The 69,471-nt window shown below is 37.9% G+C and overlaps 7 protein-coding genes and 1 non-coding gene across 16 annotated transcripts; 6 read left to right on the top strand and 2 right to left on the bottom strand.

The window, feature by feature from the left end:
- Positions 1–3,576: 3,576 nt before the first annotated feature.
- LOC116248042 (thaumatin-like protein 1) lies at positions 3,577–6,876 on the top strand. The gene is made up of 3 exons (XM_031620609.2): positions 3,577–3,949; positions 4,095–4,785; positions 6,358–6,876. Exons 1-3 carry the CDS (start codon positions 3,898–3,900, stop codon positions 6,548–6,550), a joined length of 936 nt encoding a protein of 311 aa, XP_031476469.1. The 5' UTR covers positions 3,577–3,897; the 3' UTR covers positions 6,551–6,876.
- A 6,082-nt stretch (positions 6,877–12,958) lies between these two features.
- On the bottom strand, positions 12,959–16,547 carry LOC116248403 (protein NUCLEAR FUSION DEFECTIVE 4-like). Its single transcript, XM_031621174.2, has 3 exons — positions 16,067–16,547; positions 14,923–15,764; positions 12,959–14,066 (listed from the first exon to the last, which is right to left on the bottom strand). The coding sequence occupies exons 1-3, from the start codon at positions 16,403–16,405 to the stop codon at positions 13,583–13,585; spliced, it is 1,665 nt and encodes a 554-aa protein (XP_031477034.1). The 5' UTR covers positions 16,406–16,547; the 3' UTR covers positions 12,959–13,582.
- A 16,027-nt stretch (positions 16,548–32,574) lies between these two features.
- On the bottom strand, positions 32,575–32,646 carry TRNAM-CAU (transfer RNA methionine (anticodon CAU)). Its single transcript has one exon. It is a non-coding gene; the product is annotated as a tRNA-Met (tRNA).
- A 4,144-nt stretch (positions 32,647–36,790) lies between these two features.
- LOC116248656 (protein FAR1-RELATED SEQUENCE 5-like) lies at positions 36,791–42,293 on the top strand. 9 transcript variants are annotated; one of them, XM_031621572.2, is made up of 8 exons: positions 36,791–37,121; positions 38,255–38,378; positions 38,483–38,572; positions 38,687–41,054; positions 41,139–41,211; positions 41,374–41,400; positions 41,512–41,581; positions 42,010–42,293. In XM_031621572.2, exons 2-5 carry the CDS (start codon positions 38,297–38,299, stop codon positions 41,176–41,178), a joined length of 2,580 nt encoding a protein of 859 aa, XP_031477432.1. In that variant the 5' UTR covers positions 36,791–37,121; positions 38,255–38,296; the 3' UTR covers positions 41,179–41,211; positions 41,374–41,400; positions 41,512–41,581; positions 42,010–42,293. The 9 variants fall into 9 exon arrangements, with proteins under 9 accessions (XP_031477432.1, XP_031477430.1, XP_031477431.1 ...); XM_031621570.2 differs by having other exon boundaries at positions 41,963–42,293; XM_031621571.2 differs by having other exon boundaries at positions 41,919–42,293.
- A 2,508-nt stretch (positions 42,294–44,801) lies between these two features.
- LOC116248089 (receptor homology region, transmembrane domain- and RING domain-containing protein 1) lies at positions 44,802–51,878 on the top strand. The gene is made up of 4 exons (XM_031620687.2): positions 44,802–45,266; positions 45,810–46,040; positions 49,787–50,182; positions 50,265–51,878. Exons 1-4 carry the CDS (start codon positions 45,119–45,121, stop codon positions 50,393–50,395), a joined length of 906 nt encoding a protein of 301 aa, XP_031476547.1. The 5' UTR covers positions 44,802–45,118; the 3' UTR covers positions 50,396–51,878.
- A 2,269-nt stretch (positions 51,879–54,147) lies between these two features.
- On the top strand, positions 54,148–55,528 carry LOC116246813 (thiosulfate sulfurtransferase 16, chloroplastic-like). The gene is made up of 5 exons (XM_031618685.1): positions 54,148–54,420; positions 54,685–54,758; positions 54,879–54,949; positions 55,089–55,142; positions 55,248–55,528. The coding sequence occupies exons 1-5, from the start codon at positions 54,263–54,265 to the stop codon at positions 55,335–55,337; spliced, it is 447 nt and encodes a 148-aa protein (XP_031474545.1). The 5' UTR covers positions 54,148–54,262; the 3' UTR covers positions 55,338–55,528.
- An 882-nt stretch (positions 55,529–56,410) lies between these two features.
- On the top strand, positions 56,411–59,062 carry LOC116246812 (rhodanese-like domain-containing protein 17). Its single transcript, XM_031618683.2, has 5 exons — positions 56,411–56,957; positions 57,689–57,762; positions 57,859–57,929; positions 58,086–58,139; positions 58,767–59,062. Exons 1-5 carry the CDS (start codon positions 56,803–56,805, stop codon positions 58,857–58,859), a joined length of 447 nt encoding a protein of 148 aa, XP_031474543.1. The 5' UTR covers positions 56,411–56,802; the 3' UTR covers positions 58,860–59,062.
- A 1,481-nt stretch (positions 59,063–60,543) lies between these two features.
- LOC116248126 (uncharacterized) lies at positions 60,544–68,117 on the top strand. The gene is made up of 3 exons (XM_031620741.2): positions 60,544–61,757; positions 67,189–67,534; positions 67,629–68,117. The coding sequence occupies exons 1-3, from the start codon at positions 60,733–60,735 to the stop codon at positions 67,884–67,886; spliced, it is 1,629 nt and encodes a 542-aa protein (XP_031476601.1). The 5' UTR covers positions 60,544–60,732; the 3' UTR covers positions 67,887–68,117.
- Positions 68,118–69,471: the final 1,354 nt, after the last annotated feature.

Here is a 69,471-nt window from a genome sequence, read left to right as displayed (position 1 = left end):
ATATACTCATTGGTTGTCAATTTTATGTGCAAGAAATGAATTGTTTACAATAAAGAAGTTCCTACTTTAATTCTAACATTAAGCTTATTGGTACTCTCCTCATCCAACTTATTCAATCTCTGTAGTTGTTGAGAGTTATGTAGGCTCAATTTCATTTTACTTGTGGATCAAGTCCAATGAAGGATCGTTAAGGGCAATAAGGTTGAGTTGAAGCAGGGTTTTTCAGTGAAATAGGCTAAATTTTGATTCGTGCAATTTGGGTCTTCTGTGGCGTACTCAAAACTCTGTTTTAAGGTAAGATCCAGAATAGAAGCATGCCTTTACTTTTCCAAATAAATACTCAACTAATCTAGAACTGAATATACGAAACATTATTTGGATTTTTAACTCAATGACAGAAAATTAAAGATGTTAAAATGCTCAGTTTATATCTTACCATATGCTAAGTATTAAGATGAATATACGACAAAAGAATTATTAATATTTTCTTTTTCAGTGATAACTTGGGGTTTGGTAGTCACAAGACTTCATACAGTGTGAACATGTGTGTTTGTACATAATATCATCCCTTTACTGTAATAGCTACCTACTGAACTATTCAATCATTTCGATCCTCCACATCTACTAACAAGTCCTCCTTCCAAATCCGCACAATGTTTTATATTCTTGTTCAACCATGAATAAGAAATCGAAACTAGACATGCAAACATTGCATCATGCGTGCATTGCACCAATCCCAATTTACTGCCTTTAAGCATAATTTTCTCTCAAATTAAGAAAGGACTCGGCATCCAAGGAGTATGGCATGGTTGGCTAAACAGCTCAGGAACCCAAAGGCAGGTGGAATAGTGTGAGTTATTAACTTCTTGCTCACTCGAAATCGATAAGATGCCGGTCTCTAGTTTGATTTTCAAACATCAACATCCTCATATTGAGAAGGGGTCATAAACATCGACATCTTCCTATGTAAAAAAGGGAAAATATTAACTTTCATGTTTTACTCGGCAAGGCAAGCGAGAGCAAGTGTTCTTAGAAAGAAAGCAACCAAAACCATGCAATGAAATGAAAGTGACGACCACATGCTTTGAAGTGGTTTGTGGGGTATAATACTCGCTCAACCAACCATGCTTTTTATAAATGTTATGCCTTTCATGTGGCCAGGAAGACGCTAGGGAAAGGCATCCGATGCCCTCGAGATAGCCATAGGAAGGGCCAGGGGTGAGCCGTCCCATGCTTTTTCACAGTAAGCCCTATGTTGGTAGTTGACACGTGTCAAAGCACCTATTGGCATCATCCTGCATGCATGATGTGGCGTGTTTATCGAAAACGATAGCCCAGCTACCATCCCACGTGGCGCAGGCATCAACCACATCATTTTAGAAAAAAAAAAAGTTTTTGGGAGCCTTTTGGATGACATACACAAATAAAATTGGTTTTATTATGAGAACTAGTTTTTGAAAATTGGCTTATGTACCTGAATAACAGGATCAAAACATATTCTTTTGTTAACAACCTGTTATTCATTCACTTTTAAGAAATAGGTTTTGCTAAATTCACTTTTAAGAAATAGGTTTTGCTAAAAAGGAGTTTTAGCAAAATTTGTTTCTTTTTTTAATCCAAAAATGCCTATAATTGTGACATTTAAAAACAAAAACTTTTTCACTTCAAAAGTTTTGGTTCTAGAGTGTCATTCAAGCACATGACTCATTGAAAGACACTTGGAACTTCTTTTTTCTTGTTTCTTTAGGACAACTTTTGACTCTTTTGAAGAGAGTCAAAAGAAAGTAAAAAAAGCCCTTGGACTTTGTTGCCATCGTCCCATAAAGGGTTTAGGCCATTTTTAGTAAAATTTTTCAGGCCAGCTTCAAGTGGACCATAATGTGTTCCTATCCCTAAAAGGGAGCGAAAAGAAAGGGTTCCTATCCCTAAAAGGGGTATAAGAAAAAAATAATGTGATTTCACCATAAGAATCAAGATAAAAGTAAGGCACGCATGATTTAGTAGTTAGATCATGTAGGCTTCAAGTTCATACAGGCAGGCAGTCCAGGGCTCGGATGTCTGGTATCGGGCTCGGGCCGGACTGTCAATTTCATGCCTGTCATGAATTGCACCCAATGTCCATCTTTATTTGAAAGTTGAAACCCCAATATTTTTTCTTGAACATCTTAAAAACCCTTGGCATCCCACAGACAGAAGCAGCCACGAGCTACTGGTTTGTTAACAATATATATATATATATATATATATATATATAAAGAGATAGAGAAAGAAAGAGAATGAAAAATGCATTGAAATAGAGCTTCAAGGTATGCATAGAGTCGAATAGGGTCATCCAATACCTAAGTTTGGGCATCGGGCCGGCCCAGCCGAACAATTAAAACCCTAGTCTCAGTTTGGTTCGATTAAATTAAAAATATATATATTTTAATATAAAATAGTATATAAATATAATTAATTGAAATAAAATATTATAATTATATATAAAAATAATAAAATAAATATTAAAAATTTTATTAGACCCACTGTCCTGGACCCGTGTCGGGCCGAGAATCGAGTGCCCGTCGACGGCCTGGCTTGGTGCCCAGGCTTACCAATACCTAGGCTATGCTACTGAGTTCTTTTTAATGGACTGGCCCAGCCCAAACATGTTGTGTCATAAGCCGAGTGCCCAACTATGAATTACTCACATTAATCACACCCTTAGGTCCAATTTTTTTTTTTTTTTTTGAATTAGTCCTGCCACCGGTATATATGTATTTGACCACAGTGACATAAAATCCACCGCTATTACCCAGAGCAAAAATAAAAATTTTGAGCAGTAGTAATAAATTTTAAGAGGCATCAACAGGAAAATTTTATCTAATGTCAATATAAAAATATATACTTTTTGTTGGTCTACCATGGCTCCATGTGCATATGCTTTCCTAGGTTATCGAGGAGGCTTACATATATCCAAATTAAACCAGCAATCGTTCTCATATTAGCCCAACGACTACACCAAACGCATTGGGACTCAAACACTTGTATAACTTGAAACCCAAGTTGACTAAGCATTACTCAAGTTATTTCCTAGAGAATGGTGTTTCCATTAATGAGCTTACTTTTAAACTTTTATAGTTTTTATATATTGGTTATCTTTTATATGTTATGTATATAATACTTTTTTAATCATTCATAGCGAATCGAGCAAAAAGTGCACCGAATTAGCGGCCCGGCCGCTTATATTTCATTTTCCAAATTTAATGACTGGTTCATCCTAGCTCCTTGTAAACCGAGCTGGAAAATTTCCCCGTTTAATATCTGTCTTCTCTGCGATTCTTGGGAACGAAGAAAGTAAACTAAAGAGCAATTAAGAAGAAGCAGCTCACTGGTGACAGAAGGGTGCAAGTAAAGGAAATTTGTACCATCTCTGGTGTTTGTCCAAGTTCTGGAGAAAGTAATGCAACTAAAGAACAGATGAAAGTTGGCCATGTTCGTTTCCATTTGAGTCTTTTCCCTGGAACATCGGACAGTAAAAAAGAGAGAGCGGACAAAGGCAGAAAGCCGTTCTATTTATACACGCCCATCCTCTTTCTCTTTCAGTGTCTGTGTATCGTTATTATTATATGTATTCAATAAAGCAGAAAGGAGTAAGCAAGAACCTTATAAAAATTAAGTGGTGGGAGACTGGAGCAGAGGATTTTTATGGGTGTTGAGGCTCTTGTGCTCCACACTCTCCCCACATCCCCAAGAGCCCCCACCCATTAAACCCGACTGGCCTTCTCCTCCTTTCCATCCTTCCACCAACATTCTGATCCCCAATGTAATCTTCCTCATCTGCACAAATTCCCCGATCCCCATTTCGTTTTGGCATACAAGTTCACCAGAGAATCGCCGCTCATCTCACTGTGAACGCTAATGGCGCCCCATTTCCCCTTAGCCTTGCTTCTCCTACTTGTTATCTGCACAGGTAAATGAAAAAGCAAAGCAGATGAAAAATCACGGGTGCTCCCTCTTGTTCTCTTTTTTTTTCTCTGGTGATTCTATCTGCACGCTTTGCTCTTACAGGTCGTTTGCTAAATGTTCCTTCCTCGATATCGAAATCTTTTGTGCAGGGGCGAGGGGAGCAACGTTCACGCTGGTGAACAGGTGCGAGTACACGGTGTGGCCGGGCGTTCTGTCGAATGCCGGCAGCCCGAAGCTCTCCACGACGGGGTTCGAGCTCGCCAAGGGCTCGTCGCGCTCGCTGCAGGCGCCGACCGGCTGGTCAGGCCGGTTTTGGGGCCGGACCGGATGCGAGTTCGACGGGTCGGGCAAGGGCAGCTGCCGGACGGGCGACTGCGGCTCGAACCAGGTGGAGTGCAACGGCGCGGGCGCGGCTCCGCCGGCCACGCTGGCGGAGTTCACATTGGGAGGGGCGGGGGGACAGGATTTCTACGATGTGAGCCTGGTGGACGGGTATAACCTGCCGATGGTGGTGGCGACCTCCGGCGGCACGGGGCCGTGCGGGGCGACGGGTTGCACGGTGGATCTCAACCTCCGGTGCCCGGCGGAGCTGAGGGTCGAGGAGGCGGGCGGCGACGGGAAGGGGGCGGCATGCAGGAGCGCCTGCGAAGCCTTCGGCAAGCCTGAGTTCTGCTGTAGCGGTGCTTACGCCAACCCCAACACCTGTAAGCCGTCGTCCTACGCGAACATTTTCAAGTCAGCTTGCCCAAGGGCCTACAGCTACGCCTACGACGACGCTACCAGCACCTTCACCTGCGCCAACGCCGACTACACCATCACCTTCTGCCCCAACTTCGCCAGGTACCACCAATCTATAGAATTGTCTAAACACCTTAGTTGCTTGCAATTTTCTTCTTTTATTTTCATTTCAATTTTATTTATTATGTTATTTTGTTCCTTTTTTACTGTAATTGTTCATAAAGTGTCTAAATTACCGAAACATTATGCTTCAAGATTTGGACTTGGAGTTACTCAAGCTTGATTTGGCATCTCTGTTTTGTGGAGGAGCTTGGGATCTAGTGCTTCGCTATATTGTTTCGTAGCTATAGACCTAGAAGCAACTTTTAGGCTGGTTGATTGATTTGAACACTTAGACGGCTACAACTGGATTCAATTTTTATAAAGAGTGAAAGTTCGAGAAAATTTTACATTGTGGAGTAGACAAGCTGATCCATAAGTGGATTTCCAGGCTTCCAACCATGGAGATGACAGTAGTTCTCTACTAAGATTTAGGACAAACAGCTTCAATGTTTGATTTTTGGTGTATAATTTTCTGAAAGTATACAATTAGATTGTACAATTAAATTGTAATGTTTGGTGGGTTTTGAAGGCCTTCTGGTGAGCATTAATTACAAAAAATGGTTGTGATTTGATGAGCTTTTGACTGATTTATAAAATTGGTGCAGTGGGCTTCAATTCCTGGCCTCTTATAATGGTGAATAAGGATTTGTTGGCGTCCGCTTTATTTTGGTACAAGTCATTTTTGCAATAGATGTCGGAAAGGGAGAAGGCTTTTTTTTTCGGTTTGTTCTTCCTTCTGAGCCGTCAGTTATCTATATACTTTATTTGAGGGGAGTTGAGCGTCTTGATTATAAAACTATCTTTGGATCTGATTCTCAATTGATTAAACAACAATTTAATTCATCTCCTGCTATGGTGGTGGTCACCTCGTCTAATTTCTTTTTCGCATTTTTCTGACTGGTCATACCAACTTTACCTTTGGTCATTTGAAGTACTTTTTGTTTTACTCTACGGAAAATACTGCATGCCCATTTCAAATGTAAAATAGTAAAAGTGGGTGCTTAATTGGTGCAGCTACCGAGGATTTTACCAAATTTACTTGCAGTAATTAGTTCATAAACCTTCACTCCGGAGTTGACGAAACTTTTACAATGGTTAGATGGTTACCATGCTTGTTTCATTCTGCAAAATAAGTTTATGTTATTTGATAGATACTTTTGTCTCATTCCATTTCTACTTTTTCTTTCACTTTCACTTATTAAATGTATTCCTGTCATTTCATTAGATAGGAAAAATATCTCCAATTGACAAGTGTAGCTTCAAAAGGCTGAGTTGGAATATTTGAGCAAATGAGGAAAGAAAGGATTTACGAATAGCTGTAAGGATGAACAGAAAAAAAGAACTGTTATTAAAAACTCAAAAATTGTGTTTGATGCATGTTTGTGATATGAAGACAAAAATTTGTCTAACGAAATACACCTTGAGATGTTTTTTCTTGATCATCAAACACCTCGTTGGTGCAACTGCTGCTACTCATCTGACAGCCTGCTACACAAACCCGTTGGCACTTGATTAACAAGATTAAACAATGAAGATAGCCACGTGAACTCAATCAATCGTTTCTTGTTGCAGTCAGAAATCGTCAAAGGATTCTCCTCCAAAGGCACCAACAGGAGTGCTGCTGAGCGATGAAGGCTGGTTGGCAAGCCTGGCTACTGCAGCGGCAGACTCAGCGTCATCATCATGCAGGGCCATTCCATGGGCTGGCCTACTGTTAATGGCCGCTTCCTCAATTATTACTGTGGCGGTGACCGTGTTCTTGTAGTGGGGGACACCATCTCTCTTTTCGATCATTCGTTCTTCCAATTAAAGATGGTTGGCGACCATGGACTTCGAGAACACAGTGGCCCCCTGCTCTTGCCTTCGGGGCCTGTGAGAAAAGAACTCCACAGTAAAGCTCGATGATGAAACTGCGTCAGCTTGCCAGGGATTGAGCAGTGTTGTAGTTGGAAAGGAGAAGAATTATGTAAAATAATTGATGAAACCACGCAACAGGATGCAATAAGAAAATATATATGCATTGGTAAGGGAAGCTAATAATGGCGGTCTTAAAAGCGTTCCGTTAATGAGAAGTAAACTTTTTCCCTTTCTCCTCTCTCTGTACACCTCCGGTTGGCGGGTTGGTGCAACGTCCCAGTTTCCTTCCTTTACTGCTTGCTAAACACAAACGCACACACCTACTGAGTATTTTATTATATAGTATATAGTCGTTGAATTTCTCTCTCACACACACATAGTTGGAACTATATATATTATAATTATAATACATCTGATCCACCGACAGGATATATATATATTACACATTATCTTTGGATTTCTCAGCCTTTTACAGTACAGTGCCGATGCAATGCATGAGTTCACGTGTTTAATCACATGCATTGGGGTTTTGATTGGTTCACCTCCTATATATATTTGTATGTTTATGACTTTTATTTGTCAATTTTTTTTGGATGAAACGCAAATTAGATGGTTCTCGATAATATTATCAGAATCTCATCCGATGGGCCATGTTCATCAACTTGAAAATGCGTGAGAATTGCACAGTGATTTGGACTTTGTGACCAATGGATAGAAGCTGCACAAGGTTGCCGATTAAAGATGGAGGATTTCATGATTTCCATGTCCATATATGAACATCCTTACATCGTGCCCACGAAAAAAAAAATGTTTCCCACTTTTGCCTTACTTTCCAGTATGTCAAGCATTACATGTATTGTTTTCCGAACGTTGGCCACTAAAAATGATTGCACATTCGTATTTCAAAATATTATATATATAAAGTCAACTCGTCACCAAACATGTTGGTTTATATATCGGCAAATACTTAAATTGAACTTTATGTCAACTTGGTCTCTAAATTCCCATTACATTATTCTTATATTTTCATATGTCCGCTCTAATAGATTTATTAAAGAAAAATTTAAGCGACAGCGAGTCACATATGCTAGGCATACTTCAAGAAACACTAACATAGTGTAAAGTTTTTCTTTCTTTTATGTTATAAAATTGATTATATATATATATATATATATATATAATTGAATGTTGACTCTAGGTTTTTTATAGTCATTCAAACACATATATACCATTTGACCTAACATGATGGAAGGTTAAGAAAAAATAAAAAAAATAAATATGATGAACATTTCTGTCATCTAATATTACTTTACATATTTTTTCTTTTACTTCCATCTAATTACTTTATATGAACCGTCTCACTTAAACGTCTGATCATCGTTAATTATATATATATATATAAAGCGAGGGTGTCTCCCATCAAAAGTAAAGTAAGTTAGGACGATGGCCGCTGGAATCCTGTCATCATGTTGGCGCTGTTCTGCTTAAACTGTGGGTGGGAATCCTACGGTATGTCATGCTCACACGCTGACGTTGAAGTGAAGTGATGCCTTGGCTACATGTTCTGACCTCTTCTGTCCCGCCATTTACGCTTTTCTGGTGGCTGCTGCTTCCCACGGCATCTCTCTCTCTCGCTCGGACAATGAGATGCTGCCTGCTTACGTTTGTTTTTCCATGTGGTTGCTTGCGCTCAGACGCGCAGTCGCTTGCACCAACGTTTCTTTCAAAGTAACTTCAACTTTCGCTCTCTGCTTAGCTTTTGCAGGGTAAACCACCTTAGAGAAAGAAGGAGAGAGGCCGTCGATCGAAAGCCAACCTTCCTTTGCCTCTCTCATTCATGAGATTCCCTCCTAACTTGTCCCTCTCTGCTGCCACTGTTAGGTCTACCTACTCTGGACCTTCTTCTGTCCCCATTTGCTTCTTTTATAGATTCTCTTATACCGGGAAGAAGGGTGTCGGTGCTTTCACTTTCTCCTTGGATTCTCTCTTACAACTCCTCATTTACAACTGACTTTACTGCGAGTGGAGCTAAGAATTTTTTATGGAGAGGGCCAAATTATTGTTTTACCGAAATATAATTTTGTAAAATTAGTATATATGATAAATAAACTTTTCTAAAATTTAGATGTAAATCTTAATGAGCATGATGGAAATTGGTTTTCTATTTAATAGAATGCAAAACCAACCTCACCAACAACTGGACAAGGATCAAATGCAATGGATACCCTTTCCTTGCCTCCATCTTTTCCAAATTTTCAGTTGTTTGGATTTGATTATCCTGCTGAGGACTCATCAAGCTTGATCTTGGACCAGCTTGTTGGGATCACATGCAGGTAAGGTTTTATAACCTCTAGAATTTGAGAAATTGATCGTTGCAGATACTTATATCTTCCTTTTTAAACGAGATGGTGAAGATTTCATTAATGACATAAAATGGTGAGATCGTGTCAACAACTTGAATCTATGATCAATATCTCATCTTCTGGATTGGAATCTTGAAAGCATATATCAGGAACTAATTTCCAACATGTAATTGCATTATGTTTTGGAGAAAAGTTTGATTTATAAGGACCTCAATAAGAACATAAAATATCTTCCCCTCACATACACAAGCATGTACACACACATGTTGCGCGTCTTCATCTACATTATGACTGGAAAGGACCACAATGTTTGCTTTCATTAGCAAAGTGGAGGTATAACATCCACATCCATTTATGAATAGAACAAAGAGCGAGGGATTTTTTGGAATTGAATTCAGTTGGGCCTACCCAGATTCAGAGGTTGGACTGTCGGCCCACCCTTGATGAAACTCTTAGCTCCTCCCATGTGCATATGTTATCCCCATAAGTGAGATGCCACACTTGAGGGACATCAATGGAGTTTGGAGTGAAAAATGGCAAATTATCTCCAACTGAAATATCCTTCTGAGTCGAATAGTTCAGCAAAGATTGTTGTAGTTTGCAGTTCTGGAGTGTCACCCGCTTTGGATGCCTTAAAATGAAACAGAGATTGACTGCCTACCAGGTCCCACACTGTCTCAACCCCCTCGTGGATGTCCAGTACTGATTCATCCAGACAGTAGTAATTGGCTTCTTACTTAAAATTGGCATTGTTCTCTATAATTTTCTTACATGTAAGTTAATTAATGTCAATTGAATGCGACTGATACCACTAAAATAATGCGACACCTAGTTTGGTAGATTTCACCCTCTGGCCTGGTTTAGTTTATCACTTGAAAAGATTGCAAAACAAAATTTATGACGCCAACGAGCCTCATATATAAGGGCGGAGTATGATTGTCTGCAAATTTCACACATCCAATATAAATATTTAAGCATTCTTACTATTTTAAATTGTAAAAGGTTTTCACCATTATCCTTTAAAATCTTTATAAAACCTAATCTATACCGAGCAAAAAACATGGTGATATATTATAATATAAGAAAGAAAGAGCGAAGAGAGAGATAAATTGAATAGTGACTCTAGGTTTTAATCATCATGCAAAGACATCATAAAGGTCAACTCTAGCTTGAGCTGAGCAATATGTAATTTAAGTTGAGCTCCAGCTCGCTCCCTCATTGTAAGCAGTTGGGTTCGCCGACACTCGAAACCCGGGCTCGGTCTGACCCGACACCCAAAACCTGAGCTTGGGCCCAGTCTGTTTAAATTATAAACTATATAGTTTTAATATAAAATAATATATAAATATTAAAAAACATAATAAAATATTATAATTATATATATAATAATAAATTATATATTAATAAACTATTATTAGGCCCACCCGGGCTTATCGGGAACACCCGAACCAGCCCGATAACACTTTGGGTGGCCCGGTGTCTTTTTTTTTTCAGTTCCAAACCCGAATCAGGCGTACCTGTCGACGGCCTAACCTGGTGCCGAGACTTACCAACTCCCACCCATAAAAAAAAAAAAAACAAAACAAAACATAGCAAAAAAAATACGTATGAGCTCTGAAAATTATTTTAGTTTGAAAAATTATAGTTTCACCCTTATTCAAATGTTGAAAGTTACAATAACAAAAAATTGTTAACTCTATGCATGGAATGGAGTCAGGATGCATCAGCATGGTGCCCAAGAAACTTAAACAAGCGACTTTACCAGCTGCGGTTCTATCAATGTGCGCCGAAACCCTCCAAGCAACTTGCTTCTTTTATTAATGGAGGAAATGGCGGAGGCACATCTGGCTGATGCAGGCACATTCGATTAACATCTTTTTTAATTGGGATTCACATGGTGTTTACTTCTCGAGGGCAGCCCCAACAACTGGGTTGGTGCTTCGAGAATCGCTCTATATAAAATGGGTATATACTAAATTCCTGAAATCGTCAACTCAACTTGGGTTCCTGACAGACGGAGAAAATGAACCTTCAAAAGGCAGACGATAGCACGCCGCTCTAAAGAAAAAGTAGTGGCTGTGGAGTGCCTGTCTGAGTTCCTCAACATTTATTCCCCGTTATTAATATTACTGAATGCTGAAGCCAAGTTGTGCGTGCTCATTTAATGAAACTTGTTCCCGAAGATCGGAGACCTAAAATTTGAACGGAAAAACGGATGAGAACTTCCACTTCACCTTTTCTTTGAGTAATTGTTACTCAGCCAGTTATGTTAGTGCAATTTTATGCACTTTAGCAAGGATGCGTTTGATGGCATGGAACATTTCTTGAATAGAAATAATCAATGTTGTTCCAAGGATGAAGTTTTTTTTTAATCTCAAGTTTTTCCTTAGATACATAGCTTGACTGGAGGGCTAGTAAAAGTCTGATCATCAAACGATGAATACATGACATTCTGATGGAGTGTTCTGCTGAAGTTTGTATGAAAAAAAGGGGAAAATGTTAGAAGCTCAAAGCTTCGACTGGAATTCTGAAAAAGGCATGCACCACATGATATAAACAGGTAAAACTTGAAAGATTTTGCAGTGTTTGATGGCTTCTAGTGTGGTAATTGAATTAACAGAAATGTGCACCCAGAAAAACTTTACGGAGTGTTTTGTTTACACACTGCAAAATCAGGTTTTTGGAGTGTCAAACACAATTTTGACAAAACCGGGTTTTGTAAAAATGAGTGAAAAACATGGTCCCTTTTAGTTTATTCAAAAATCAGGTTTTACATGTGTCACACATAAAAAAAAAAAAAAACTCATTAAGAAACTTGTTTTTCATAAAATCTATTTTTCACAAAAACTTGATTAAAAGAAAGATGGTGTCATCCAAACGTCCCCTTAATTTGAACCCGTGTCCAAAAACGTGTACATGATGTGTCGAACTTAGGCTTCACTCTCTTTCTTGGGCAACTTTGGACCAGAACTCTTGGAATTAAAACAAGGAATTGAATTCCTAGAATCAAATTCTTGAAGTTGCACTGCCTTTTGTTTGAAGGAACCAGATCCTGTTTCCACTGCTTTATGAATATATGGTAAAAAAAAAAAGTCATGCCAAATTGGACTCATAACTGCACGTATGATCAGGCTTTGATTCTGTTGGTAGCCATGGACATGAGTCCAGTTTAAAAACCCCAAAAAGTAGGATGTTATTGATCAACTATTCAATCCAGAAATATATGAAAATAAGGATTCACACAATTAAACTCTCGTATGATAGCTGAGGATCCAAACCAGAACATGCATCAATTCAATTACAATAGGATACCATATCGTATACTGATTATCCCACATAGCCAAATTCCCATTACAGGTCTACCCTATCATTAGCTTGCATCAAATAGCTAAGTAAATCTAGCTTGGCGAACGCTTGCTCTGTCCAAATTCCATTCTATCACAATATTTAACCTGTTCATTTAATGGAACGCGTTCCAGGCTTCCTGCAACAGAAATTTGGAATTCATAATATCCGAAATAATATCCGAATAGCATAGCTCGTCAGCTTGAGTAGCATGTTCATGATGTGATTCTCATAAGACTGCACAGTGACATAGACGACATTCGAGTAAAAAAAGGGTATACCATAAAACTACCTAATTCCAGTTCCCCACTTAACTTGGACCCAGGAGTCCGGAGAAACCGGGGAGACTCAGGCTGTAGGAATTCCCTCCCGCTCACTCAAACAGCATTTTCATGTTTGATAGTTTTCAGCTTGCCCGGAATCTTATCAATTATGATTCACTTCATGGTTTAATCATTCAGAAAAGGGACAGAACACAGGTCTCTCGCTCTCGCCACTCGATTCATCAAAAAAATGTCAGCATCTTATTGCATAAATAAGATCAAATATGTCGACATCCAGAAATAAGACAAACGAGCTGCTAAAGTTGTCGTTCTGGTGGAAGATGATGGGAGAAAGGGGCTACTTAATCAATTGATATATGCAAGGTCTGCTTGATGCAATGGTTGTACATCTCCTTTTATTGGACTACGACACATTATTTTGTGATCAAGCAAGCACTCAATGTAAGAAACAACCCATTACCAAATGGTAGCCATAGGCATGCCACGCAAGAAATGATACATGAGCTGAATCCTCCTTACCTTACTTATGATCCAAGTACATCTGGGCTTCTTATCTGACCACTGGCCGTATGTATTGGCCTTCATCCTTCAATGAGATCTTCGAGGTGGTCAGTTCCAGAAGCTCGAGAACTATCATGGCTTTTTATGAATTTAGGCTACAAATCTCAACATTCTGCTGTTCGACACCTCAAGCAGAGCATATAGCAATCCGAACAACAACAACAAACAGTACCTTCTGGCATTCTGATCATCACTCTTAGGAGGGATGAGGCTCCTTTCTCAGCTGCCCATTATTTGGAAGAACCGCACTTTCTTGGTAAGAATGAACCATAAAGCAGACAATGATCTGATAGTGACATTCTCAAGGGGGGAAAGTAACAGGGAAAAGGGTATAACAGCATGATGCAGACCATGATATAAAGGATCATAACCAGGAGAGGTGACTGCTCAGTTTCTAGCAGAGAAAGCACTCTCCTTTTCTGCCCTGGCTTTCTTGGTTGCTTGAATCTTTAGGTAAACATCCTTCATCCTGAAAGAGAGCAAAAGATCTAATCCAAAGCCAATGACGCAGGCAACAGCCATGATCAAGAACACAAGCCGGTAGCAATGCGCTCCGACACAGGTGTTGAAGCCTCCAGCCCCTGAGGTTGCCTCCCTATCATACAGAATTCCGGCTAGAAGGCCGGAGAACAAGAAGGAACCAAGAGGGAGGTTCAATATCAGAATGTTGTAGATGAGACCATAATATCTGAGGCCAAAGAGCTCAGAAGCCGTAGGAACTGAGACGGCAATCCTAACACCATAGCACATTCCCACCACGATCGATCCAATATAGAGGGATCCAGGCAACGCCATGGCCATGATTATGTACCCTGCAGCCATTACAATCTGGGAAGCAGCATTCCACATTGGTCTTGGTGTTGCCGATTTCCTGCCAATTCATTCAAAACAACAAGAATTCAGATTCATGAAGTTGGTCAATCAACATATTCTTCTTTCACGTACCACCATCAAAATAAATCAAGTTAGAAACTCTATTTCACTAATGAGCCTACGACAAGCTGACAAAAACAACTTACTCACGCTTGGCTCGCTGCTATAGACCCAATTCCTGCTGAACTCATTAGGGGGTTGTTTGATGGAACTGAATTCTGATTCTAGAACTAAAATTCTAGAAACAAAATTTCACTTCAAACTGAAATTGGAATGAAAATTTCAGTTTTAGTTTTCCTTTCGTGTTTGATAGTCTGAAATTTTGATTTTAGAATAGAAAAAACATGTGTTTGATAAAACAGGAATCAATATTCTAAAATTGCTGAATAACAACCATCATAACATCTGCCTTAAAGAGACATGAAAAAATTCTAAAATTCTGAAATCATTAATCTACATGATTCCTGAATTTTGATTCCAGAATGAGCTTACAATTCTAGAATCACAACTTTTTGTTTGATAACACAATTCTCATTTCATCAAAAATGAGAATTTTAATTATAGAATCACAGTTCCTGCCTCATCAAACACCCTCTACGCTTATTGTTGAACCAAGTTGAGACCAGCTTACTAGGAAATAAGCAAATTCCCGCCATAAGCCAATTCTCATGGCATTTTTCTGATGTTGATGTTTGTCAGTAAAGGATCGAAATTAGATGCTAACATGAACTCCATGAGTTCGTACTAACCGGCCGACCTGGCCGGAGTGAACGAATCTGAACGGTTTAAAATGCATGGAACAGTCACCGGAAACTGTAAGTCGAAAAGGGGAGCGCATTAGGCAAGGAACTAACCGGATAAAGTGCTCCGACAGCGAACCCGACAAAATCCGGCCAAAGAAACCGAAGATGCTGGTGAGAGAGACGAACATGGATACGTCCGCGTACCCGAGAGCAGTCCCGATCTGCCCCAAGTTGTTCATCACCGCCAGACCAGTTCCCACACCGCACAAGAACGACCCGAACAGGATCCAGAACTCCCACGTGCGAACTGCCTCCCCGATCGTGTGTTCCTCCCCGATAACAACCGTTCCCCGAACGTGCTCCACCTGCTTCTCTCCCTCCCCTTCTTCTTCTTCCACCTTCCTTTCCTGCTCTGCCGCCACCAATGGTTGCCTCACCGACTCGACGTCATTTCCATCGGCCGCCGTTGCTCCCTTCCTCCCTCCAGGCCCGACTACCATGTACGCCGGAATGACGAGCGGAGTCGCCAGGAGCACCACCAGTCCGGCGGAGAAAACCCTGGAGAACAGCACGCCGTGGGCGCCTGTGAGATCGTTGACCAGCAGGTACAGGGCGATAACAACCGCCAGGAAGTTGAGGACGGAGAAGCATCGCAACTCTTTCTCGGGTGGGTCTCTTGCAGCGTCCTCCGCGGGAAGCTCCCGGAGGAAGACCATGGCGGTGACGCAGACGAGGCCAGGAAGGACCGTGAGCATGAGCAGGAAGTAAGAGGGGTTGCTGTCGAAGAGGGCGGAGGCCAGGTCCGTGAAGATGGCGGTACTGAGACCTACGTATCCCTTCAGCAGCCCGGAAACCGGCCCGCGACTCTGCCGGAAGTTGCGGATGCACGTCACCAGCACCGCCGTGTTCATCCAGGTCGTGCTGTTTCCGCCCATGCACAGCACCACACACATCTGCAAGACCCACCATCGCGCACCCAACACAACACCAAGAAAGTTTCATATCTAATCTTCAATTCAACAGGTTAAAATATGCACCAAACAACAAGGGGAAAAAACCCAACTCCAAATGTGGTATGAAGAACTAAGCACCAAGATTACAACGAAGAAACGATACGTTATGGGAAAGGGGCTCCATAAATAACATATCAAATAGTGTCGATATTTTATATCAGAGCAGATATACGCGCAAAATGGAGTTCTAAAGGGGATACATATATCAAGAAAGCAAGAACGGCGGCGGAGAGGGGCGGAACCTGCCAGTAAGGGAGAGGGGAGATCCGGCGGCTGACGACGAGCCACTGGGCGCCGTAGCCGGCGAAGCCCTCAAGAGAGCCGATGAGGAGAATGGCCCACGTGGGCAGGTAGTCGGAAGCGAAGCCAGCGAGCAGGCCGAAGGCTTTGCCGATGTCCTTGGCGACGGAGAGGTTGTTGAGCTCCACCTGGTTCAGGTTGAGCAGCGACTTGATGGCACCGGAGTAGTTGGAGAAGGTGTAGTTGTTGCCGGAGACGGCCTGAACCCAGACGGCCGTCACCAGCCCCAGCCATTTCCACGCCGAGAGAGTCGCCGAGCTCGGTCTCAGAACGACGCCCATCGTTCTCCCGCCACCGCTCGCCCTTCCCTCCGCCGGGTAACTCGGGCGTTTATGACGTGCGGGGAAGAAGTCAGAGGGACCTCCAAATTACGGAGCGGCCCTTCGGCACCTTGGGAGCCAGAGGGCCGTCTCTTCCGGCGGATAAAGTTTTCCGGTTTTCACCTTTTGTTGGTTTTAGTGTTTCTTACCATGCCTTTTTACTTTTGTCCTTTGTAAGACTTCAATATAAAAGGATAAAGAGTTAAAAAACTTATAAATTTTTTATTTTCACAAGATTTCGATAAATTTTTTAAACATAAAATGATAAAGATGCGTTCATATGACACTGTCCTTTTTCTCTAACTCAGTTATGTTAAAAGTTAAAACTAAGTTTTAGAGTGGCGTTACTTACAACTTGTATATTGGTAGCGGTAAAAAAAATTAATTTTTATGCAAAACAAACAAAGAATGGCCACCTACCAACTTGGACTTCTTTGCCAACCCCACGTTCTTTGACAGTTACCGCTCACAAGTAAACCTGTAAAAACGAAATGAGTTTCTATTGAAGAGCAAGAAAGTGAGACTCCTTTTGAGGATTACGGTTAAAATTTTTAAACCCCGAAAAAAAGAATCTCCACCATTAAAAGCTACGGAAGTTGATAAAACCCTTTTGGTCTTTTTCTCTTAAAAGCAATTGCCTGCTGGCTTTCCTTCTGCGGTACTGCTTGTTTTCCCTTTCAGCTGCCTCGAATGTCGAGAGCTTCACTCTCACGCCGACTCTCTCTCTCTTTTCCATTTAATTTACTGTCTCGCTGTCGGACGCTCCCGCTTAGGAGTGGTCGTTTTCATGGGGTCAGACCACCTGAGGTGAAATTTTCCGGTGACGGAAAGTCTTGGCCGAAGTACCAATCGTCTGAGTCACCAAAGCATGAACAGTTTCTTCTCCCTCGGACTCTGTGTCTCCCAGATGTCTCGGAGGCTTTTCTTTCAGAGGATTTCCGCTCGAATCATTTGATTCCGCATTGAACTTTAGAATTACGTAGAGATTTTTTCGACTTCAGATAAATTCATTGAACCATTGAACGGAGGAGGATTTTTTTAAGTTCCTAAAACTACAAAGACTACGTGTGAGTTTAAGTTTTGTAAAATCAAGTTAAAAGTGTGATGTACATAGAATCTGCGATAGTCTTAACAACGGGGTCTCAACCGACCAAAGAAAATATTATTTTTTTTAGAAAACGTCAAAAAACAAAAAACGCGGAGCGTATAATACCCGTTCAATACCCATATAATACCCGTATTATACATTATTTTTCCGTTTTTTGTCTTTATTTTCTCGTTTTTTGCCAATTTTTATTAATTATTATTTTTTATAATTTTTAAAATGTATTAAATGTTTAATTTAAAAAAAAATTACCGAACTTTTTCGGTTTTATTCCCGATATATAAAACTTTGCCGTATTATATCCGTTTTTTTCCTCGCCATTTAATACCCATCCCCGTTTTTTGTGACAATGGTTTTCGTTCTTGATAAAAAAATATATATATTATAATTATGTTGGCAGTCCACCAAGGGTGTCCTTAAGATATAAAAATTGCTTCGAGATCTTAGTGGCCATACGATACGCGCTTTAACTTGAGCGTCACGCATGTCACTGTTTGCATTTTAAAAGAATAACAACACCTATTGGAACAAATTGAGGATGTACTACATGAACAATTTTCTTGTTCACAAGTATTGCAAATTACATGAACAATTTTGTAGATCAAGTTTGGGTCAAATCCAGCTTGATCCAAAATATTAAGTGAAAAGCGCTAATCTTTCACATTATTTTGTCATTGTTTTTTCACTTTAATTTCATAGAACCATATGTATTAATTGTTGACCTTAGAAATTGTGTTATTTAATACATAAAAATTACTCTATATTGCTATGTTAAAATTTTGGTTAGGAACCAAAATTAAACTTTTTTTCTTTTCTGCCAGATTCATCCGAAATGGACGGAGGGTACCTCCATGGAGTTTGTCTCACTGTTAAACGGCATCACTGTTTTCACACCCAACTTGTCAATGTGAAGCGGACATACTTTTTCATGAGGAGGACAATGGTTCAATGTGAAGAGGACATACTTTTTCATGAGGAAGGACAATGGTACCGGGACAGACCCATGTGGGTATGCATGTTTAGATTTTTTTGTGATATCGTCTATCAATATGGGCTGTTTTTTAGCATTGTTAGATCATGTCCACGTTGTTGATGTAGATTGGGAAATATAATTAAGCTTGCATTTGATGTGCATGATTATGAATATATTTATTTTATTTATTAACAGGTCAACTTATGAACTTGCTTCTTTTCTTCTACAATGACCAAAAAAAGGTGACAAGCTTGAGAGTGGGCTGGGTTGATATAGTTGGTGTCAGAGCCAAGTTCAATACTCGAATATAGTCTTACATGTGCAAACATATGCGCCTTAAATAGGACAGATTATAACATTCGTCTCTCAGAAAATATAATCTCAATGTTGAAGATTTTGTATAATCTTTCATCATTTATGTGGAATTGACTAAAAAATTGGTTCGCTTGGTCCTTAAGCACAACAATCAAAAGAAAAACTTACTAATAGAGTATTTCCTGCTTGTTAGGTCGCGTGCACATTGATGAATTCAAGAACATGACATATGAATTGATGAGATTGCGACCAAAAAGGTTGAAGATTTCCGCCGGTTGAAACCTATAGAAAGCCATTGCTTCAAGTATAATCCGACAAGATTTGTGCACTTAGACCAAAGAACAAACAGAATTCAGACAACCACTTTCTTCACCTATTTGCTGCCTCTTTTTATCATTTAGCCGTAAGGGCTGCACAACTGACCAAGTCAACTCGGACTTGACTCGAACTCGCTCGAGAAGACTCGGCTCGTACTCGACTTGTTTATAAACGAGTCAAGTTCGAGCTTACAAAGATACTCAAAACGATAAACAGGTCAAGTTTGAGTTTCAGGAACTCGACTCGTTTATAGTCGACTTGTCTCGCAAACCGGTATTATATATAATATTGTCAAAGCAGACTCACCAAATCACTGACTTTAACTTTTAGGGTAAAAACAACTTTTCACAAGTTACTAAACGAGCTACATGAGATAATGTTTACCCAAGTTAAACGAGTTAATGCTTACACGAGTTAACGCTAAACAAATTAATGCCTAAACGAGTTAAATGGGTGAAACGAGTCGAGTTCGATTTTGTGTAGTCGAGTCGAGCTCGAGCTTGTCATAAGGAGCTTGACTCGAGTTAGAGCCGAGCTCAAGCTCGAGTGTTTTGAGCTGAGATGAGTTTGAGCTGATCAAGCTCGGGTTCGACCTGGCTCCTGTGGAGTCCTACTTCCTGCTCACCCGAACATTTTAAACTTTTTTTGTTTTAGCATAACAAAGCTGGTTGGGGTGGTGGTGCATTATGAGCGCGTTACTAATCTCCAAGCTAATGCTAATGAGACTTCCATGCGGGACGAGCGCGGCCAATGCTTGCTCACCAAGAAGGCCGAACGGCCTAACCTTGAGTTACTCATAGTCATATACATATCCATTTAGCTGCTGACGGCCTAACCTTGTATAGATATTCATTTAGCTGCTTATCCACTACTTTCATTTAATTTGTACGTGGTTTGACGCCATATATCAAGCGAAAATTCGATGTATAAATTGGGTTTTCTGAGGCGAGGATACTGTGATGGTTAACCTTAAAAATTATTAGAGAATTTGATTCACACACTTAATTCATCATATTTTAAATAATTGGTATTTCATGCAAAATTGATCATTTTAAAACTTGTAAGTTGCATAATTAATTAAAAAAATCTCATCGAAGCATACAATGTTTCTAGGCCGTTCACTGTATCTTATAACTGCATGCAATTAATGTTATAAAAACCAATAGATATCATTATGAATCAGCCTATGCTCCCCTACTCTAAAATTTTCAAATTTTAAGAACATTTAAATTGATGAAGGCCTCAGTACTGAAATGCCGTCGTCAATACATCGTAAGGGAGTTGCTGCAATGGATAAGTTGAAGCCGGTAAGCAGTAGTCACTATTTTGAGGTCTCAAGGTCTCATGGAGTTCATTCTCTGTTCTACAAAAGAAAGAATAGTTTATGAGTGACCAAATATATAGGTATACATCCAAAGAATAGTTTATTAAGTTGAAACATATGATGTTATTATCTTGAGACACCGAAAGCATGCCTGATATGTTAGGATAATGGTGGAAAGGGTGAAGACTTCGGCTCAAAGTCGGGGGCGGTAGATAAGATGAAGCATTCTTCTCATACAATCCAAAATTTGGAGATCAACATGGGCCCAGATGAGACACCTTCTAATCGTTGATTAGAAAGGTTCCATCAACTTGGACAGGGAGAAGGTTGAAGTCTCCTTGTTCTTTTTCCCTTCTCCCTTAACGTCAAATGGAGACAAGAAATGTATTGACTAACTTGACAATGGGATCGGATTGGTACCGGACAGAACAAACATTTCAAGTTTTTGCATCTTCAAAATATAATCTGCATGGCTCAAAACTCACTGCTATATCGAATGCAACTCAATTTTTATCTAATCTTTTTCCTTATTGTTGCATTTTTTTAATTAAGCGCAAGGGCTTTCCCAATTTTCTTTTTTTTACAAGGTTATATTTAGATGGCATCTAGTCGTGACCACGTGTTTTTTAATGAGATTTTAAAAACTGGCTTAAGTTCTTTAGATGATAAGACAAGAACGATGTTATTTGTGAATAATTTTGAGGGGGGCAAGTTATTGAGCTTGAGTTTTTCACAAAACCAAATTTCAATGGTCACCCAAACATGTCTTGAACTCTATTGTTAAGGCCAAACATTTTTCTTTCAAAATGCATGCAATTTAAAGATGACTTATGAATATGCATTAGAAAAATAACTGGCATTTGACAATATAAAGTTGCTTGGCAACAGTAATAGTATCTTACTATTTCATGCATCTGCCCAAGTTGGTGCAAATACACGAAACAATAACATATTATTGCTTTTTTCTAATGCATATTCATAAGACATCTTTAAATTGCATGCATTTTTCTTTCAAAATGCATGCAATTTAAAGATGTCTTATGAATATGCATTAGAAAAATAACTGGCATTTGACAATATGAAGTTGCTTGGCAACAGTAATAGTATCTTACTATTTCATGCATCTGCCCAAGTTGGTGCAAATACACGAAACAATAACATATTATTGCTTTGTCAAACGGCCCCTAAGTTAGGACTCATTAGTATTTGGTTTTTTTTTTTTGTCTTTTCTCCTTTGTACACTCTCTTTTTTTATATATTCTCAATCAACGGGCTAGGCAGCCCTGTCTCCCATGTTTGCATCGGAATCAACCTAACTTATCTCTCCCATGTTTGCATCGGAATCAACCTAACTTATGCCTTTTCTACGGTTCCTCAAGCCCTACCTACTTTACTTGGCTTGCTAAAAAGACATCACCACCCATGAACATGAGACAAAGGATGACGGTGACTCATAGTTTTGAAGTAGACAACATGGAAAGGGAAAGAGAGAAAAGCCAAAAGTAGATGTTAATATGACGTCCACCCAACAATCCCGCTCACAAATCCCTAAGTGGGTTGGTGCAAAGGTCGAGATATGGGCTGGCTGGTAGGCCGCCAGTTTTCGTTTTAATCTCATGTTTAGTGGCAGAGCAAAAAAAATTGATTGGAGAGGCACTCGTTTAAAAATACTTATATCTGGTATGACACTTTTATATATACAAGAATAAATGTTTAAAGATGCCTATTTAAAAGTAAAGAAATTTTAAGAGACTGATGTGGGCAGTTGCCCACATCATGTGGCTCTACCACTGGCCATGGCATGAACCCTATGTGCTGTAAAAAGAGGGAGTGATATGCAAATAATACATAGTGGAGCGCCTACCTCAAGGCACCAAAGTAGCCTTGGACCCTAAAGGGATGAGGAGAAGGGGTGAGGAGTCTTCGGCTTTCTCTTGGGCGGTAGAACTAGCCTCTCGCTCATCCGAGTGTATGGCCCACAACACTTTAATCAATGAATGCCTTTTGGCATGCATTTGTTTTGACTTGCTTAAAAGATGGAAGACCCACACGCCCACAATGTGAATGAGATGCAATAATTGCTTAAACAATAGAATATGTGAGCTTCATTGATCATTCCTTCACAAAATAGGGAAAAAAAATCTCTTTCACAAAATAAAATAATGTAATTTTTTTTCACTTTTGTTAATCAAAAATCTTGAAATACTTATTGATAAAATTTAAATGAAAAATAGAAAATCGAGGAAGGGGACCAGATAGATGCAGAAACCATATGCCATGTTTGAGTAGGTGAAAGTGGATTTCTCAAGTGGGGATCTCAAGCAAGCAGAGTTGCCACAGGTAAAAAATATAGGCAAGGCTTTTCTATAGTATTTTCCATCAAAGTTGCTTTCCTTGAGGAAATCTTGACAAAATGATAGTGAAAGAAGCGCGAAATTTTTGTTTAAACCTGGCTTTCAAAATAGCGAGAGATTTTCCCATTTTTCTTGTTTTATATGTTTTTCTCGTAACATTGAAAGATATTAAAATCTTTTGATATATGTGACAATGGTTGAGAGTTAAACCTAATGTACTCAACTTCAACTTGACACTCTTCAAATCAACCACCTACCAATCGAGATTCTCCCTTATTCCACTTCCCACTTTTCTTACCTGCAATTAAACATTTGCAATCACAAAAAGCCTTAATGGTAGCAATAAATTAAAAAGCAAGGAAAAAAAATTCTTTGTATTCCAATGATGTAGGAGTCATTATTTTTTGTTTTGGCAACAAAGTTCACATGTATTGTAAAATTGAAGGAAAAAAAGTAAAACTTCTGTCTAGCTTGTCATTAATATTTTCAAATTTCCTAATTTTCTGAAGATTTCTCAACCTAAAACGTTCAAATGTTTATGTTTTCTTACTATTTTTGTAAGGTAAACAGGAAAATTTCATCTTACTGCCCAACAAAAAGGTCAAAGCCTCCACCCTTCCCTCATCTCCTCAAGGATTAGGCCTACTTTAGATGCTTCAGAGTAATGCTTATGCTATACTTCAACTTACATATTGGTCCATTCTCTTTTTTTCTAATATATGAAGTTGATACCCTAAAAATTCGTTTTTTTTCACATTCATTTCACTTTATGGGTTTTCCGTCCTAATTGAAATTCTGGTGTCCAAATCGTAAAAACCGGTCTCCGGGGAGCCACATGTGAGCTGGTGTAAGCATCCATAGAGTTCCTGAGTTTTATATATTGTTACCACAACAATTTGCATGTTTTTATATGTTAGTGTTCCAAAGAATCTAAAATTGTTTACATTAATGCCCTTTCAGCCGAGAATTTTTGGCTCCGCCACTGCCATGAACATATAGCTACAAAATAAATTGGTTAGCTGTTGGTTCCATTCAAATAGTTTGGCCTAGATCTATAATGAAGGATGCCTTCTTTCTCCCTCTCATGACATCAAAAGAAAAACCCAAAAAATACGAAGAAGAAAAATGACACAAAGATTTTACATGGTTCAAAGACAAAGTTCTTCTACGTCCACGACCGCCATATAAAACAGGTTTTTTTTTCCACCATCACAAACAAATCTAAGAACACAAAGAAACATAAAATCATAAACTTGGGGATTAGAGCAAACCCACAAAGCATAAAATCATATATATGCCCTTGCAAGAAATTAAGCAAGCCTGCCTATTAAGTATGGATCAGGTTCCACACTCCAACACGAAAACACCGTCACAGCGGCACCACTTGTCACGCCCTCCCACTCACTCCAATCATCTTACATCAATTTAGAAACCGATTTTGATAACAATGATTCGAAAGCACGCACACATACACACTTTCAAGTTGAAGACAAATGAGAATGGGGCCGAAGAAGTCAGGATAGTCAGAGTCAGAGTTTTTATGGAAGAGAAAGTGGGAAGAGCCAAATTAGGTTATTATATGATGTCCACTGTTTCTTCAAACATAACCACACCGCGCCCACAACTCTTTTAGAAAGAAACAATTTTGATTGAACCTTTTGGCAGGATCTGGTTAAGAATGAAAAAGCTGACGCCCACGATGTACATATTTTTAAATCTTGCATAAATAATAGAATATATAGGCGCTTCAGTCAAAAAGAAAGAAAGTACATTTTTTTATCAATTTTTAAAACTTTGGGTCAGCAAAAATGGTCTCTCCCACTTTTTCAACTTGCATGTTGGTGGTCTGTTTTTTTTTTTTTTTTTGTCTCCTCCACTGTTTCAACTTGCATGTTGGTGGTCTGCAGTTTGCAACACAGAGAGTTGGTCTTTCGGGATGCAACACAGAAACTAGTTGGTTGCCACCATTGATCCCATTGTACCAACGCCCTTGGGATCAAATTTTTAAACTTATTAGTGAATAGAGCAAATAGTAGGGGTGAACAACGAGTTCGACTCGTTAAAGCTCAGCTCATGAACGAGTACGAGCCAAGTCATTTGCTTAATGAGTCGAGCTCAAGTTCATGAGTCGACTCGTTCAAATAATCAAATTTAGTTCAAGCTCAACACGTAGCGTCAATTGAGTCTGTCAAGACCTAATGAAGTTGACATATTCAAACGAGTTTACGAGTTTGTCAAACCTTAATCAAGTCGAGCTCGAGTTCAACATGTAAGGATGAATATCAATTCTATTCAAACAAGTTTGTCGAGCCTTAATCAAATTGAACTCGAGCTCAACACGCAACGATGAATACAATTGTATTCAAACGAGTTTGTCAAGCCTTAATCGAGTCTCAACACGTAACTATCGAGTCGAGCTCGAGCTGCTTCTGTAGAGCTATTCTCAAGCTGATTGAATTAGGGCTCGACCCACCTCGTGTTCACTCCTAACAAATAGACACTCTAATTCCTTCAAACTCTGTTTAGAAAAAAGTAACATGGAACATATTGAACACATTCATGAAACATCGTTGTAAGTATTCCTATCGTCAAACTCTCTCTTACTTCTAAAACCGAGAACGAAAAGGAAAATATTTGAACGGAAGAAAGCAAATATAGCTGCACACAAAATGGAAGACTGATCAAACATTAAATAATATGTGGTTCTGTAACACATACATATGCTTGTGTTTACTAGTACAGGAGAAGTAAGATTCCACTGTCAATCCAAAGCCTAAAGAGGCTATTACAAAACTCTCAAAAGTCTGAATAGATTAAAATTTATGGAAATTAAACCATAATAAATAAAGAAAGCTCCAAAGAAAAAGTTGGTGATTTCACATGTGATTCAGACCCGCAAGTAAATCAAGATGAGATGACTTTCCGAAGATAAGAGATAGAGAGGGGGTGAGGTTAGGGTTTCTGAGCCATTGTGGACAGATGGCAATGCGATGTAACGGTGCTAATTTTCAAGGCAATTTTTCTTTTTTTTCAAAAATTCCAATTGGTCTAAATTAAAATCAAAGCATACAAAAGTAGATTTGCATTAACAACTATAATTTTGCTTCCTTACTGACTAAATTCCAACCACTATCACTTGAATAACAAATCAGAAAGTATATATATATATATGTGTGTGTGTGTGTGTATGTGTGTGTGTGTTCAAACAATTAAATTCATCTTCAGATTCATGTACAAGAAAGTATGTATTTTGGAAACAAGTTGGATCCAGTTTGAAGTGATATCAAATCTAAAACTTCTTAAACAACATTCAAGATCAATGATTCATAAAATCACGTTCAGATTTTATGTTTAAAACGGATTTAAAATTTTAAAGTAATAAATCAACAATGAAACGTAAATTTTTGGAAAATACCTTAATTTAGTTCAAAGCCAATCTTGGTCCAATAGTACTTAGTCTCTAAAAAAAAAGGTTTGTTTACATTAATTTATTCCAAACACGTTTTTCACAAAAACACCATATGGAAACCAATAAATACTCAAAGCATTGCCCGTGGTAAGGTCAATTGAAATCAGATTTTTAAATCAAATTCTGTGGATTCTTTGTGTTGCAGGTCTTCTATCTTCTGTAAGGATAGTTGTACATTTGGAAACTTGTGAAATTAACTTAAAGAGGAAATGATACTTCAAGCAGTGGATTTGGTCACACTAGATCCAAATCAGAACTAGATCCAGACATAGACTCTCTTCATATTGAGAGGAAAATCCAGCACAAATAATCATTCTTTGAAATCGGCAAAAATTGAACAACCAAAGAAAATAAATTTCTATTTTCAAAGTCTAAGCCGGAAAACGCGCTGTAATCACCCTTATAAAATTTTAATTACATAAGAAAGACTAGTATATTTTCTAACCATAGAAACCCTCTTTTTCTCCCAAAAAAAATGAAACTAATTCATATTTTTACAAAAACATAGCCGAAACCCTTTCTAGGAAATGCATAAAACTCGGGAACAATGGGAAGAAATTTTCAACCCAGCGAACAAACAATAAACTTGGGATTTGATTACAAATCCAAGATAACGTTAATCTCAGAACATAATTAACCACATTTTTTACGAGCAACACTGTAAAAATGTTGTGCCAAGAGGAAGTGAGATGGGGACGTAGACAAACCTTGTATAAATTATTGGCCAATGTCAGGTCTGTATCCTTCAATTATACAGCAAATGATGATCTTATTATTGTGTCTCAATGAGAAGAGGGAAAAATAAATAAATGAAACGAAAATGGAGTAATCAAGCAACCTCTAGGAGGTAACTGCTCAGTTCTTAGCAGAGGATGCACTGTCTACTTAGCAGTTCTTGATCGCTTGAACCTTTAGATAAAGACCCTTCAATGGCACAGACGACAGCCATAATCAAGAAGACGAAACGGTAGCAATGTGCTCCAACGCAGGTGTTGAAGCCTGAACCATCTAAGGCGGGCTCCTTATCGTACAAAATTCCGGCTAAGACGCCGGAAAACAGGAAAGAACCAAGTGGGAGGTTCAGGATCAGAAGGTTGTACATGAGACCATAAGATTTGAGGCCGAACAGCTCAGATGCCGTCGGAATTGAGACGGCCCCTCTAGCACCATAAGCACAACCCGACCACGGCAGTGCAACTGCCATGACTATGTAGCCAGTAGCCATTAAAATCTGCGATGCAGCGTTCCACATTGGTATCGGCATTGCTGATTTTCTGCCCATTTATTCGAAACAAAACAAACAACAGATTTATGAACTGTTCTTCCAAGAAATGGAGGGGATAGAATGACAATAGACAATATATATGAGAGTGGAAAATTGAATGGTAGTCTTTTGCGAGTCAGTAGCTTACTCATGAGGATTATTTGATCTATTGTGATTGAGAAAAAAAATCATATGATTGTAAAAAAAAATTGAAAAAGTATATATATATATATATATATATATATATATATATATATATATATATATATAAACTGTAAAAAATATACTTTCTAAAAAATTATTAAACTGTCCCCTACCCACCCCACTTGGCCCGACAGAACTGCTAGTCTCTGAGGACTTGGGGTACGGTGTTACGTAATTTGTTCTATTTTCGGTGGTTGGTTTTGACATGCGAATCCGTCCAAGTTGTTTACTAATAATTTAAAAAATTACCGAAATCCCTCGACTTCATTTTGAATAGTTGCAATTTTCGGTCTGCCGGACGTAAGAAGGTTGAAATTCCTATTCCGATGACAACCTGAATAGTTGTAAAACTCTTTTTTTTTTTAATAATTTGGGGAGGTTAGATTATTCAATCTTCTTAAAAGTCACAATTTCTCATAACCAACTTTTGGAAATTTTATTTTGGTGTCCTCTAAACACTTCGAAAAGCTGTTTTGCCTAATATATGTATCATCTCTTAAAAACAATTATTTGCAAGTCATTGACAAAAATAAATAAATAATTTTTTAAGATTGAACGGCCTTTGTAAAACATCCTGAATGACTCTCCATAACTTTTACTAATAATTAATAAGGTAGAGCCTACTTTGTCGTCTCAGTGCTCTCTAATTATTCTTTGAGTACTTGGCCTAGTAGGGACCGTAAAATTGTTTGGCTTGCTTTTCTTTTTTCACTTTTTTTTTGGAGTGAGTGAGAGGTTCATCTCTATTGCTCAAAGTGAGGACTCGAGGCCCCCATTTTCCTTGGGGTCTTCAGTTGTGTCCATGGCAACTATAGTAGCAATGCACCCTAAAATATAAGAGCATAGCATCCACAAAAATCCAACAAGGGACTTGTCTTTCTACAAACCCCAAGTCCAACCAGCTACACTATGGTCTTTGAAGTTATATCTTTTATTCAAATATATTTTGGAAACAACCATTTAATAATTTTTTTCTTTAAATTTCTGCACCTTTTTTTGCTAGCTACTGCTAAATAGGTGCATATGATAAATTTTCTTATTTGTGACATTTAAAAGTTTTTATGTTTTGTTTAGTAAAGATATTTTCATTACCCTTTATGTTTTTTTCAAGAAAAAAAAAAGATAAATTGTACCTATTTTATTGGGAAAATTTGTTTCTCTAGAGTACCGATCTCGTTTTTTGCTCCCGACCATTTTTTTCTTATTTCCTTTTTCCATAAAACATCCATTTTTTTCTTCAAGGATTTCAACTAAGACCAAGTTCTGTACTCCGCTCTTTGTATATAACGAGCATACATCAGATGTCGACCATAATACCAATGTCTATGTTTGCTTTAATGCTCACCTATAGCGTTTGCCATTATTTCATACTCGTAAAGCGTAAAATAATGACACGAAGTGGTATAAGATAATAACTGAGGTATGAGATAACAAAAGAGGTATAAGATAAATACAAATATATGAGATAATGATAACAAAAGAGGTATAAGATAAATACAAATATATGAGATAATGCTAAATAGAAGTATGAGATAATGTATATGAAATAACAAAATAGGTATGCAATAATAACAGTTGTATGAGATAACGCTAATCATGAGATACTATGTATAAGATAACAAAAGTGGTATGAAATAATGATAGATATATGAGATAATGTGTATGAAATAACAAAAGAGATATGAGATAATGACAAAGGTATGAGATAACAGTATGAGTGAGAAAGAAAAAAGAAACGTTTTTTTTTTTTGTCCGTCAAAAAAGTATATTGGTCATAATGATATGTATATACAGACTGACAAGTTTTATTTTATTGAATCCCAAATTCTTCTTTTTAATTTTTTTTTTGTTTCTGCTAAAAGTTTCTTTTTGAATTACTTTTTGAATTAATCATAAACATTTTTTATGGTTATTAAAATGATACATGAAAATTCAAAGTCAACATACATGCTTCAATTTCAACCACCTTCCTTACATGAAAGTTTCTTTCATCATCTTTTTAGGCCATCAATGGCTTCCTTGCTAAGAAAAAACTCTTTGGAAACCTCTTCCTTTTCATTCATGTTGAGCCAGATGTGCAAATATCACACTCCAATCCATTTATGTTCACTATTTATTATTTGTTTCTAGTGAGCAAGGGGGTTATCCCATCAGCTGGACAAGAGTTGAAGCCAAATTCTTTTTACCTCAAAGTCTAAAGCCGGTATTAGACAGTAACTTGGAGACACCCTTTAAGACATCCGAAGTCTGTCCGCTTGTTAATAAATAATTAAAATCATTTAATTAAATATAAAATTCTTATCTTCCAACGTCACATGGGTAAATATCATTGGGCATCGATACTAGAAAATTGCTACCATTTAAAAGAAAATTTTTCTGGTCGTTTTTTTTCTTTTTGGCTTGCTCCACAGCAACGCTCTTAACTTTAGTTTAACTGGTCGTGACTAAGAAACCACGTGGACTTTAAGGGGTGGTAGCGCATTAGGCGGCAAGGTGGTCCTGCTCCTCTAACGGCTTGGTTCAAGTCCTTAGAGCGACCACTGTCACGTCTCAGCGTGCGCTACTCCTGCCCCGTAAAAGGTCTCTGACGCAGCTCTGTGAAAACCTTGGGGGCGGGCACAGGGGGGCGAAGGCATCTCTTAAGGGCGGTGGCAATGAACCACTCACCCCTTAAAAAAAAAAAAAAAAAAAAAAAAAAACCACTTGGGCAGCTGCCCACGTTGACCCACTTATTTTTTACAGCAAGGTAGATTAATATTATATGGGTGCTTCCCCATGCACTTAATCCAAAACACTTATAAATTAATATTATACGGGCGCTTCCCGAAGCACTTCAATCCAAAACACTTATAGATTAATATTATACGATTACTTGCCCCTCAACTAAACTTTATTGGTTACATAACTATTTTAGATGAATGTAAGACTAATAATCTATCTCACTCATAAAAACACTTATATAAAATGTTTCACTACCAAACAACCCTTAAAAACGTGCCGAGTACCACTCATTGTCTCAAACCCATATAATATATACAACTTATGAAATTAATAAACGCAGCAGAAGAATATATACAAAATTAATAAACGCAGCAGAAGTATTGTCGTGACTTCATTATATCCGCAAGTGCTTATGTAAACAACTGCCATCCGCTGATCGCATTTGAAAATAGCCTCAACCACAAATTTTCGTCTTCCTTCACGTGAAGAGCGACATTCTCTTTCAAAGAAATGCCGGTTTCATTAATGGCCGGACGGCCAAACTCTCCGGCAACTCGCAGCCGACAACGGACTCTTCTTTCCTTTCCTTTTCCTTTGGCTCGAATTACCGTTGATCGAGCATCGAGCAGCTACTGCAGGTTGGCATACCAAACGGTTAATTCTGAAACCAAACTTATAACTGGTTTCTTTAACAGTGCATTTTATATAAAAACAACATCCCGTTCTTCTTGAAGCATATGCATTTGGAACTCATCAAACAATATGTTCTTTCTTCAAGGAGCGCAGCATAGCTGGTTATGCTTGTGGCGGCATTAATGGTGCATTGCTAGTTTTGATTTTGGTGGGCATCACTCTTCTCAGCTGTATAAAGCATACAGCATGACAAATTGAAAGATCCCAGTTCATGAGACATAGACAATAGAGACAAGGCTTCGACTCTCTTTTCCAGTGGATTGTAATTCTCTAGTTTTTCACTTCAAGAAACATCATGAATCTATGATAATGGTATCCCAAGGGGTGGTAGCACACTGGGCGGCAAGGTGGTTCTGCTCTTCTAACGGCTTGGTTTGAGTCCTTGGAGCGACCACTGTCACGTCCCAGCGCGCGCTACTCCTGGCCCGTAAAAAGGCCCGACGTAGCTCTGTGAAAACCCCAGGGGCGGGCACAGAGGGGGGGGCCGAAGGCCTCTCTTAGGGGCGGTGGCAATGAACCGCTCACCCCTAAGGAAAAAAAAAAAAAGAATCTATGATAATGTTGGATCTAAAAACTCCAAAATGAAGCGGCGTTACAATAATATAAGTTACCAACTTAAGGAACGGAAATAAGCAATGGATCCATGTAGCCAATTAAAATTAAAGATCTTAGATCAGATAGAAAATTATTACAATTTTGCAGTTTTAGATCAATCTAAGCAGGTGACGTTGCCACTGAAACTGTCCTTTTGTTTTTCTTCCTTTCTTGAAACTTTGTCTATCAAACATGTGAACTTTTCTCATTTTTCTGCCACAAAACTTTATAATTTCATGGTTTCCTCATTCTTTGTTTTTGGTTTTTTGGAATGTTATGAGACCGTGCGAGGAGAAAACCGTGTTTAACAAATCGACCTGTTTTCCTTTGTCATAGAAATATTCAATTGCCTGTGCAAAAAATATATATTTTTAATACAAGTATATGTATTTAATATATTCTTAACAAATTGTCTACATGCTATGAATTTTGTATAACATCAAAATCTAAAACTTTATGTTTTTTTTTAAAAAGTATAACTCTATCATTAAGAAATTTACTTAGCAAGCTCCATATCACTATTGAAAGTATGTATATATTTTGTGGACAACAAAATAGTAAAGCTTAAGAATAAAACATGTGTTGTCAAAAAAAAGTATTGTTGCAACTTTTATTAATAGAACTACACATTAATATCTTTTGTGTACTACAAAAATAAGGATAGACAAAATATATATCTTTAAACAAGTATGACTCTTTGTAACATACTTTTCAAAGTTTGTACACCAAAAACGGCATTGATGCCAATTGTTAATAAAAGAATAATATTAATAAAAGAATAATTATTGACATTCCATATCAGAGACAGGTTTCGATCCTGTGACCTGTGGGTTATGGGCCCACCACGCTTCCGCTGCGCCACTCTGATTTAGTCTGGATAATAATTGAAATCCCTTCCCAACAACAACATGCATGCGACTCGAGCCAAAAGTTGAAGGCTCATAGTGATAAAGGATGAGAGAGAAAGACACAGACTATCATCATAAACAGAATGGTAGTCAACATCAAAATATATTAGAGATAATTTCAAAAAGGAGCTTTACTTTATGCAAATAATAAATCACTGTTCAACTTTTGAGAATTAACCAAAGGGCACTCTTTTTTTAGGGGAACATCTCGAGAAACCACCTGTTGACAAAGAGAATTAACTGTTGATGTAATTTTATATAAGCTATTAAAAGTAACTTCAGACTCATAAGCCCAAGAATAGTGGTGTTGTGTTAGAAGTATTCGTCATTTTATATAAAAAAAAAAACGAAGATTTCAACTCGAATGTCATGCTCTTATGAACAAATTAAGAAACACTCTAAGTTTTGTAGAAAATGTTGTGACGTGTTCTAAATTTGTCACGTACTGCCATGATTAATCAAGGCCCTCATGTCGTTCACCTCCTAGATTCATAGATCAAGTTCTTTACAATCTCCAACATCCTGCTGGTCCTACCCGTGAACAGGTAAAAATTTTGTTCTGTAAGCGCGATTTTTTTCGACTGCAAATTGCAAATTGTGTTTGTCAGTTGAATTTTTCTCAATACTATTTTTTTGAACTGCAAACAATAGATGCGATGCTCTAATCATAGTCACAAAAAATGCATTTTTTTCGAAAAAAATGTAAAAAATTAAATGGCAGTTTAAAACTTTAAAAAATCACGTTTGTTTTAAAAAATGTTATAAAAGAAAAAAAAATGAAATTTTAACGCGTTTTTAACATGTTTTTTCATTTTTTTAACTTTCTTAATGTCAAACAGTTTTTTTTTATTTTTTATTTTTTGTTTATTGCAAACATACTTATCTTTTGATGTTTGTGTTATTAGTTTCTTACTTATTTTATTTTTCTCTCATTTTTAGTTTTTTTAATTTTTAAAAATTATCATATTTTTTTGTTTTTTTAAGCTCGCCGTATTATACCCGACAAGTGTCCAACACTCAAGTTCCAAAGCAAACTTGCATCCTAAAATTAAGGAGAAATGGAGCTTTCATCTTCTATCTATCATGTGAAGAGTGGTTCTTTAGTGGAAGCATTTTGTCATTATATATCAAAACTAACATCTTTTCTTAGTAGGCGACTCTTTGATAATTTACCTTAAACATTTACAACCTGTTTGGTTGGAAGGAAAGGGAGGGATTGAACAATCCCTACTTTGTTAATGCCTATGATCAATCACACAGGCACAAGTAGGAATTTCACACTTTGTAAATCTTCTAGTTGTAACAACCTCACTCTTGGGCTCGAGGCTCCTGGTTTAACAGATCCCAACCCGTTTTCTGGTAGTTTCAACTTCAGCCTCAAAAAGGGTAGGAACCAAAACAATCATCTCATCCTTTATAAATTAACCAAAACAATCATCTCATCCTTTATAAATTTTTGAAGATCTCTCGTCATGAGATTAAATTTCTAGATAATTATACCTCCTCTTTATAATCATAAAACGTAAATTCAATGAGTAAATTGAAAGGAGATCAACTTGAGCAAGTACACAGAGAGACTGACTAGATAAAGTGCTCGGAACATTTTTGGCGTAGTGTGCTTTGCACTAAGGTCACTAAAAAAGCTATTTTTCCTTCAAAAAATTATTTTGAAGCCTCTTTAAACACCACTTTAATATTTTTCATCCCTTTTTAAAAGCAGTTAGTTGTAAATTAATGGGATAGGAAAAGTAAATTTTCGAAATTGAGCGGCCTGTTGTAAAATATCTCAAAGTTTAATGACTTTTCGTAATTTTTTCTAATAATTAACAGGGCGGACCCGCCCCACGTTGTCTTTCTTTTTTCTCTCTTGAAAAACTTATTTGTTCATAAATATTTTGGATAAAACCGTTTGATGTTTATTTTCTTTTAAATATATGGCCCCCTTTTTTACTGGCGCCCGCTAAACAGGTGCTTACGGTGAATTTTTTATTCTAAACATTTAAAAATTTTATATGCTTTGTTAAGTAAAAGATATTTTTTTTAGCCCTTATGTTTTTTTAAAAGAAGATAAATTTTTACATGCTTTATTCTTGGAAAGAAACATAACATTGATTAACTAAGTATTTTGTACCCATTTTTTGTATTGTAGAAGAGTAATATCTATAAAGACTCAAATTAATGACCAGACTTTTATTGGTTTGCAATCATGCTACACTCTTGGAAGTTTGAAGATATTATAGAGAAATTTATCTTTTTGCATTACCTTCATTTTTTTGCCCTCTACAATCTTTTTCTTATTTCTTTTCTTTTCACGAAAACATTCATGTTTTTTTTTTCTCTTTAAATGTTTCAATAACCGTACATAAGTGAAAGAGTTTCTTTCACTTTTTTTTACCCCGTCAAAAGCTTTCTTAATAAGAAAACTCTTTGGAAACTTTTTTTTTTAATGGTGTACCATTAAACTATAATACTACTTACCTGTTTTTAGTGTGCTTGCATTATCAGCAGGAGGTAATAAGATCTCTACGTGCTTCAACTCACGCGGAACACCCATCTCCCCTTTTATAGTCATAAGTTTAAAATTTTATATTGAAATTTTATGACTTTTTTGAATTTACATAATGGTGCTTTTAAAAATTTAAAATTATATAACTAATGCCCCTTCATTGAAACTTTCTAGCTCCACCTCTGTTGGGCATATGAGACTGTTAAATTCTGAAACCAAACTTACAATGGATTTCTTAAAAGTGCATTTTGTATAACCAACATTGCGTTCTTCTTGAACCATATGTTTTTGGAACTCATGTTACTAACACTATGTTCTTTTTTCAAGGGGCACGATATAGCTGGTTAGGTTTGTGGTGAATTTTGAATTTGTAGCGTGCCGCTAGTTTGATTTTAGAGGGACTTACTCTTCTATATTTATAGAGATAGAGCATAACATCCACGAGCCGAGCTAGAAATTTTTTGTTATAGAGGTCGAACTATAGATTTGAAATTTTAGCAGAGGCCAAAATATAATTTTTCAATTTTTTTATATGTTGAACTAAAATTTTTTATTACATATTTATTTATTTTTTAAATAGGGTGCCAATTAGAGCACGTTGGTTTGCATCATAAATTCATAATCCTTTGTTTCTTAAAATCCATGGATCTAGAGGACCATCATAAGAACCAACACTAGGATCTAAGATCTGGGTAGTCAAACGCCCTCTAAATCTCCCCACATTCTTGATCATACGCTGAAGGGTCAGTCTTTCCATGATCCCAATCGCCACAGATTAAGTTCTTGGTTTGAAAATCCAAACGGCACTATCACTTGAATGCGAGCAAGACCATACTTCTCAAAGGAATTAGTGACAGTTAGATATGCACCACCAACATTGTTAGTAATGTCATTCCATGCGTGGCTTATAGACTGGTTATATAGGCAACTGCAACTCTACTTCTTGATGATCCACGCCAATTCTTGCAAATTATATTTCTCTTTTTTTGTGATTTAGGATTTTGTTTTTTGTGTGTAAACGATGTTTGTGCCTTTTTGGGACAAATTCAACCACAAGAAACAATTTGAAACTCTTAAATGTAATGCACCAGCTGAACTTGAGTACCAACAAGCATGGAATGAGATTTCTCAGCTGCCAACAGAGGTGAACTCGAAAAGCCAAAAACCATTTACTAATTTATGTAATCTTTTTTATTGTTTCCCACACAAATAATGTATTTTCTTCATTTACATTCCCATGTCTTTTCTGAGAGTGAAAGCATCTATTTGTAAGCTTTCATCATGAAATGTATGTTGAAGGAAATGCTCACCCATATGAAGAATCTTGATCAGATGCAATGTATTGCACAAGTTTGATGTGTTTACACTTCAAAAACTCAAGGTTTCAGGTTTTCCTAAAAATTCGACTTTGGGGGATAGATCTTCATCATAAAAGGACGTTTTATTTCTTTTTTGAGGGACGATGCTTTATGTAACTTCACTTCAATTTGGTAATAAATGTTTTGTAACTTACAAAATCTTAATAACTTCAGGTTGGCGAATTTAGATCTCTATAAAACGTTCTTCATGCATCTAAACCAAACGATTGAACAGCCGGTTTTCCGATCTCTGGTTCAGCAAGATCGCAACCACGACCAAATTTTACACAATATCCAAGTAATCCTTCCCACGAACGTCGCCTCCGCGACTTTTTTCACATGGGCCCACATGCAGTTCCTAGAAAAGTTTGGAAAGCTCGAGAGCTTGATGCGACTGCGAGTCTCCCCCTCCCACTCTTCACGCACAGAGAGGGTAGAAGAAGAAAGGGGCTCCCTTCCCCTTATTGTTCATTGGGAGGGGGAGGAGGAAGAAGATTGATCACTATGTCTACTCTTGTCTGACGGAAGAGAAGAAGGAAGGCAAGGAAGCAGAGGGACATAATATTGATTGGTACTCTTCATCCCTTCTCCAAGTTATTCATTCTTCTCCTCCTCCCAAATTCTTATTTTGAGGGGCCTTCATTTCGTTACTGAAGTGCGTTGGATCCTGCATGTATAAAGTGTGTCTTTTCCTTCGATGTTTTGGGGTTTTAAAGGTTTTTGCGTTGATGTTGTTCGTTTTCCCTTATCTTCATTAAGTCTTCGTCCTGATGGATGGTTTTAGTGTCTTGATGACTGCCTGCCTTGGTGGGAGACTTTTATTTAAGAAAGGAGAAAAACTTATTTGATTTTATAGAATACAGAATAGGTTTCTCCAACTGTAAAGAACATAGATTGGGAACCATTTAACTTGCCTCTATGTATGTCTATGTGTATGCCTGAAGTTTGCATTAAAGAAATTATTCTTTTGGATGCAATAAGATAACGAGTCGCATAAATGCAAGAGACATCAAATGGGTTGAGCGTCTCTAGTGGCTACTTGTGGTGTTAACAGAGCGCGTTTAGGATGTGCAAATGGATGCTTATGTAGGTTCTATTAACTGTACCATACATGAAATTCCACAAAACAACACCATGTTAGATTGTAAATTTGTATTTCCCATTCTCCTACTACCAGGATCTGTAGCTTAAGGCATTCAAATGCTAGGCATCTTCAGAACTCTGGCATGCATCATGTCATAACTTGTGAGAACCAAACTGAAAATGTTGAACTTTTGATGACAACAGAAACTACGTGAAGCTAGACCTGGTCCTCAATCCAAGTCTGTAGGTTGAGGACTATGACCTCTTTCATCAAGATGTCAAGTTCTTCATGTGATGAGCTAGATATTTGTTTACCTTGTATTATGACAAGATAGTCCTTTTAGAAAACCAAATATTGATTTATGGAAAATGAAGTCAGTTTGAATGGTCCCTGATTATTCAACAACAAATTGTGCATCAAACAATAAAAATCGGATGACAATTTGATTTTTAGTATTACACCTTTAATGATTGTAATTAGTTTACAAAATTGCTTTGGAGTTGCATAACTGCATGTGTTCATGAAAGTGGCACTTTTTCCCATAAAATGTAAATGTTTAACATAATTTGTATTTCAACATTGTCTAATTTGTGTCACTCATTGTCAAAATTTTATTGAAGTGCGTAGGAAAAGAGCTGAATGCAAACAAAAGTATTTCAGAGATGGATTCATCATCGGAGTCGTCTAGTCTTGAGAGTGTGGGTATTGTAGATGAGGATAACATCAACAAAGGAGACAGTCATGGTAAGAATAAAATGTTGTTACAATTTTTTGTTGATAAATTTTGCCATTATCTGATGTTGAAAAATGAAATTTTACTAATTCTATAAATTGCCTTCTTCTTCTAGAGTGGTATATGGTATATGATGTTGGTGATTTCACTGGAATCAATGCATTAGACTTCTTTGACTCAGATATAGAAATCCACTATGATGAAGGTAAAAATCATGTGCTTAATTGTCTATAGTATACATACATAGCTAAATATGTACAGCAGATGTGCATACGTAAAACTCATATATTCCATATATTACTTTTTCCCTTTTGGACAGAAACACGAAGGTCAAGCACATCCTTATATCAAGGTTTGGGTGAAGGGCAAGCAAATGCTGATATAAATCTAGTAAATCTTGCTTTTCATGGAGAAGCTTTACAACATAGATCCAATCATGTTTCTCACATGCAGGTTCAACAATCTAGCAAAAACTTGCAGAATTGTCATGCAAATGAACTAGATGTTAGGATTGCCATGGGCAAGGAAAACAACGAAGAGGATGATCGTAGTTGTGAGATAGATTTACCGTCAAGTTCAGTTTTTCAAGGATTAGCACCATATGTTGGTTTGCGGTTCAAGTCTGTGGATATGGCAAGATCTTTCTATGATGCATATGCTAAACGTGAAGGTTTTACAATTCGTACTATGACGAATGCTAAATCTACTAAGGACAACAAAACAATAATAGGTCATGTCTTCTGTTGTTCCAAAGAAGGAAGAAGTCGGAGGAAAGAAAATCCTATTAAGCCAAAGAATAATATTATGACTCCTCGTTCATGTTGTCGAGCAAGAATGGCTGTGAGGAAAAAACTGAAAAACAATATTGAAGAATGGGAGATCACTGTATTTGTCAAAGAACATAATCATGAACTGGTTTCTCCTAGTCGAGGGCATAATTTTCGTCCTCAGTGCTCCATTACATCTATAGCAAGAAGTCTTCCATTTTCATCTGAAATGTCAATTGCTAATGATGCATTATTGACATCAAAAAAGAAATCTACTAATGGAAGTGAGAACTTGGGCTTTACGGATAAAGACACACATAATTATTTGCTCACTGCAAGAAGGTTGATGCTTGCAAGAGAAGATGCACAAAATGTAATTGACTATTTTCAACGCATGCAAGCTGAAGACCCAGGTTTCCTTTATGCTGTCAAGTTTGATAAATATGGGTTTATGAAATACTTTTTTTGGGTTGATGGCCGATCAAGAAATAGCTATAGTTGTTTTTGTGATGTTGTAACATTTGACTCCACGTACAAGAAAAATAAATATAAAATTCCATTTGCTCCATTTGTTGGAGTAAATCATCATCTACAAACTGTACTTCTTGGCTGTGGGTTGTTGTTTGAAGAGAATGAAAAAGCATTTAAATGGTTGTTCAGACAATGGCTTCAAGCAATGTCTGGTAAGGCCCCATTAACAATTATAACTAATCATGCACTTCCTATTGAAAGGGCTATTGAGAAATGCTTTCCAACAACTCACCATGCTTTCTGCACATGGCATGTTCTTAAGGAGGTTTGGGACAAGCTGAACAAAATGTGCAATGAACATGATGGTTTCAGAAAGATGTTCTTTGATTGCGTCAAAGACTCACTGACAGTTGAGGAATTTGAACAACGATGGGATGCCTTTGTCACAGGTTATGACTTAAGAGAAAAGGAATGGATTCAATCACTATATAACATTCGCCAAAAATGGGTACCCGCATATCTTAGAAGTGCCTTCTTTGCAGGAATGTCTACAACCCAAAAGAGAGAGAGCATCAATGCATTCTTGAAGAATTTCATGAATTCAAGTACTGGACTCTTTGATTTTGTTAAGAACTTTCAAAGAGCTCTTTTAATTAGATATGATGCAGAGGAAAAGTTTGACTTTGAATCAAGTTCTAGAAAACCATCCCTTGCATATAACTGGGAGATAGAAACTAAAGCAGCTTCTTTATACACACGAGCTGTATTTGTAAAATTTCTTAACCAGCTAAAGGAGGTTAATAGGTGCAAGGCTAAAGAAATTCTAAGAGAGAATGAAAAGATTAAGTTTGAAGTTACACATGGCGATGATGGATGGGTGTATGTCGTGGATATGAACATTTCAAACTCAAATGTTGCATGCACTTGCAGAAACTTTGAGTACACAGGTATTCTATGTATGCATGTGCTAAAAATTTTTCAAAGGTTGGATGTAACAGACCTTCCAAATCACTATTTCTTAAGGAGATATACAATGGATGCTAAGAAAACATTACATAAGGATGTTCATGGTGTTGATGTCCTAGCTAATTCAAACATATCTATCAAATCGAGGCACAATTTACTTTGTCAAAGGGCTATGAAGTTTGCTATTGAAGCATGCTCCTCAACAGATACATTTGACATGGCTATGAAACTACTAGATGGAGCATTTGAAAGACTTGCTAACATGAATAAAAGAGCATTCCCACTTTTATCTGTGCAAGGACATGATAATTCTTTGACAGATAAAGAGGCTGTCTTTCATCCACTAACAAAGAGGCAAAAAGGAGAGTTAGAAGGGGACCATAATGCGCTTGAATGGGAGAGAATTCAGAGGCCAAAAAGAAAATGTAAGGTTTGTTCAGGTACAGGACATGACAAACGCAACTGTCCAACCCGTGTTGGAAGGTGAACTTTGTATTATTGCTTCTTTATTTTGACATTCTGCTTGCGTATTCTAGTTTTCCCAATATAATGAAATGTTTTATGCAGAGCAAGTGAGATGAGGATAATGGATATGGTAGCTCCATAACTTCTTCACTTTGTCTTGCCTTTACTATGCAAGGTCTCATAAATTTTTATTATTTTTTTATCAGTTTGTATTTTTATGTTTCCCTATTATTTATTTTACAATTTAGATAAACTTACTGCCAATATTTTTCATTTTTTTGGCAAGTTTAACACACAACTGAGTTGGTCTGTTTTTTCTTTTATGTATCTATTGCAGCTATCCTTGATCATCTCCAACTTTTGGGTAAGTTAATGTACTCCTGTGTTTTCAACTTCTGCATTTTTTTGCCCCCTTTTTCCAGTTCTCTTACTAAATAGCGGGAAGAATCCTAATTCAAACTGTAAAGTTTTGAAGGCACCATTGAGTGAGGATAAGGATCAGGCTCTGTATTGCATCTGGCTCTAAAGAGTGCTGACAACATACTGTAAGTGAGGCCATGGTCATCATTTTCCTTCTTAGTCATACTTTAATTGATGACATTCTTTAGAAGTCTATGCTTGCTGAATTCCCTTGTCTTGGTTTCTCATTAAAAAACACATACAGCTTATAGTCTCATAGTTTCTTCTGTTACCATATATTTTACATTGAGATTTTGAAACTCAGTTTTAAATATTTTCTTTTCCATCCATGATAAACCTACAAATTTTAATTTGATTTATTTTTTAACTCGATCATGTAAAAGAAACTCGGGTTTTGGATATTTTTCTGTAATACTAGAAATTTTTATTTGATTGATTTTTTTTAACTTTTTCATGTGCAAGATTTATCGTACTGCAAACAGATCAATGTCAGCTGTCTTGTGCAGATATAGAATCTAATTGGCTGAATGTCGACACAATTTCTTTCATCCAGGATGAAGCCTATATCTTGTGGGCTATATACAAGAATAAGGTCCTCTTAGTGGATCTTGACAGAGATCAGGGAAAAGGATCACACTCGTATAAAGGTTCAGAAGCTTATCGAGGCTTTCTGGTGCACTTTAAGTAGGTGACTTTCTCATCTCAGAAGGCTGGGAAAGACTGTAAGGTGTGTCAATTTGTAATATTGATGTATATTATTCATGTTGTATCCAAATTGTAATGTCTTGTAATTAGTGCATTTCAAAAAATTCTAGGGTTTCAGGAATTTGTGTTTGATTTTGTATGAGTAGTTGGTCTCTAGTCTCGTACTCTATGTTGGTTTACCATACAAACTGACAACATTTTAGTGTCAGACAGAGTAATGTCACAGGCTAATTTTTCAGCCATCTTTGGCTGTCGAGCTTCGAGGTTGCTCCAAACGAAAAATCAGTATATATTGTTCTTAAACGCAATGAAGGCTACTGAAAAATGATGCTTGTTTACTTGAAAATCATCATGAGGATTCTATTGCAATTGACCCTCAAACGAGCAACTATTGTGAGACGCTTTTGAACGTCATTCATTCAAGTGCATTTGTCACTAACTAGACACCGAGAAAAATTATCAAGAAAGGAAGTCTGTAATTGAAATTAGTTGCTAACCACTGCCTTGATGCTAAGTTTTTACTTTCTGACCATGTGTGATTATGGCTGCATCCAATGCATCCATTAGCGAAGTTAGTTTTAACTTGTGTGCACCCTTATGTCCTGTCCATTGTTATGAGCAGGAGGCCTGTTAATGGTTCATATTTGGTAACTGCCTTGTGTACTTCATTTCTGCGCTGCGGCAATGTCACGTTTCAAGTGGAGAGCTTTTTGCTTGATTTAATGTATTGTTATTCTCACATGCGTTTTAACGAATGCGTAACTTTTGCTCAATTGTCCCATACCATTTGCTCAGCCACACCAAACACAATATGCGGCAGTCTTCTGTCGCCAAATGATTAACGTCTTCATTGACCTAAATTGTTAGAACTTTAGTTCTCATTCGTGTAATCTCCCTTGTTCCTTGTTATTGGTCTTTCTTTTTAGTATTTATAGCCCGTTTTTGTCCACCAACTGTTTTTTTGGTTGTCTGCTCACGGTTTTTCAAGCCCCAGATTTTACATAAAGAGTTTGGTAAATAATTTTTGTTTTCCTCAGGTTGTAGCGACCCATTATGCAATACAACCTTCATATTCCGCGAAAGTCTTCGCTTTAGCCTTCTGCACCTGAAGAACTCAAAGGTTCGATTGTCAAATTCAGGTTACATATGAAGATCACTAAGTAATAAATTGGCAAATATCCCCTGTGAGCGTGCTCCTCTCTTGAGTTATGTCATTCAGAGATTATTCTTGCTCTTAAGGCAGGTCATGGAGGACTTCTGCCTTGCAAATGGTCCTTTTCCATGTTGGGTTTGTTCTGCTTTATCTATTAGCAGCTCCACTTCCTCTTGATGTCTACCTTTTGGAACGTGTTATCATTTTCCAATCCATCAACAATACCAAAGCAACTTTAAACCAAGTGCTCATGGAGGACACTCCTGATTTGTAGGACGAATTAAAGTCCAACTTAGTGAGCTACATGTTTGGTTTTAAGCTTTAAATTTCTTCTTCTCTTTTTTTTTTTCCAAGTCAATCTTCTTTCCGGCATTAACAATTGTTCTAGTTTAACATACTCCAACTAGCTACCAGAAATCAACCTAACCTGTAAAACCCAATTGACAGTCAAAACCAACTTGGGTGATAGAGCTAACCTAACTTTAATACCAAGTCTTGAGCTTATTTTCCCTCTGTTTTTGGCTTGTGCAGCACAGAAGATTGCCTCAAACTCACAGCTACTCTTATTAAACATAACAGAAGCTTATCTCTTGTGAACTAGGAGTGCTTATCGCACTTGTAAAGCCATCAGCTATACTTTATCTAACATTGATCGTCGAAGAAGCAACGGTAGCAAGGCACCGCCAAACTACATCCTTTTTTTGAATCAGATGTTCGGGGGAGATTCCTTTGGGAATCAATCCCCAATCAAATTCAGTTGCTGGGGGATTAATTTAGATGCTAATAGTAATTGTGATAAGATGTTTAGATAAGTAAAATACTTGCATAATCTTTGTTTCTATGGGTGCAAGTGTGTCATATTCTTTTTCTTCGATTTGCATCTGTTATAACAACGAACAAATTTTCATGTTGAAATATGCAAATCACTTATTACCTTGTGGTTGGACCTCAAGGTCTTTCTCCTATGCTATGAACTGAGCCATTTGTATGCATATCAAATGTTCTCTTGTTAAGAGTTGGAAAAGTTGTTAGCAAGCTTCTCTTTTCATGCATTTGACAGGACAAGTTTTTTTATGAGTTAGTGAAAGTGATTAACAACTATGCAGCCTTGGAGCATTTGAGAGTCTTTAAAATGAAGCCATGATAACGAACAAACTGTCAAAGGTCAAAGGAAACCGCGGCTAGGAATGTCCACAACCGAAGCTTCGTGGTTGTTGCTTTTGAAAAAATAATGCTTCCATTCTATGCTTTCCTTTTTCATTCGTTTTCTTGATTTAATTATATATTAGTTATAGAGCTAGTTTAGTCGAGATGGGGAATCTCAATCGTCGGATCCAACGTTCATGGAGGTTTTCCTTGATGAACTAACAGTTTATGAACTAAAAAATATTTTTCCTGGCTAAAGCACAGATAATAGATAAATCATTTGTAATGGTGGCGTGTCTATTATTGAGGTCGACGTCTGTTCTATGAGTTTGTTCAGTAACAAAATACTCGCCGTCGGTGTTCTCTACACACACACACACAGAGAGAGAGAGAGAGAGAGAGAGAGAGAGAGGTGGGCCATGGACACGTTCATCGGGGGCCATTCCTTTCTGGTAGCAGAGGTAGCAACGCAGGAAGCGATGGCGGGGAATGCCACGCCCACATGCTCCTCCTTCTGCTGTTAACGGGATGAGGTGACATTTGTAGAGATATCTGCAAGAAAGGAAGGAGGGATTGCCGATTCCTATCTCTCTCTCTCTCTCTCCCCTCGCTTCCCCTCATCTCCTTCCCCCTTTTGGTGTTGTGTCTGCCCCTTTCAATGTTTCGATCCGCTGACCGGGACCCTTGGCGTCGTTTAGTTACCCTTTTCGTCTTGCTACTCTTCCTCTCCCGGGACTCTGTCGCCTTCGTCATCCTCCAAGGGAGCTCCCTTTCTCTCTCCTTCGAGGACGTCCAAGCGAGATTCGGTAAAAATATAAGCCGCCTCTCTCTCTCTCTCTCTCTCTCTCTCTCTCTCATCAAAGGAGAAAATGGTTGAGATGTTACTGTTTTAATTGGGTTGATCCATACCCAAATTTTACTTTGTACTATAACCTTTTTCTTATGGAGGTTTGAGATTGTAAGTACCGGTAAGCGTTTAGTGAGCAGAGAATATTTGATATGGTTCGTTTTAATTGCTATGGAGACAATTTGAAGCGTAAGCTGAATAGTTTTCTTGGGTCATCGTGAGGAAGTTTAATACGTTCTCCTTAGCTGTCTGATGAATGCCCTTTTGTTCTTTCCAATTTCGAATTCAATTTTTGGGGAAGGTGGTCAGGTTGGTTTCTCTCCGTTCAGCGGCATGATCCTGTGCCGACTCGACCTTGATATCATCACAACTGGCGCAATAAAGTCATCCTCTGAGGGAGGATCCTCTCAATTATATCTGCAGCGATGAATGCGAGAACGGTTACGAAGGGGGTCTTTCATTATTTTCTTTGACACTCAATCTTTCTTCCGTTCTTTGGCAGCTATACCAGTTAACGGCTTCGGAATTTGTGGAACATTGCATTTAGCAGAGCCGCTTGACGCTTGTAGCTCGCTTCTGAATGGTCTGAACGTCAATATATCCGAGGGGATCAAATTTGCACTGATAATCAGGGGGAGTTGCACGTTTGAGGAGAAAGTTAAAAATGCTCAGGACGCAGGCTTTCGGGCAGCCATTGTATATGATAACAAGGAGACGGGTAGCTTGATTTCAAGTGAGTTTTCATGGAATCCTATGGTCACATAACTACTTATTCCGATTCTTTCTTTTCCTTCTCTTTTTGGGTGTTGGTCGCTGTTGAGCTGTGGCCATTGAAGTCCAGTATTGGATTGACATTTCAAAAATTTACTAGCGTGTGCAACCTTGTTAAGAATTATTTTGATGTTTTACTCGTCCATGTATCTTATTTTATGCTAAAAGCTAAGTTTGACAACTTTGTTTATCTTCATTGAAGCTAAAATGTTATGTCTATTACTCAACCCTCTAAGCTTAAGTATTCCTCAATGACTTTGAAGGCTCAGCGCACTCAAGTAGCTCAGTATCTATTCTGAAAATGTAGCAAAAGTAAATATTTTATTTGACTCTGTTTGCATAACCTATTTAATTTGTTAAAGCTATTTGGGAGAACCGGGCAATTGCAAGTGGCATGACATTGTTGTTCAGACAGTGTGAACGAGATTTACAAGATGTCTTGTATTTCATGTTTAGCAAAAGAATTATGCACCATGTGTCGACTACTTTAGATTAGCAATCTTTCATACTCCATTTAGAATCTTGGATCTTGATGTTCTTAATTCATTTACCTGTAGTTTTTCCTTCGTGTACCTTCCATTTAACTTTCCCAAGTTAAACCAAGTAAGACTCCATAGGCGTCCAATGTGAGCACAATTTGCCCAGTTGGTTAATAGTCCTTGATTGCTAGAGAGAATGCTCAGTTAAGTTGTTTTGAGAACATGTGTTTGTGTCCTAGTAACACCTCTGTGGAAACTCTTAGAACTGTATATATCTGAATTATGTTAGGTCTTTATTTGATGAGTTTCTGTTTATTAACCAAGTAGAAATATGTTTGTCATTCACTTTCGTGACATCCACAGTGTAAAAGATAAGTTGCTAGTCACTGCCATTTAACTCATCTGAGCGTACTTTGGGACTGGTCAAGGACCAGCTGCTGTCCAACTAATTATTGGTTGTGTGCTTTCTAACATACCAAATGTTCGATATTTTCTTTTCTTTTCTTTCTTTAAGATACACAAATCTTGGAAAATTATTCTAAACAGATAAATACCCAAAGTTTCATTTGGGCAGCTATTTTTTCTCGTCTCTTGGAAACATATAATGCTGCAAACATTTTCTAAGGAGTCCTTTCTTTCTCAGATTTTTGGACTCTCTCTCTTATGTATATGTTTCTCCTTTTTTAAGACTGCATTTTAACTTGTGCACTTGTTTTTTCTGACTATACGTTTTATACATGGTTTATTGTGCCTAAGGTTTATGTGTATTTTTCTTGCTTAATCCATGATATATGCATGCTTTATTGTGTGTAATGTATCTAGTTTGACATTTGAAAATGTGTTTTAGAGATTATTATTTTCTTGTGCTTATATATATATATATATATATATATATATATATATATATAAGCTCTCAAGGAACATTATACGCTCAAGTTCCAGTCTATCATTTTGTGGTGTTTTCTGCAGTGGGTGAACTATGTGATTGCCTTGATGTGGCAAATTTCCTCATCTATGTTCTTCTTGTATCCATCTCCCATTTCCAAGTCAAGATCTCCGTTCCTGATCCATGTGTGTCATCCTTTATTCCTGTACCCCCATCTATCCATGGATTCTAAGCTCTAGTTAGCTCATTATGTTTCCCTAGTGGCTAATGTGAGACAATCTCTTCTGTCATTTTTTTTCTGAAAAGGGAGAATGAAAAGCTCACTCTTATTTTCGGAAACTAGCTGGTTTATTTATCAAAGTCAAACAACATCCTTCCTATATAAGAACGGGATAATAAGCACACAATCATGAACTGTGACCTTGTCCTTTATTTCCATTTTCATGAAATTGAAATAGGTTCTTTTCTTGGTGCATGACCCAGTAGGCCTGAGTAACAGGTTAGTTCTTCCAATAAGAGTGTGGCTTGATTGGGCTGACTATTTATAAATTATATTTGCTTAATCATAGCCTGAAACTTCTTATTGTAGTTATTATTTCTCATTTACTAAAACCCTAGTTTGAACAAGAATTTTAGTTCATTACTTCCACAAATTTAAAGCTGTTGATTTTTTATCACTCTAGCAACATCCAAAAAGAATGCCTAATCACAAGTTACACTTTCTGCTTTTGAAGCTACAAAATGATATTTACGAGTTCAAGATAACAAGATAGCACCTCAAAGTTTGTCCTCTGAAGCCGTTATGATGGAAGTACGCACACATACATTTAAATGCTTGTGTAAGAATGAAATTGAAGAACCACTGAGGTGGAAATCATAGGTGCAAGCATTACTGATGCCACTTGAATATGTAGATGAGTTTGATATGGTGCATCTACTGACAGTAACATCCTTATCTTGCTTTCCAAATGTAAATTTGATCTTGTAAGTAAATTTTCATATGCTGTGGTGGTGGCCTTTAAAAGCCTTCTTATGTATTGCAATGGCATCTTTCGAACCTCAGCCAAATGCTAATGATACCTATTATGTGAAAATTTTAGACAAAATGAAAGGATTAAAACAATAAATAGAGATTTTGGCTTCTGTATACAACTTATTAGATATATTTGTAAACATGGCATATTTTTCTAGTGGTGGTTATGTATTTATTTCATTTTCTGGAATCATGATTGCTTCCAATAATGGATGATAATAAGGGGGTAAAAAAATCACCAGAATGGTACACTTTAAACCATCCCTGGTTAAAAATGACGTTAGAACTATGTCACCGGTACGGCATTTTGACCCGCGTACCGGTACGCTGGTACGGCCATACCGGTATGGCGGTACGCGGTGGTACGTTTGGATCTGGTTCCGGATCGAGTCTAGATCCAAAATCCAGAAAACCAAAAACTTAACACACGCCGAACGCTCATCGTCGCTCGAGCTCTTCACCTGTCGAGGTCTCCCACCCGTTCCACCCAACTTACATAAGAGGATAGAGAAAGTTATTATATTTTGTCTTTCATGTTTCAAACTTTTTGATACAGGACTAAAAAGAATGACTATAGCTCCCCTTTCATTCCCCCATCTTCTTAATGCGACTTCCCTTCAAAAACGGAATTTTTTCAGGTTGTTTGTCTTAATGGTGATATCATTTGTTTTATTAATTTATAATTTTAATTTAAAATTAATATTATCATAAAAAAATACATCGTACCCGTACCATCATTTTCAAAAACGCTGTACCCGCACCTGTTTTCCCGTACCCGTACCAGCACCCGTACCCGTACCGCGGTGACATAGCGTTAGAAGTTTTGCTAACTTCATGTCTGAACTGAACTTTAGACAAAGAAAGTAAAAGGGATTAGAACAAAAAGTAAAGATTTTGGCTTGCATATACAAAGTATTAAATGTATTTGTAGAGGATGTAGTTTTTGTAGTTGTGGTTATATATGTTTTCATCTTCTTGAATTTCAATTTCTTCCAGTAATGGCTGTTAACAATAAAAAATATTCTAGCCAGAATGTTTGAGTTAAAGTTGTATTTTATTGGAAGTGAGTTTAGAAGTTTTACCAGTTGAATGTTTTGTCTAAAATAAAGCAACTGAAGCTGCCAATGCCATTCTCTACTATATTGAAGTTTGTCCTATCATGGCTTTTTTATTGAACTACTGGACCTTCAGCTAGAGCTTCTGGTTTATTTGCCTGTGCTCTCTTTTTTTGCTTCTAGAATTTTCCATTACACCGTTGCAGCTGGTAAAGTCATATGATATGTTCCTGTCACATTTACCTTCTGTCTCAGTGATTGGAAGTGCTCAAGGGATACAAATACATGCCGTATTTGTGTCAAAGGAAGCAGGGGAAACACTGAAGAAGTTTGCACATGGCGGAGGTTGTGAATGCTGTATTAATCCTACCTCAGACGAAGCAACCTGGACAGTCTTTGCAATGTCCTTGTTCTCCATTCTTGTTATAGTAGCTGTTCTCTTTGTGTTTTTCTTTGCACGGAACCGTAGGAGGCTTCAGCACATCATTCCCCAAAGAACTCCTGAGATAAACAGCCAGCTTTTGAAAATTCTGCCTAGCTTCACTTTCAGTGCTGCATCTATGAATGGCAAGTGTACTTCAGAGACATGCTCCATCTGCCTGGAAGATTACAAGGCTGGTGAAACACTAAGAGCCCTGCCTTGCAACCATGGTAAGTTCCTCTTAAGACGTCATTTTTTGTTTTTCTGTCTGACATTGATTTCCTAAACAACTTGCTTTTCCATGTCTTGTAGAGTTCCATGCTAGTTGTATCGATTCATGGTTGACTAAGTGGAGAACATTTTGCCCAGTATGCAAGCGAGATATGTTGCTTGGAATGTCAAATTGTCTAACAAGTGAGTCTACTCCATTGTTGGGTAACTAGCTCTCACACATTGTACATTGTGTTGTATCTGTGTCTGTCTTCTTCGCCTCCTGGTTCTGGAACTGTTCATATTCCTGCTCTGGCATATCCGGCTTCTAAAACTTCATGGAGCTGCTTCTATTTGCAAGTCATTATGCCAGAATGAGTCCTTACATGTAAGGTATTTCTTTCAGTGCTTTCTGAGTATAGAATAAGGTGTGTCATCATCACTTTTTCCCTTTCCCTGCATTTTCAAGATGTATAGCTCGGTCCATGCATGATCCATCTGTCCCAACTCTGGACTTGTACTAAATGATAACTTAATACTTAGCTGGTTTAAGTAAACTTCTGACCAATTTGTTTATCAGTACTGGAGATTACATTGTATTTCATGGATATGAGGGCAGGACCAGGTGAATGGCTACCAGGCAGCTGGTCATAGCTTCGAACTGCATTATGGTCTCTTGTGAGGTTGTCGGCCAAGTTTGCCTCACTTAAGGTTTGTGGCGTTTGAAAGGACCTCGTTTTGAAGTTTTTCACAATTGGAAGGGAAGGCAGGAGGCTAAACCGTTGTAGCCAGGTCTCCTACTGCAGTGAACTCTGTTGGTTGAAGAAAAATAGGCATCAAATGGATGGTGCCTTTTCAAATGAAAATTCATGCAGTGGATGGTGCCTTTGAAAGTGAAAATTGGGACAGTTGTACCTATTTTAGCTAACTGGTCAAGTCAGATTATTAAGAAATTCCTAGAATGGCACTTCGATGGAAAAAATTGGCTACCTTGGTTGTACAAAATCTAGGAATTCCTGGACTTAAAGACGAGGGAAACTAAGCCACTTGGTTGCACAAGAATGTCGCCTCCGGTGCCATGAGATATCTGTAAGTTTTGATTTCAACATTGGCCATCGAACTTGATATTTGGTAGCACAATGCTTTACCCTCTAGTGCCGTGCCGTGCCGTGAAACATCTATGAGTTTGTATTTCAGCATTCCAATGGTGTATTTCAGCATTCCAATGGTTACCGGAGACCACTACTAAAGGCTGGAAATCAGAAGGGTTGGGCCTATTGCATGGTGGCCACTACATCGTTGGAGGCAGAGTTCTGACTCCCATGTTCAAGAATGGATGGTTGGGTCATGGGTGCCCTTTTCTCATCATAAAATAAGGTTTTTTTGAAATGGTATCTGCTTTATGTACCAGATTAACGAAGTAGTTTCTATCTTATGTGGTTTCATAAACCAGTCTCTAGCTTTCATACTATCAGTCAGTGTTTGATGCACGGTGTGAACATGCAAAACAAGGTTCTCACCTACAACGTTTGATGAGCAAAGATAAAATGTCCACGGATATTCTGTTTGTGTTTGATGAAATGAGCCCAAAAGTCTATACTGTAGTATTTCGTGTTGACTATATCTCAGTTGTATTATTATATGTATTATTGTTTAAAACAGAGACACTATATTATCATGTTAATAGGTTAACTACTATAAAATTTTCAATTATTCTTTTTTTGTTGGCTAACTTGAAATATTACAGGTTAATATCCATCTAATAAGGATTTATATTTTTTACTTTATAATTGATAATATATGACCTTAAAATTAGTGTAAATCTGTTATTTTATAGAATTTGGTGAATTTCCAGCGTCTTCTTCATGATCACTACCCACTTGTTTAAAAGGATGCCAGCATGTTATTGTGCACTTCGTTTTGCCTCTTGACATTTATGAGCATTTTATTGAGTGGGCGGGAGGGATGTTCATGTTACCACCCAGAAAAACAGCGCAAGCCCTCACTTTCCTCAATTTAGTGCTTAGGCGTCATGCTTCACTCACTATGTTTCAATTTATATATCAATGTTTTGTTACAGCAGTTGACAACCTTGGAGCTTGAAATCAAGACTGACTACCTATTAGCTCATGCTTTGTCTGTTGTGCCAACTTCTTCACAGATCATTCACAAGCAATTTAGGGAATCAATTTAACATGATAAAACTGCAAACAGCCCATGCAATAGAGAGGAGTGAAACATCCAAAAACAAGACAGAATAAAGATTACCAACAACCAACAATTGCTAATATCCTTGGCCGAAAACAGTGATGAAAACTAAATCACACAGAGAAAGAGATGACGACTCCAAGGACATCTGCCAATAAGTTGCAGGATAAGCTAAGTGGGGACTAAAAGAGACGAATAAGGAGGACACCGAGAACATCTGACGGAAAGCTAAAGAGGGTCCAAGAGAAAGAAAGAGTTCTGCCGCTGCTGATGTGTCAGGCACATCACTGGTTGAATGATCTAATTGATGAATAGCAGCACAGCAATGAGCTTTGAGATTGTGTTTATTTTACCATGCGTCACCATGGGTAAGCCGTCGCCCCTGATAACTTATGGGTGTGTTCGATGAAGAGAAGGCCTTACCTTTAGGATGTCAATGCATTTGGATTCATGCTGGATGCTGATCTCTACTATATCCTTTTTATTGGATGTTTACATTGTCTGATTCAAATTCGAATGGTAACATGAATTAAGCAAAGGAACTCACAACTTGAATCAGATCCAAATTTGACCTTTAATTTTACAATTGAATCCGACTAAGACATTTGTATATGTGAAGAATTGAACTCACAACTTGAATCAGATCCAAATTTGACCTTTAATTTTACAATTGAATCCGACTAAGACATTTGTATATGTGAAGAATTGAACTCACAACTTGAATCAGATCCAAATTTGACCTTTAATTTTACAATTGAATCTGACTAAGACATTTGTATATGTGAAGAATTGACTTTCAAAATGGATCAATTAAAGTAAATTTTAATCTGATGGGATATTTATTTAAATCCAAATTTGAATCTCATTAGACTGTTTAGTTTTCAGTCTAAATCTGAATATGATTGAATGTTGTTTAATTTTCATTCTATTGAACAATGAATGCACATAGATAATGCCTAGAATGGGCCATCAAACACGACCTTAGTGAATTTTGTGCACCTTAAGAGGCCGTTTGAGAATAGAAACATTATGTTACTGTTTCATGTATATAAACCAAAAATTGGTTAAATTCATTAGACATTTTAAAAAAGTGTTATATGAATCTACCCTGCTTTTTTAGACAAATACATAAAACAATAACATACCAACACCATTTCGAAACAACCTCTAAATGTTGCTTTATCTTATCTTGCTTGCCATGGTTCCGTTTTTTGCTGGTGCAACTCTAACCCGGTTTGCAGAATGGGATTTTTGAAACGACTTGTTAAATAACCTGGACAGTTGGGGCAATGTCTGTGTAGGAACTATGTTGAGAGAAAGAAATATGATGAGAAAGATTCCCAACAATGATACTTGGAGACATTGAGACATAAATGATTTTTAATAATTGAATAAAAACACTAAAAAAATTGGATAAAACCAGACAGAGGTCAGGGATGAAAACCACTCCTTTATTTTAAAATGGTTTTTCTGCATTCTAACCTATATGATCTTAAGAATGTGTAATATAAAACGTATACTAAGTTGATCATTTGTTAGACTTTAATGATATTTTTATAATAAAAAAATGAATGACCCTCATGACATGATAACAAAAAAATCAATATTTTTTATCAAAAGAATTTGAATCAAAACATGTTTTATATGAAAATAGTCTTTTATATATGTTTACATTCTATTTAAAATAGTTTTTTAACAAAAAAATTTCATGAGTCTGGTTTTTTACGTTTGACTTATATATATATATATATATATATGTGTGTGTGTGGGTGGAACTGGTGTCTGCTCCAACAAAAATTGATCCTCGTCGTCCACCTTTTTCGGCATTTTCGACATCCTCGACTGTCTTTCCGGCTTCCCCTCACAGTCCCTCATCGTTCTAAGAGAAGAACATGCCTTCCGCTGCGCCAATCTTCTTTCTCTTCTTACTCTTCTTCAATCTCTCCTTCTTCCCCACCATCTGTAGCAGTAGTGAAGCAGCCGTCGCCACCGTGAGCGTGCACATCGCAAAGGATCTCTTGGCTTCCGGCCACCGCTTCCTTGATGTCAGGTTCAATTGCCTGTCCCGATTTCTCTTTCTCTCTGAGGCGGTTGATTTCCTCTTCTCTCTAGAAAAAAGAAAATAAAAAACAAAAGGCCTGTTCTCTGGAGATAAAGCAAGGGAAAAATTTTCCTCAAATTTCATCAATGTCAGAGAAAATGGAGCATGTACTTGGGTTGTTCTATGATGTAGGAGCTTTTACTCTTAGATTCATAAGCTTCCTATCTCTCCCCTGTTGACGATTTCAGGTGGGCATGTATTTTTTGTTTACAGGACAAAGGAAGAGTTCATTAAGGGCCATGTAGAAGACGCCGTAAACATTCCCTACTTGTTCTTCACACCTGAAGGTACCTTTCCTCCCTCCGCTTCTTGCAGTGAAATTGGGGAAGTCCCGAAATGACGTCAATTATAGTTTTTTCTTGTTCCGGTTCGATGAATCGATTCTTCTCCTCATTTTTCCCTTATAGGAAGAAAGCAAAATCCTCGTTTCATTGAGGAGGTTTCAGCCGTTTACAGCAAAGATGATCACATTCTTGTGGTAATTGACCGTGTTTCCTTTGAGAAGATCTGCTTCATTACGTGATATAAAAACATCAACTCCGATTAAAAAAAAAAAATTCTAAAAAACTAAAAAAGTAATGGGGATCTGAAGAAGCGTTCTTTATGTGATGGTACAGGGATGTCGTAGTGGCGTCAGGTCATTGAATGCATCTATCGACCTTCTTAAAGCTGTAAGTTGACGATGAAACTGCACGCTCTCCATGGATTTGCTTCATTGCTTACTGCTGTTACCTGCTTTGAATTTTGAAGTAATTTGCAAATGGGCGTGGTTGCAGAACTTTAAGAACGTGAAGAACATGGAAGGGGGGTTTGTTGCGTGGTTGGAAAATCGTTTCAACGTGAGGATACCCGAGGATGAATTTTGAAGATGAAGTGGTCTGTTAAAAAAATTCCTCTGTTTCGGCTTTAATGGCAGACGTAGACGTTCTTCTAATCATATGGATTTTTCCTTCTTTCCATTGTTTAGAAAAACTTTATAGTTCATTGGTCAATATTTTTCTTTTCTTTACTGGTTATGTTACGCTCATTTTAAGTGTAAGAACGACGCATTCATCCATCCACCATTGTTGAATTATATATATATATATATATATATATATATATATATATATATATATATATACTAGAGAGAGAAAGAGAGAGTTCAAATGATCAAATGAACCCTAATCTCAGGTAAAGTGAAAGGTTCTCAGTGGAATAAACCCTAAATTCGCGCGGTGGTAAAGGCTGATGGATTCATTTGATGAACCTGACCAGATATTCCGACTTGGGGAAGGAGGGGCCACGAGAAGCCCATCTTTGCCCCTTAATTAGTTTTTCAAATGGCTGGCTGGCTTTTCAGTGTGCTGAACTTTACCATTGGCACCCGGTCTGAGGTTTTGACTTTGAGATATCGAGCGCTTGATCCATGAACCGAAGACCCGAGGATAACTTCAAAAGCCACAACGGGGCCCTCTTAATTCTTTCAAGTCTTCCAGTGTTTATAACTTTATATGGTTCTAAGATCTTTACTTGGGCGAGCAGCGTCATAAAAGAAAATTTTAAACTTATGATATCTCTTTATTAGTATATTAACAACTACAGGTCAACTTAGGTCCTGTTTCTGCATATATTTTGAGTGAGTAGGAGGGTTAATCTTATTGTTAAGTGAGAGTCTAAACTTCCTCTTCTCCTTTGTTTCAAGGCTCAAAGTTGCATCGATACCAAATGGCGATAATGGCGGCATCTCTATGTGCTTCAAGTTACTTGTAAGACCTACCCATTTACAGTATAAGAACATAATCTCACAAATTAAACCATTACAGTATAAAAGCATAATCTCGTAAACTAAATAAGAGACGTACTGCATAACATACCCTTTGAGCTATATAATCGAGACTTTCGGCCTATGTTGGCAAGGAACTAAAAAAAATCATTAACCAGTCAAGACTTGGAACTTAAGTGACCTCACCCGAACTTGGATCCTCTCAGACTCCACAGCTTGCGGACTTTTCTTCCCATTTGTTTCAGTGGGTAGCACGCCATCCAGTAGACCGCCGGAGCACAGACAAACCAACGTGCCTTTGCTTACCACGGCAGCAAATAGAGGAGTTTTAAAAAGAAAACAACGAGCGAGAGGGCGGTGCCGTCGTGCGTACCAGTTCTCACCTTCTCGGAGTTGGAGTAGGAGCTCCCCATCGTTTCTCTAATGGCCCCATGTATCCTTTGTTCTTTTATATAAGGGGAAGTGGGCAGTAAGATATTAAACATCATCTCCTGAGATTGATCTCCAGGTTTTCCTTTGGCCGTTCCCATCTTCCTCTCTCTATATTCCTCATTCTGTGCGGCATCATGTCTCGTGTTGGGCCCTTCGCCTTGCTCGTCTTCTGTCTCTCTCTTGTTACTCTCCTCTCTGTCTCCGCCGGCAGCGAGCAGGCCGTCGTCACCGTCGATGTCCAAGCGGCGAAGGATCTGTTGGCCTCCGGCTACCGCTTCCTTGACGTCAGGTTTTTGCCTCTCTCTCTCTCTCTCTCTAAATTAGCTTAACTTCAGGACGCCGATCAGAACCCCAAATTAATTAGGCTTCCTCTTCGCTAATGTCGTTTCGGGGTAATGGAATGCAAGAATTTATGAAATATGGGTACGTATTAGAATCACTTTTACCTGTGTGGATCATTTTGATCGATGGTTGAAGTTTATTGGCAAAAACAGTAGATTGATAAAATCAGACAGCTTACTGCAATGAGGTTTTCGGGAAAAAGGTGCCATCTGATGCAAGCAATTTTAAGTAATTATATTGATTAAATGGCCTTTCTTGTGTGTTTTCATGGTTGGCCATTTTTTTTGTTGTTCTGTTGCACAATTTCCATTGCAATTTTTAGTCTTCTTCCAGTTGGTTTGACCCCCAAGTTTAGCAAAAATGCATAACTCGTAATAATCCTGGAAAAAAGATGTTTATGAAAAATTTGCCAGAACTCTATTTGTGAGCGGTAACTTTCCTTACTTATGCGAGTAATAGAACATGAGAACTTGGTCTGTATTCTGGAGTTAGTTTTGGAATGTAATCTACAAACCATCAATAACCTCAAATGTCTTATATTTGTTCTCATGAACTTTTCTTATATTCAAGTTGCTCCTGTCGAGAATAACTTGAATCAAGTTGGTGCTAAGCGTTTTAGAATTTTCTTTTCATTTTATCTGTAAATGTATCTTATGGGTGTTGCCTCTGTTGTTGCAGGACCGAGAAAGAGTTTACAAATGGACATGTGGAGAATGCTCTTAATGTCCCTTTCTGGTTTTTCACAGCAGAAGGTACTCCCTCTCTCTCTCTCCGCCCTCTCCTCTTGGGATCCAACAGTTTCTTTATGTGATTCTACATGAAAATTGATTTTTTTTTCTCTTTTTCAGGTAAAGAGGTAAATCCTCGATTTGTAGAGCAAGTTTCAGCTGTTTGCAGTAAGGACGACAAACTTGTCGTGGTAACCTCCTTTGAGCAGAATACACTATTTTTAGTTTCCCAAAGAAATCATTTTTGTTTTGAGATGTTCTTCTTGCAAGATCTGTCGAAATAATTGATTTTATTCACTCGATCGAAGAGAAACTGACCAAAGGTTTGGAAATGGGTTGTGATCCAGGCATGTCAATGTGGGATCAGATCTTTGGATGCAAGCATTGAACTTCTTAAAGCTGTAAGTTTTTTTATTCTGTTATTGCGTTGCGGTAGCTGGAATAGCAGAAATATGTACGCTTAAATATGTCAACCAGTTATACCTATGGAGGCCAAAGGTGTAATCTATCTGGCCAATGTTGTTAAAATCAGTTTTTGAATCTCATCAGTCAGCAACAGAATTTTAAAAATCTGCGGATAACGAATTCATTTGCTTATTTGATCAAATTAAAATTTATGTTTTTAAAAGGTCCGTGATTTCACATAACATATTTGGTCTGAATAGAGTAGCCATATTTCAGTTGCTTCCCATATTCAGATCCGAGTTTGAAACTATATTAGCACTCTAGATTTATATGTAGATAAAGTAGATCCAATATGAATTTGCTGGTCTTGAAAAATATGCTCAAAAACCAAATAAAGTCGATATAAGTTGCTTGCTTCGTTCAAGTTTTATGCGGAAAGAAATGCTCACTGGCTATTTTAAGAAAGTCGAAGGCAGGTTTCATGGCAAGAATACTTTTCCTATGTTTGTATCATTTATTTGTTTAATATTTTAAGGATTTTGCATATAAATAACAACAAGAAGCAAAAATTGCAGGAAATCAATTATGTTGATCTTTTGACAAACTCTGGGTTGTGCTTGCAGGGATACAAGAATGTGAGAAACATGGAAGGCGGATATGGTTCTTGGCTCGGCAACGGATTCAATGTTGTGAAATTGCCCAAGGATGAGTTGTGAACGGAAAAAACAGGACGTTGCAACTCTCAGTAGGCTTAGAAATGAAATTTCCTGGCATTTTAATGTCGTTATTATGAAATTTCTGTATCTGAAAATGGAACTTTTTGCGGATATGAGGTCTTTACGGGAGATCTATTGAACATCTTTGTAAGAAATATCTGTTCTATGAGATATATTATGATTTAATAAACAAGTTCGGCTCACCTCCTGCGGTGTGTATGTGTGTATATATAATAGAGAGAGAGAGAGAGAGGCGCTGGTATACCACCACAATTGCAAACATTAGAGAAAACAAAGTTGGTCTCAGATCTAGCGTGGATCTGTACATGCCTGAAGTCTTCACCTTGGGTACTTTGAGGTACGATAACTTGTTGGTATCCGTTTGCACGGCTACTACCATGGAGAATCTAACTGTAGATGACTGGCCCATGAAAGTACTTTCATCAGATTGAAGGTAGTCTTAAATATATATATCTGGTTGTGGATCGTCCGAGCCACTGTGAATCTACTGATTCGGATTTAAATTTAATCTATCAACTTGTTCCATTTTAGTTATTTTTTACATATTAGTGCTTGAATTTCTGAATCAGCAATGAGTTCCATTTCCAAGTTTACGGTATCGATCTAAATTCAAGCTGGTAAACATACTTTTTTGTTGTTTCAAGCAATCTCTTTTTTTTTCCCTTAACTTATGAGGAGTTATGAATCCCTCCTCTTGACGGGAAGACTTCTAAGAATCCTTATCTCAGCAACGCTGCACTGGTTGACCGGTGGCAGAGATGGCAAAACTGAATACGCCAATGAATACCTCCTTTCTTCTTATCCTCGCCCATAGATGTGTGTGTATATATATATATAATATTTGTTTACAGTTGGATTCACTTAAGGAGACAGTAGAGTTCCATGAACTCATCGTCGATCCCAATATAGTCATTGTCGATCCCGATTCAAGCTGTTTGGAGTATTACATGAAAGAGCAAGCTGGCCAACACTTAAGCCATGATAACAAGAAGCACCGCGCTTTGTTTTTGGTCCCTCGTTTAGAAATCGAATATGCCAATGTTGTAAAACTCGTTTCTGTATCCAAAGCTTTAAAATATAACCTGTTGGTGGTAGGCATCGTTTAGTTACTTTCGTATCAGCTTGTATCAGTCTTAAAAAATGATTTAAAAATTTTTAATTGTTTTAATTAATAACATTTGCTATATGCTCAAATAAGAAAAAAGAGCATAACTTATCTGCATCTAACCGTTTTAAGCTCGCTTAACAACGCAGAAAAATTTTCAAAAACATATGAAATGACGGAAAATAAACTTACTCTGAATCACGTCCAATGAGCTCATCCCCACACCATCGAATTCTTTATTAGATTACATCATCTGTCAAAATCACTCTTTGTGCGAAACCTATTGTTTTATTATTTTATAATAGTTCATCGCACTTCACAGTTATGAGCATTAATTATGGGGAATTTGTTCTATGGGACCGCGAGTGAGGTGAAGACGAAAGATCTATGTGAAAGATAAATCTAGGAAATAACCGGATCTGTTATCGTCATCAGAAGCGTCATGATACCAACCCAGACAGCTCAACAGCAAAAGGAAATTTTTTTTAAAAATCTCGGAATAATTGACCACTTCTCCGGCAGGAACAGATCGAATGGATACGGTACTGAAGCAATCGATCGGTGCATAACAATTAACAGAGGTTTCATGCAAAGCTAAGATTCTTAGTATAAAAATCAGCAATCATTCCACCAACCCGTTGTCTTCAATCCTATCATGAGCCAAGAGTCAAGAAGCACATCAGCCCTGGAGGCCCGCACCCCGTCTACTTTTATCATATTCTCTCCCTTCTCACGCTTCCTTTAACCATGGCTAGCAGCACAGATGAGCCATCCCAGCCTCTGCTGCTTCACAAGAATCCTCCATCAGAAGCACCACCAGTAGAGAGCAGAGCAGATGAGATCGACTCTTCGTCTAACCCGTACCCTCCTATCGCCTTCAACTATGGGCCGAGGCGCTTCCACGACCTCCCTTTCCTCTTCCTCTTCATCATCTTCGTACTCTGCACCATTTGTTTCGGCATTTTCTGCATTACCAACCATAATTCCAACTATAGCAACGTCAGTTCGTTCGCTTACGACACGAATACGTCCTCCTGCAAGGTGTCCTCGTCCCTTCTCGTCGAAAGAGGATTATGGTCGTGGCTGAATCGATCTAACGTCGAAGCCAATTCGTTTCTGAAAGATTTGGTTTGGACCCTTGTGATAACGGCGGTGTTGAGCGTGCCGTTTCTGTTTGGTATCCTTTTACTGCTGAAGAATTACGCCAAACAGGTAGTCTACGCCTCGCTGCCCTTTTTCGTCTTGATCCCTGTCTTCTTCAACGTTTTCTGGTTCGTTGCCTGCACTGTTGGGGAGAATTGCAGGGAGTCGTTCCCCCTGGTTTACCGGATTCTTGCGCTCCTGTTCGTTTTCCTGGTGATTGGCGTGATTGTGTGGATAATTGTGGCGAACTGGCACAGGATTGAGCTGACAGTGAGGATCTTAGCCACTTCTGCGAATGCCTTGGAGCATAACAAGGGGTTGTTTGTCCTTTTGCCGAGCTTGACGCTTGCCCTTCTGATTTACTTCGTCCCCATAGTTGTGTTTCTGATCTTTGCGCGGTTTAATGGCAAGATTGAACCTCAGTTAAGTGAGAGCTCTGGTGATTACTCCTGCGTCTGGAAACAAGATCGATGGGTGCCTGCATATTACGCATTGGCCATTCTTACGATGCTTTGGTCGATCGCGGTGATGATCGAAGCCCAGGTGTATATAATCAGTGGGACTGTTGCACAGTGGTACTTTGCAAAGGATGATTCAATGATGCGGCGGAGAATAAGGAATTCATTCAGGTACCCTTTTCTTTGAGCTCGCTCTAGGAGTATGACATATGCCATTTGGTGCGGTTTTTCCCAGAATTGGGTTCCTTTTCTCATGTTTTGCTAACCTGCTTTTGGTTTGTTGGTTCTCCTAGTTAGGAAACTGTAGGAGTTAATCTGTAACCCACTAAGAACCAGGGAATGGAACTTCTAAATAATAGTTAACAAGAAAATTGAGTGTGCTTCCCGACCACCAACTTGCAAGGACAACACCATTGAAAAGATCAGGCAACTGAGTGGCAGGGTTGGGACTTGATCCGGGGTCTTCAACTTGGCACCCTTGACATTGGCCTCTTAGCACCTGCTCACCACGAATGGTGATAAGTCTCATAATGCTAGTAATCATATGGCAACCAATGGTTTGAATTAGTTAGGCAGATTGGGTAGGGACAGTTCTAGGACTTACTGACGGTATTGATGGATGTTTTCATCTGATAAGCTGGGGCATTCGCACAGTGGTACTGGAATGAGGAATAACTCTGAGATAGTCCTTGGCCTGTTTTCTTGTTGCCTGTGCCAGCAGGGACAGCTTTTATGTGTGTCTTCGTTCCTTTTGATCAAGTTGTAGTGTAGCCTTAACAGTCTTAAGATATTTGATAATTTTCACCTGCTACAGTATAGTCGCCGTGGATCTGTTGGATGTTATGGGAGCAGATATTCTTTTTGAAGTCTGTAGTAATTTGTTTCATTGTTTTGTTGGGAACTATCTATTACTTGAGCAAAATGTCTTGTCTTCATCAGCCTGCCTTTAGATCGAAGCTGGCTAATGGCTATAATTGTTTTATAGTAAAACAGAAGTCTTCCATCGTTTGATCGCCATGCACCAAAAATAAGTGGGTGGGGTACCTGAAGGAAAGAAAGTACAGAAAAGATACTTGCTCAAGTCCAGATAGCTAATCTCACAAGTCTTTTTTGGATAATCAATGACCAATAATTGATATACTGCTGCTGATGCATTGCTTTCATTTGCAGTTTCTGTCATGATCATGCTTGTAGAACTGTGTTTTTTCCTATAATGCTGTTAGTCTCTGATAGCCACACGGCTACTGTACTAACATCACCCATCTTATATTTGTTCATTTTAGTGAACTCATTTGCACAACTGGTAGGAAAATATCCGTTAATGATGTGATATTTCTGCTGGCCCTTAGACCATAACAGCCAAATGAAATGAACAATATTTGTTCAGTTCAGTAAACTCGCCGTGGCTTCGATAGGGAAATATCCATCAGCTATATGGTATTTTCACTATCATAGTCGTGTTTTGCTGAACGAAAACATTTTCTATGCTTGTCCATTCTTATCTTTTAGAATCATAAACTTGATAGAATTTTCATATAGTGAGCAACTTCTATCTTTGTGTGGTGCTTTAGAAACCTTAAGAGTGTGTGAGATTCTCAAGCCTCTATTTGTTTGAGGAGGTAAAGCAGGCACTTCAGTATTTACTCAGAAAATTGTTCGTGCTCTCAAATTTCCAAGCAGTCTTTTGCTTGTAGGCACGTTACATGGATATCTTAATTGCAGTGCTGCATTCTTCTCCACACATTCTGTCGTTCAAGGGCTGAGAAGGAAAAGGTGTCATTTGTAGAAATGACAGCAAACTGCTTATAATATCTTAAGTGACTTTGTTTCTATTTCAAACCCAAATATTCAACAGATTTGAGGTTATCCATCATTAAATTCTAATTTTGGTTTGTCTTTTGATGCAATGTGGGAATGGACTCCTATGAGAGCTTTACTATGGTTGGTTGACTGAAGGTCCTTGGGTTGAATAAGGATGGGAGTTTGATACCCATGATGTTACCCTGCCACACGGCTGACACTCAAGGCTTTGTCCGCTATCAAAAAAGGCTAGGCTGTGAATCTGCATCCAAAAAGGAGTGTTCATGGAGCTTTAGACTAAAGATACTGAAACTGGATGAAATTTTGTGGTTAATCATCAGGATTTCTGAATCGCTGGTGGTTCCTCAGTCAATAGAAGGAAAAATTGGGCATGCTATGATACAGGGTGTGTAAGTCATAGCATCACAGAAATCCTATGTGTGCAAAGAGGTCAGCCATCATACATGCCCTTTTTTGTACCTTCACCACATTTAATATCCCATTTGTGAGTGGCCACTTTAGCATTTGGATCAAGCTATTTTTCTTTCCTTTTCAATTCTAGATAGAGAACTACACATTTGCAGGATTAGATCTTTTTTTTTTTTTATAATAAGTCGGTTCAACCTCAATTTGATGAATCCCTTGAGGTTAATTGTCAGACATAGGCAATTATATTCTGATCGTTAAACAAGTAACTTCATTGGAATTGGACACTGGGTCTGGTTTTTTAGTTCATGACAAAAAGGAGTTGCAGCAATTTGATATCTTGAGATTATTGTTAAAGAAAGGAAACTATATCCTTCTCATCATTGAACAAATTAGCTTCGTTGGATGGCTTTTTTCTAAGTTCATCGCAAAAAGGAGTTGCAGGAAAAGATTGTATAACTTTCAAATTGCATGACAAATGGAGGTATGGAGACAAAAAATTTGTCATCCGTTTCATGATAAGGGAATAATACTTTTTAAACATGTTTTTCTTAAAAAGGTTACTTGGTTGATACAACTCCTTTATGTGTCTTATGTAAGTGCTCAACTAGAATTCTACAAGCGTGAAGCTCAACTGCATAAAAATTCTTTTTCCCAAGGGCTTTTATTATCTTTTTGGTTAAGGTTCTTAGTCTGCTAAGATAAACTTAATTCTAGGTTTAAATTTCTAGAAGTAACAGCGCATCCACATAACCTTGTGTTTTTGGCATGTGATTATTTCTCATCTAAGACTATAGAATTATTGATAAAATGGTGGTTTAGTTTAACCTCAGATGCTCTCCCTATGTGTCCCTTGTTTGACGCCTGCCTTAGCTTTTTAACTTATAACTGAGGGTTGTCTCATATACTTTTGTTAGAGACTTCACTAGTTCCAAATTTCCAATTATGAAGATCTCAGCTATTCAAAAGAAACTTAACACAACGGGATAGCCTGATCTCTCCACTCTCTTGAACTTTTCTTTCTTGATATTGTTTGTATTTCATAATGTAAGGGGATGTATTTCTTTGCTTGATAAAGCAGATTCTCTTTTTATTTAATGGTTAAAATAAACTTTTTCAAAGAATGAAAGGAAAAGGAGGAATAGAAAACCATCAACCACTCACAACCACCCACCAGCTTGAAAATGGCCAAGATGACACTAGCATCGACCATTTGGCAGTTCAGTTATTGCCATTTTCTTGCCCATGGAAAATTGGCTGAAGAAACCAGCAAACCACTAACAATTGCGCATGTGTACACACTTATGTGTGTATCTCTGTGTATATGTTCTAGACATGTTCATCCAGTGGGGCTTATTTCAGACAGTATCAAGCTGATAACTTTCTAGGCGCTGACTATTGAAAATTACTGGTACTACACCACATATCAACCATGTTAGAAAAGGAGGCAGGCAATCCTCACATGGCAAAGGAAAGAGATGGAAAGGCATTGAGAAATTTTGCATTCATGGAAAGGGATTCCGATGGGAGGAACATGAAGCATTAATAGCATGCAGCCAAAGTTTACTTGGGACCATTAGAGTAAAGCCCCTTTCTCATCTGTCTTGGCTGGTTGTTGTTAATGCCTGCTCTGCATTTGACGGATTGTCACAACAAACGGGGACGGGTATTAAACGGCGACGAAAAAAATGGGTATAATACGGCGAAGTCTTATATATCGGGAATAAAACGAAAAAAGTTCGGCAAATTTTTTTTTAAAATTAAACATTTAATACATCTTAAAAATTATAAAAAATAATAATTAATAAAAAAAAGGTAAAAAACGGGAAAATAACGGCAAAAAATGGGAAAATAACGAATAATACGGGTATTATATGGGTATTAAACGGGTATTATACGCGTTTTTTGTTTTTTGACGTTTTTTTTAAAAAAAACGGGAATAGTACGGGTATTATACGGCAGAACTGTTTTTAGCGTTAAATACGCGTTTTTTGTGACAATAATTTGACCTTTTCCAAGAAGTTAGTCAGGAATTGTAACAAGTTACACCTACTGCTCATTAATGTCCATATTTGATTCTTCTGTAGCCTCAAGCATTTATACCCTGTTGGATATGAATGAAAATGTTGGAGCCAAACCTGGCCAATCACCAATTTATTCAATCATTTGAGTTTTTTAGGGAGGAGATGATTTGTTCAATTGTTGCTAATGCCTCTTGCAGTCAATCTGCCACTTCCAAGGAAAGTAACCGTGGGACAAGTCATTTGATACAGAATGATTATAAATGGAAGAGCTAGAGCCCTGATGTTCTTTACACTTTTAAGAGTACCTTGATGCATTATAGTCCCATGGTAAACCATAACATGATGCCAAAACCTATGTCTGATGTAGACTTGCTTCTTAAAACACTTCGGCTGCTGAACCCATCCATGCTGTCTGGCAGCTTCTTTAGAGGTTGTGATAACTTCTAACTGACATAATTGAGCACTTCACGCATTAGCTTCTCAAACAAATTAGATAGGGATTGAGCAAAAATTGTGAGGCGGACCAGAATGTAGTGGAATATAAGGCCACTGTGGCGATTATAATATACAAGGGCATGTTTGCTCAGATGAGGGTCACGAGCTTCACCCCACAACTACACCTAACATGAACTGTGACAAAATAAATTGCACACAGTTCATTCTCTTACAGCTCTGTCCTTTTATTTTTGCTTCTGTGATGTGGGGACTATGAGAATAACAATAGCATGTTTGGTTCCACCCATATTGCAAGCAAAGAGAGATCTGAGGACAAGCAGATGAATCAATTATAACTTATTTGTACACCAAGAAGATGTTCACACCATGTTTTGTTACTTTTTCTTAGTTTTTGTCACACATCTGGATCATGGCTATTTTATTCCCACAGAGCTACCTAATAAAAAAGCAACAGGTGAATTAAGAGGCACCAAGTGTGCTTAGACATGATGTGCTCGGCACTGAGATGAGGTGTTTCCAGAAACCCAGATAGACACTACAATTAGTAAAAAGGGTTTTCAACATGAGCACTTCAGTATGCTATACTGTGGTGCTGGTCATCCTATTGCCAGTGGAGTAGTGGGGATGACTCCCCATGGAACCTCAGAGGTGCGGTATCTTCGAGCAATCTACATTATTATGTGTTCATCACGATGTACATTATTTCATAAAGCATGATTCTATTCCCTTTTTTCCTCCCCCAGTTAAGTTGGTTATCCTTATTAATCATGGGTTGTATTTCTCTTATATTAGGACATATTTGGTTTTCCCTTGTTTTCTTATATTTAAATTGTAATGTTGGATGGCGGACCATTAAAACCCCTTTCCTCACATGGCTGCTGGTTTGTCTCCTGCAGAAATGCATTCGGTCCATCCTTTGGCACTGTATGCTTTTCAGGCTTATTGATTGCTGCCATTCGCTTTGTGCGAGCTGCTGTAGATAGTGCAAGACGAGAAGATTCCACTGGAGTAGTGAATCTTATTCTTCGGTGTTGTGTCAATTTCCTACTCTCAGCCATTGACTTTCTGAACAAATTCACAATAATCTTTGCTGCCATAGCTGGTGAAAGTTATTGTTCAAGCTCCAGGATGACATATGAACTCCTGAGACGTAATCTTCTCTCTGCTGTTGTCGTTGAAACAGTATCTACTCGTATTCTACTAGGAATCACATTTGTTATCTCTGCAATCTATGCAATAGTGGTGAGTCACGTTTGCTTCCACACAGTTAATTTTCAGTTGCCCATTTTGTACATGATGGAATGTGCTGACTGTGAGTTTTGGTAACTTTGGACAGGTCTGTGCAATATTGAGGGCTGTGAGTGATCTTGGTGCTGATGTATATCTTATAGCTGTTTTCGCATGGTTGCTTCTCTTTGTGGTCTTCTCCTTCTTCATCCATGTTTTGGATAATGTCATTGACACCATATACATTTGCTTTGCAATAGACAGAGATAAAACAGAGGTCTGCAAGCCAGATGTCCATGAAGTGTATATTCAACTTCCCCTTACTAGAAGTGAGAGGCTCGCCCATGTCACTGGAAGTGTAGTTTAATGGGTAGAATTAGTCTTTTAGTTGTTTTCTCTGTAGATGAGAAACTGTTCTATCTGACATGTTTGGGCAGCTGCTAGGCTCAGCTGCCTGTTGTTATGGGATCTTTTGTGCAGTGAGTTTGTATAAAGTAGCAATGGTCTAATAAGTTGGTCTTTAGGTGTAATTTTTGAACTACATTGTATCGGATAGATTCTTTTTTAATAATCGAAGTGGACCGTTGCGTTGGTTCAATTATTCATTGCAAAAAGTTGGCTTCCTTTTCAGGCAAAAGAACCAGATGCATCTTTTTTATTCCGTGCACAACTTTATCTCTCTGAAAGAAGTTCTTGACTCCGCTGACCAAGTTCAATATGATATAGTTCTAAAATTGTTTGAAGAAATGCCGTGACCCATCAGCACTATGCACAATATCTTTATCAAAACCGCTGATTGCAACCTGAATCTCCTCAGTTACTTCCATTAGCAAGACAAAGATTTCTCGATCTAAAAACTTTAGACTCTTCTGCCAAAGGCCATAATGTATTACCAGAGGCTCCATCATCGCTTAGAAGATTGTAAGAAAGCTCTTTACAAGCCATCTGAATTTCCTTGGAGTCATCTACTATAACCTCTACCTGCGGATTCTTTTTCGTGCTCGCTTTGACCATAGAAACTACCGTCCAAACAAATAATTGTTATTATCCCCTTCGTCCATCGAATACACAAGATCATTTTTTCCACATAGGTTCTTCTTTTAGGAGCAATTTGTTCAATTCTCTGTGCAACAAAATTTCTTCCTCTTGCGAGTCTGAGATCGTGGGGAAGAGCAACATCTGAATATGTTGAAGGCTATGTCTGGCCTCATCAATTTGGAAGGCAGGTTCTCATCTCCCTTCCTTTCGTTTCATCAGGCCATTTTTTTTTTTAGCTCTGATCATCAGTCATCCATAAACTGGAAAGGGCCATGCAGATTCTACATTGTTCCTGCACTCAACGTTATCAACCCAGTACTTACAACAACAACAAATATGGCTTACTCCTTGGATGAATAGGACTTGATTCATATTTCATAGTTCATAGAAGGGGAATGATCTGTAGATGCTTGGGAAGCACCAATAAAGAGCACTCTTGATTCAAAACTTCCTCCCAATCAACAAAGGACCATTGAGTTTCAGACGTGCTCAGATCCTCTTCCTCGGGTGGGAGACTTCTTTGAGACTGAGAACACTAATGAAATCATTAAACCAATCAACTACAAATGAAGTGCGAATGTGCGATGCCATCTAAAAGGAAATCTCTAGTTTAAAGAGCGCATGCATCAACATTGATATTGAACCTGGAGGATAGATTCTGAGCTCTTGAATGGATTTTTTTTTTTTTTTTTTTATATCTGCATGCATTCTCAAGAATTGAAGATGATCATGTCTACTAAGGAGAACTTGAGTGCCACCAATTCTGTGCAATTTCTCTTTCCTTCGGCGTCCATCTCAGAGGGCATTTAATAAAAAAATATTATATTTTTGGAATATCTAAGGAAAATTGGTGTATCTCAGACCACTTAGGTTTGGTATAATAACCGGGCCTCTTAAATTCTTGTGATATTTTA

This window comes from Nymphaea colorata, chromosome 2, assembly GCF_008831285.2.
Source record: "Nymphaea colorata isolate Beijing-Zhang1983 chromosome 2, ASM883128v2, whole genome shotgun sequence".
Classification (NCBI taxonomy): domain Eukaryota; kingdom Viridiplantae; phylum Streptophyta; class Magnoliopsida; order Nymphaeales; family Nymphaeaceae; genus Nymphaea; species Nymphaea colorata.
The sequence above is the reverse complement of the archived record's forward strand: the minus strand, read 5'-3'. Positions and strand labels throughout refer to the sequence as shown.

What these genes read in the sequence shown, in the direction of transcription:
- LOC116248042 (XM_031620609.2), top strand. Translation starts at nt 3,898, where the DNA reads ATGGCGCCCCATTTCCCCTTAGCCTTGCTTCTCCTACTTGTTATCTGC. An exon ending in CCTACTTGTTATCTGCACAG is followed by an intron (nt 3,950 to 4,094) that starts GTAAATGAAAAA and finishes TCTTTTGTGCAG; the next exon opens with GGGCGAGGGGAGCAACGTTC. An exon ending in TTCTGCCCCAACTTCGCCAG is followed by an intron (nt 4,786 to 6,357) that starts GTACCACCAATC and finishes TTCTTGTTGCAG; the next exon opens with TCAGAAATCGTCAAAGGATT.
- LOC116248403 (XM_031621174.2), bottom strand. Translation starts at nt 16,405, where the DNA reads ATGGGCGTCGTTCTGAGACCGAGCTCGGCGACTCTCTCGGCGTGGAAA. An exon ending in CCCCTCTCCCTTACTGGCAG is followed by an intron (nt 15,765 to 16,066) that starts GTTCCGCCCCTC and finishes TGGGTCTTGCAG; the next exon opens with ATGTGTGTGGTGCTGTGCAT. An exon ending in CTGTCGGAGCACTTTATCCG is followed by an intron (nt 14,067 to 14,922) that starts GTTAGTTCCTTG and finishes ATGAATTGGCAG; the next exon opens with GAAATCGGCAACACCAAGAC.
- LOC116248656 (XM_050076341.1), top strand. Translation starts at nt 38,297, where the DNA reads ATGGATTCATCATCGGAGTCGTCTAGTCTTGAGAGTGTGGGTATTGTA. An exon ending in AGAAATCCACTATGATGAAG is followed by an intron (nt 38,573 to 38,686) that starts GTAAAAATCATG and finishes CCTTTTGGACAG; the next exon opens with AAACACGAAGGTCAAGCACA. An exon ending in TGTCCAACCCGTGTTGGAAG is followed by an intron (nt 41,055 to 41,138) that starts GTGAACTTTGTA and finishes TGTTTTATGCAG; the next exon opens with AGCAAGTGAGATGAGGATAA.
- LOC116248089 (XM_031620687.2), top strand. Translation starts at nt 45,119, where the DNA reads ATGTTTCGATCCGCTGACCGGGACCCTTGGCGTCGTTTAGTTACCCTT. An exon ending in GGACGTCCAAGCGAGATTCG is followed by an intron (nt 45,267 to 45,809) that starts GTAAAAATATAA and finishes GTTCTTTGGCAG; the next exon opens with CTATACCAGTTAACGGCTTC. An exon ending in GACGGGTAGCTTGATTTCAA is followed by an intron (nt 46,041 to 49,786) that starts GTGAGTTTTCAT and finishes CTTCTGTCTCAG; the next exon opens with TGATTGGAAGTGCTCAAGGG.
- LOC116246813 (XM_031618685.1), top strand. Translation starts at nt 54,263, where the DNA reads ATGCCTTCCGCTGCGCCAATCTTCTTTCTCTTCTTACTCTTCTTCAAT. An exon ending in CTTGTTCTTCACACCTGAAG is followed by an intron (nt 54,759 to 54,878) that starts GTACCTTTCCTC and finishes TTTCCCTTATAG; the next exon opens with GAAGAAAGCAAAATCCTCGT. An exon ending in AAGATGATCACATTCTTGTG is followed by an intron (nt 54,950 to 55,088) that starts GTAATTGACCGT and finishes GTGATGGTACAG; the next exon opens with GGATGTCGTAGTGGCGTCAG.
- LOC116246812 (XM_031618683.2), top strand. Translation starts at nt 56,803, where the DNA reads ATGTCTCGTGTTGGGCCCTTCGCCTTGCTCGTCTTCTGTCTCTCTCTT. An exon ending in TACCGCTTCCTTGACGTCAG is followed by an intron (nt 56,958 to 57,688) that starts GTTTTTGCCTCT and finishes CTGTTGTTGCAG; the next exon opens with GACCGAGAAAGAGTTTACAA. An exon ending in AGGACGACAAACTTGTCGTG is followed by an intron (nt 57,930 to 58,085) that starts GTAACCTCCTTT and finishes GTTGTGATCCAG; the next exon opens with GCATGTCAATGTGGGATCAG.
- LOC116248126 (XM_031620741.2), top strand. Translation starts at nt 60,733, where the DNA reads ATGGCTAGCAGCACAGATGAGCCATCCCAGCCTCTGCTGCTTCACAAG. An exon ending in AGAATAAGGAATTCATTCAG is followed by an intron (nt 61,758 to 67,188) that starts GTACCCTTTTCT and finishes TGTCTCCTGCAG; the next exon opens with AAATGCATTCGGTCCATCCT. An exon ending in CTGCAATCTATGCAATAGTG is followed by an intron (nt 67,535 to 67,628) that starts GTGAGTCACGTT and finishes AACTTTGGACAG; the next exon opens with GTCTGTGCAATATTGAGGGC.